The sequence below is a fragment of the Pinus tabuliformis genome, chromosome 4_1, assembly GCF_031772625.1.
Source record: "Pinus tabuliformis cultivar Carrire ecotype Pingquan chromosome 4_1, CPIR1, whole genome shotgun sequence".
NCBI classification, from domain to species: domain Eukaryota; kingdom Viridiplantae; phylum Streptophyta; class Pinopsida; order Pinales; family Pinaceae; genus Pinus; species Pinus tabuliformis.
The window spans coordinates 43,484,015-43,556,103 of record NC_142303.1 but is presented as its reverse complement, the minus strand read 5'-3'; positions in this window follow the sequence as shown (position 1 = coordinate 43,556,103).

The window sequence follows — 72,089 nt, the reverse complement described above, 5'->3', positions numbered from 1 at the left end:
CTCCTCCCTTAGATCACAACTAGAAGAAGCAAGGAAACAAGCACAAGGAGCTGAGAAGACAATGGAAGCATTGACAATCATAGAAGGTCAGGTTGATGAAGTAGAAAAGGAGAGAAACACCATGATATGTCAACTAAAAGCAAAGGATGGAGAAATATTCAAATTAAAATCTAACATCAACCTTCTCTAGGACGAAACATGTAAAGATACAAGGATCAAGGAAGAAATGGAAAGCAGTCTAGCAAAGGAAAATGAAGAAATCTTCAAAATGAAGTCATATATCATCTCTCTTAAATTAGAAGCAAATGAAGAAATACGTATTAAGGAAGAGATTGAGAAACAAATTGCTAAGAAAAATAATGATTGAGAAAGATTGGAAGAACAGATTGTCTCCCTCAGTGTTTCTGGGAAAACTAGTGTCTTTTCGATCTGCTAGCCCTCTAGGATTGGCAGCTATCCTAGAAACAAACAATTCAAAGAAATTTGCGATTTCCTCTATGTATGATAGATGAGAGAAAGGCAAAGGAACCAACCTGGATCTTCCGCTTGACTCCTTGCTTAATCTCTCTCCCCCTTGACAGAGCTTGCAACTCCTCTCCTACTTATCCCGCTTAGAGAATACCTGTAGAAACAAAGTAACAAAACACCATCAAAGCATCTTGATCTATTATATCATAAGCATTGCAGGATCAGAAATACAGTGAACATACAATAGCATTCACAAATATCAACATTCACAAATACACAATTGTATGGAGGAAAACTCAAAGAACTTTATTAAATATGAAGGGAGAATTACAACCTAGCTGTCTGATCCAGCATCATCCTCCTAGCATCAAAGCCCTTTTCACCTCATGGAAAGCAAGATCACCCAACAATACAATGCTCTTTCTCAGATACAAACTATCATCACTTCCTTACAAATTACAAAAATCCGACCTCTAGATCTCTCAGATGAGGGATCCATTTATAGATGTGTGCAAGGGTGTGAGTCATCTCTAAGTTTTTGATTAGTGTCATTCCACTTGTTGTTCTTGGTTCCACTTGGAGATTTCTTGGATCTCTTACTCATCCCTGGGCTAATTCAGAGAGGCAAGTGTCATAGGAGAAGTTTCTAGAATATTCCATGAGCATCGACTTAGAAAACTGTCTCAGACATTTGTCCATTCTCACTCATCGCACCCCACATAAGGCCTCTTCAGTATGCATTGCACCTGGCTAGTGTAGAAGTGAGTATGCATCGCACTCTGGTAGTGGAGCAGTTAGTATGGTCTAGTTTTGGCCAGTTCTAGATGGTTTTTTAGGTGGAACTTCTGGGGAATGGTGTAATCATTTGACCATGATCCTTTAGGGTATGAAACAACACTTTTAGGGGTTAAAGATCCCTAGTTTATCGACATATAAGATTGGGGTTGCAGTGCCCAAATATGTCTATAACACTCAGGAAAAAGGTCGAAGGGTTGGACAAAACCTTGAAGAGCTCTCAAGCCTTGGATGACATGCTCAACCATCAAAGATGTCCATTTGATAAATCAGGTCTCAGATATGCAGGTGAATCCTCAAGCAAGAATGATAATGCTTCAAACAAAAAGGATGTGAGGAAACTAGAAATAAATGTTGATGCTCCCAGTTCCAACAAAGGCAAGGAGAAGAATCAAGGCAACAATGGAAGAAATCCCACTCCAAGAAGAAATGTAGATGTTGTCAATGATGTGAGAAGCAATAATTATCATCAAAGGATCTCAAGGCAGAAAGATTTTAGAAGTACATCAAGGAAATCTCCATCTCCCAGGTACCAAAGTTTATTTCTTGGTTATTGTTATTCTTATACAAACTTTGGACACATGGCAAAAGATTGTAGGGCTTATAATGATCCCCATCAATCTTCGAGAAGCAATTTCGCAAGAAGAAGTCATGAATTCTTATTCATGAACAACATAGAATGCTTCAAGTGTCATAACATTGGTCATATGGAACGTAATTGTAGCTTGATTTGGGCACCTTATCAAGCTAGAACCATGCCAGAAAAGAAAGTTACACAAGTATGGAGAAGAAAGAAAATAAAATCTGAAAATCTCCTAAACCCTCCAACCAACAACACATGTTGTTGACTTGATGAAGATATTCTTGATATTTCGAGTGTTTGATGATGGGATTCTGCCAAAAAGAGACCATGCATACAATTAGGGGGAGCTTGTGATTCTTGATCATTATTGTAGAAGTTGTTCATGAAAGGGTCCTTATGAAATCCTTGTTGAGCTATATTAACAATCATCCTTTGATAAAGATCATTTCTCAGGAGCACTACATTGAAGAACATGATCTTGTAACCATTCTTTGGACTGTTGTTGAAAATGTTTTCCACTTGATCACTAAGTAGAAATTGGAGCAGCAGAGAAGGCCATCCAATGCTAGAGAAATAGGGCTAATAACTATGTTGTTGGTATTACAGAAGTTGAATGTCTCGACTTAGGGATATAATGTGAGAACAGGTAAATCAAGGACAGTAATAGAGGCTTTGTTTGAAGGGAAAATCAGCTTATAGTTTTCAATTTTGTAGCAGTAACATGAATCCTGATACAATTCCGAAGTATATGAGGTATCAGTTGTTAGAGGAAGATCTGGAAGCAAATATTTATAAGGGCATAATGCTAGAAACAGGGGAGGAGGTGACTCTCAAGGTCGCTTACACACATTTTATGGAAGGAATTCCCCCCACTTCCATTAGAGAGATATCAATTTTACGGATGCTGTCCGATAGCACCTGCAACATCATCATGTTGTGAGATGTGGAACGCCGACAGAGTCAACACAGCCAATTTTGCCTTCATATAGTATTTGATGATATGAAGTCAATTTTTTTTTTAATTTATCAATAGATATAGGATGCGGTCGCTCAGAATACCGCCCCTGGTTATCAAGAAAATTATGTACGAGCTTGTGAAAGGCGTTGCTTCTATGCACGGCCATGGCATCATGCACAAAAGCCTGAATCCTAAAGCTATATGGATAGAAATGGAGGACAGGGAATTTGTGTCACTGAAAATCACAAGGTTTTGTCTAGGAAGAGCTACTGATTTATCTGGCAAGGCTTATATGAAGAGGGTAGGGGTGCGCTGGTACGTATCTCCCAAACTGCTCTTGGGTCAGGATACCTACTGTCTTTCTGTTGACATGTGGAATGTCGGCTGCATTTTTTCTAAATTGTATAGAAGGGAGCCTCTCTTTGTGGGATGGAATGATTTTGAGATTCTTCAGGTGATCTTCAGCTTGCTCGGAACTCCAAATGAAGAAGTTTGGTCGGGAGTTTCACAACTCAGTTATTGGCATCCTTTTCCTCAATGGGAGCCCTGTGATCTCAAAAACGAAGTCTTAGATTTAGATGATGATGCTTTCAATTTGTTATCGAAACTGTTGTACTGGCTTGAAACTACATGAACATGTGAAAGAAAATATGGTTTGATGCTTGGAAGGAATCCTGATTTGAAGAAAGATAGCAAGAATGAAAATTTCAGTGGCATCTTCTCCTGATTCAGACTATAAAGACTTCTTAATTTTGACTGTGAAGACAACAAAATTCATATTGCAGAAGCATAAAAACTTGGACTTGAACATTTGGTGTATGGCTATTTGGAGCCTATTTGGAAGCATTGAAATGGAGCATCTTTAAGCATTGTTGAAAGCGTTATGAAGAAGTTCTGAGACATGAAGAGGGGATAGTGTGCTTGTTTATGATGAGGTAGCAATCCTTCTATCTTGAGTATAAAGAAGCGCACCACGACAGGGGGAGTAACCTACCCATAAAATTATACTATTCATAAAGAACAGAAGCAGTTCGACAGGGGGAGTCCTTGTGCACTCCTTTGCCATTGATGTCAAAGGCGGAGAGAAGAATAATATTGCCATCAATGACAAAGGGGGAGATTTTTAATCTATGTTGTCATTGATGTCAATATATTAGTGTTTGTGATGGAAAATTCTTTGATACATGATTGTTAATCTAGGTTGTCATTGATGTCAATACAACAGTGTTTGTGATGAAAAATTCTTTGATACATGATAGCCCATTGATGCCCATTGATCATAATTCTCATAGCATTGAAAGTTTGATATATGATGAGATGATGAGATGATGAGATGGAGGATCCAAGTGGATTGAACAGCAGGAGGTAAATTGAACAACAAATGATGCAGGAGGTCAATTGAACAACAAATCACGCAGGAGGTTAATTGAATAGCAATTGAACATCAATTGAACAACAAATGATGTAGGAGGTCAATTGATCAACAATTGAACAACGATAACAGAGGAGTAAAGAAGAAAACTATCGGAAGAGCGAAAGAGTGAAGAGAAGTCACAGGAGCAACAGCTATTGGAAGAGTGGGGGTAGGAAAGTACAGACTTCCTTGATCATGGTTGAAGTCCCGCACTCAATCTTAGCCATCGATCTCATAGTCAACCCTTAGATCAATGTCAACTGCAGGGGTTAAGGCTATTTTTAATCCATGTGCCAGTCGAAGTCTTGCAAACTGTCGATTGCAATAAGGCTATGGATCTGACAAGTTTATTAACAATTGTTTATTGAAATATCGCATCCACCACATCACGAGTCTTGAAGCCTTGTTGTTACATTGAAATCCTCCGATTGCGATATGTAATACAGACCCAATAGTTCCATTACATACGCCTTAAGATGATATCGCGTCTGCCACATCGCAAGTCTCTTTAAAGCCTTGCCACATTGAAATCCACCGATTGTGATATGTATGCAGACCCACTGCACCATTATAATACGTCCTAAAGAAATATCACATCCATCGCATATCGCAAGTCTTGAAGAAATGTAACGATGGTAAACTACGATTGTGATAAGACTTGTGGACCTGACAGACTGCCGATTGCGATGGAGCTATGGACCTGACGGATCTATTGACGACTGTTTAATATTATATCGCGTCCATTTCATTAGCAGTATGAATATCAGCCATGTTACATCGGTGATGTTAAGAGTTGCGATTGCGGGACCTCCGAAAGTTGCGATTGTGATTGATGACGTGGATGTGGGACCTCATTGGGTACGGTCTCTCCTATGAAATCCTCCGTAAATAATGAGTCTATTGTATGAATATTAAAAAAAAAGGGCCTCTCTGATATAATTTTAATATGCAACATCTATTGTAATTCGACCTCTCTTCCGAATGAACACGTCTTCTTAGTATTGGTGAACTTGAAGAGACAGAGGAAGCCGAAGATCGGGAAGCCAAAGGTCGAGCGAGTGAAAAAGGAAGCCGAAGATCAAGCGAGCGAAGAAGGAAGCCGAAAGGTCGAGTGAGCGCAAAGGAAGCCGAAGATCAAGCGAGCGAAGAAGGTCAAGTGAGTGCAGAGGAAGCCGAAGATCAAGCGATCGAAGAAGGAAGCCGAAAGGTCCAGCGGAAGAAGAAAGGAAGCCAAAGCGCGAGCGAAGAAGGAAGCTGAAGGGTCCAATGGAAGAAGAAGGAAACCAAATGTCAAACATTCTATTGACTGGGTTATTTATTGAAAAGCTCGGACCTGTGTTTTGAAGTGATTTTAGATAACAGTTCAAAAGGATGCTCTGCAGATCTAAGAAGATTATCTGAGTATGAACAGGGCAGGGTTGTTTTTTTTAATTGAACGCACAATATGAAACTGTGACAGTCACTCCTCTGAAGAAGTCATTCTTGAAGTAGTTACTCCTGAAGCCTCACTCCCGAAGCAGTTACTGTGATAGTAAGAACAGAGGGTCGAAACAAAGTTGTTTTGAAAAGACATTGAGGCCTAGCGCAGATATCTTATTGATAAGTATCAGCAGATCTTGGAGACATTATTGGAGATCATGATGGCTAGTTGAAATCATCATGAGGTAACTTTACAGACTCTGTGTGGGCAATATGAAGAGTTGTGAAGACTCCTTCATATGAAGATAGGTTGTGATTGATGATTTAGCATGGAGACTACAATGAAGCTATAGATTGACAGAATTCAGTGAAGAAGATTTTGGGAGTAGAGAATTACTGCCAAATATATCCAGACAATATATAGCATAGGGTTAGAGCCCTTGGGGTTGGTGCCTCAGAATTGGAAGGATTGGTGTCCTTGGAGTTTGTGCTATTAAATCCAAGATTGGTGCCTTAGAGGTTGGAGCATCACAAAAAGTCCAAGTTGGTGCTTGGAAACATGTTGGAGCCTTATATATATTGTATCTGATTTATTGTAAAGGTTATATTAATAAAATCATTTATTCCTATTGTTCTTTTTTTGTTCTAAATATAAATGATTTAATTGGTAAAAATAACAATTGAAAAGGAATACTGATTCACCCCCCCTCTCAGTATTTCCAACATTTCATGAATAAGAATTCATGATTTTTTGCAAAATTACTTATTTGAGATTGTCGAGGACCAAAATATCTATCTTTTTGATATGCCCTACAATCTTTTTCCATGTGTCCAAAGTTTTTACAAGCATAACAATAACCAAGAAATAACCTCTAGTACCCGAGAGATGGAGTTTCCTTGATGCACTTATGAAGTCTTTCTGCCTTGAGATCCTTTGATTATAACCATTGCTTCTTGTGTCCTTGACACCATCTGCATTTCTTCTTGAATGGGACTTCCTTCATTGTTGACTTGAATCTTATCCTTGCCTTTGTTGGAATTGGGAGCATCAACATTTCTTTCTAGCTTCCTCACATCCTTCTTGTTTAAAGCATTATCATTATTGCTTGAGGATTATCCTTCATATCCATGACCTGATTTATCAAATGGGGATCTTTGATGGCTGAGCATGTCATCCAAGGCTTGAGAGCTCTTCAAGATTTTGTCCATTCCTTAAACCTTTTTCCTGAGGGAGACAATTTCTTCTTCCAATATTTCGCAATCATTATTTTTCTTAGCAATTTGTTTCTCAATCTCTTCCTTGATATAAGTTGCTTCATTTTCTTTTGTTTTAAGGGAGATGATATCTGATTTCATTCTGAAAATTTCTTCATTTTCCTTAGCTAGACTTCTCTCCATTTCTTCCATGATTCTTGTATCTTTACATGTTTCGGCCTTGAGAAGGTTGGGGTCAAATTTATTTTAAAGATTTCTTCATCTTTTTCTTTTAGTTGACATATCATGGTGTTTTTCTCCTTTTCTGCTTCATCAACATGTCCTTCTATGATTTCCAATGCTTCCATTGTCTTCTCAGCTCCTTGCATTAGCTTTCTTGCTCTTCTAGTTGAGTTTTAAGAGAGGAGACCTCTTCCTTGTATTGACCATTCTCTGCTTCAATTTTGTTCAAGATTTTGTGCCTTTGTTCAAGGTGGCTTGACAAGGTATCTTCTCGTTTCTTTGCCTTATCCAATTGTTTTTTCATGGATATGACTTCTTCATGATGATTTCTTTTGTTTTGATGAAATTCCTCCTTAAGCTCGGCAAACTCTTCATCCATTTCTTGTACTTGAATCTTGACAAGTTCAAATTCCTTCCTTGTTTGGTCTTGGTCAACAGTTAGTGCTTTCTTCTTAAGTTCCTCTTTTTCATTTTTCAAATTGATAATCTCTTCCATGGAAGCCATAAGTTTAGAGAGGAGATCTTCTTCAAAATATTTTTCATTCTCTTCGTCTTCTAGATCTTCTTTAGCCTTGATGTCATCATTCTTATTTTCGTCTTCCATGATGGGTTTTGGATTTCCTTCTTGCTTATCATCATCTTCTTGACTAGTGATCATGGTCAATGCTCCTTTTGAGTGAAGGTCATGAAGTTTTTCCCATATACCCTTTGCTAATGAAAACTTTTCTAAATTATCCTTTATAGAATATGGTAGCCCATTCAAGATTGCCTTCATCGCTTTTGCATTGTACTCCTTAGATTCTTCATCCATAATGCTATCAACAATCACTGATTTCCGAACTTCAATGCCTTGAGCCTTTAAAAAATTCCTCATTCTTGCTTCCCATATATCAAAATTTCCATTGAAAAATGCTTCACAAATTGATTGATTTCAACTTTGGTGGTTAAGGGAGACACATATTTAGGAGGATTGGAGACTTTCTTCCTTGGCTTCACCATTTGTGTTATAATTGATCAACCTTCAAGATGTTAGGTTTTGAGTGAAGGTACTAGCTCTGATACCAATTGTTGGAAATACTGAGAGGGGGGTGAATCAGTATTCATTTTCAATTGTTACTTTTACCAGTTAAATAAATTATATTTAGAACACAAAATGAGCAATAAGAATAAATGACTTTATTAATATAATATTTATAGTGAATCAAGTACAATATATAGGGCTCCAACCCTTGATGAAGACACTGACCTTCACTTCCCTAGGCTCCAACTTGTTGCCAAGTACCAACTTGGTCTTTGTGAGGCTCTAAACTCTGGGGCACCAACCCTATCTTTTGAAGGCACCAACCTTGCATTTAGAGGCTCCAACTCCTAGGGCACCAACCCTCTTTGGTACAGGCTCTGACCTAGTTTCTTGAGGACATCGATCCTCTAGGGCTCCAACCCTATCCTTCAAGGCACCTACCTTGTTTGTTCGAGGCTCCAACCTTCAGGGAACCAACCCTCTGGGCTCGAACCCATTGCTATACTTTGTCTAGATATGTTTTATAGTAATTCACAACTCCCAAAATCTTCTTCACTGAGTTCTATCAATCTACAACTTCAATGTAGTCTCCATGCTACATCATTAATGACAACCTTGTCTCATAGAAGGTATCACCATTTCTCTTCATTATACCCAAGAAAAATCTCTAAGTCACATCATGAAGACTAATACATCATGGTCTTCAATAGTCTCCACACAACTTCAGTGTGTCTACAATGAACTACACTAAGATCTGCATAAAGACAACTCTCTATTTCAACCCTTTGTCCTAATTATCGTAGTAACTGCTTCGGGAGTGAGGCTTCAGGAGTAACTACTTCAGAGGAGTGACTATTGCGACTACAGGTTGTGTATTCAATTAAAGAAACCCTGTCTATGCAATATTTTTAACAGATCGTGGCTTTCTCTTCTACAAATTCATTCTAGGTCTGATCCATTCAATGAGTAACCCAGCCAACAGAATGCTCGACCTTTGGCTTCCTTCTTCAGCTGGACCTTCGACTTCCTTCTATGCTCACTCGATCTTCGGCTTCCTCCTTTGCTCACTTAACCTTCGGCTTTCCTTTCTTTTGTTCCTTCAAGTTCACGAGTTGTGAACTGTCCTTTGTCTCAGTGATAGATGCCCGAGATCAATTCACTTCTCGAGGTGGAGTGTTTAACTTATATATATATATGAATCTCATAAATACCCAAAAAGCATGTTCATTGGAGGAGAGGTCGACTTGTGTATGGGGTCACACATTACAAATATATCATAAGCCTATTTATTTATGAACATTAATATTATAATAGATGTTTGGCAGTCCCACATGCCACGTCACTGCTTAAATCACAATTGCAACTTCATAAAACTCCCACAATCGCAACCCTTTGGCTTCACGATATAACATTTTCGATGCCCCTATTTCTAACGGAGCAGATGCGATGTGATATTAAACATTTGCTAATAATTTCGTCAGGTCCTCAATTCTATCGCAATCAGAGGTTTTCGATTAGGACATATCTTGAAGGCTTACGATATGCAACAAATGCGATATTTCTTTAGGACATATTATAATGGTGCGGTGGCTCCATAATACAATCACAATTAGGGTTTTGATGCGATAAGGCTTTAAAGCTTTCAATTCAGTGGATGCGATATTTCAATGGAGTTGTTACCATAAAATGATCGGGTCCGCAGTACATATCACAATCAGCGGATTTCAATGTGGCAAGGCTTTAAAGAGACTTTTGATGTGGCGTATGCGATGTCATATTAGGACTTATTGTAATAGGGATATCGGGTCCGTGTTACATATCAAAAGCGGGGGTTTTGAGTAGTGGCATATAATAGAACCACCGATAAAGCCACCGATATGTTTTCGTCGATGCGTTGTGGACTTTAAAGAGTTTCCACAGCTTATTACTCAGATGTTTCTTAGCTCTTTTGATATCTTAACTCCTCTGATATGTTATCTCCTCCAATACTTTGTAATACTCCTCTGATATGTTAGCTCCTCTGATATGTTTTCTCATCCGATATTTCTTCGATAATTCATGTGATATCTTCGATATGGCTCTTACTCTTGAGCACATGCGATATTTCAATAAAAATAGATTGTAACAGACTCTTACTCTTGTTACTTCATGGATATGCTTCTCCTTGGCTTTCCTCCTTGGGTTTACTGCTTCTATTGTGTCTGTATATATATATTTAATGTCCTTGGGCCCTCCATGGGGAACATTATGATCACAAGAATTTTCCATCAAAAACACTGCCATATTGACATTAATGGCAACCTTGATTAACAGTTTGGTCCTTAAACAAGGAAGAATAGGTATAGCTAAAATTATGGAAGCTCATATCACCGAATAGATGGAGGAAGCTGAATAATAGGGCCAAAGAAAGAGGGAATAACATATCTCTACTATGATTGGGATAATATCCCTTACAAAAGGGTCCTATCATAAGCTTTTGTTATAAGATATGACAATGATAATATGATTCATCATGGCATCATGGAAGCATTATAAATAAGAGCTCGTAACATCACGATGGTAATCATGAAGGAAAAAATCCATGACAGACAAACTTGAAGGATGTAGCTCTTGGGAACATCATTGGACATTGAACGAAGTTATCCGGGATAAGGCTCATCATATATCAAGACAAAAAGGAAACATCTACCAGATGAGTATATACAAGATCCTCAAGAGTCTCTGATGGAATCCTTATTGAAGGGTTCACTAATCTAGAGAGGAAGCAAGTGTTTCATGAAGAACTCCAACTTGTGGAATTCATGGATGATGTTATGGTGGCATAAGATGAAAAACAGATCAAGAGGTTGAAGACACTTCAATCAAGGAAGTTGTTGGAAGAAGTGTAGATGACCTAAAGGTAAAATAAGGTATGTATTCTTGTGTTTAATATTATAATGTCATGTCACATGGTTGCAAGTAACATTGATCATTACTTCTATCTTGAGAAGCATGATCAAGAGAAAAAAAGGATCTCCTCCTCTGAAAGGATGTAAGAAGGCATAAGACACACTAGATGAAATCAACATAATATGTCCTCATATGAAGTATGAGGTGGTTGATCACAGCTAAGAAACTTTGATTAAAAGCACCTGGAATGGAATGTCTGGAGAAGAGAGATCGTGAGATATGGTGCATTTTACTCCTTGGATTCTCTATTCATCATGTTATCAGTAAGTACTGATTCCCATACTTCAATGCCCTGAGTCTTTAGGAAATTCCTCATTCTTGCCTCCCATATATCAAATTTTCCATTGAACCATGGAGCCTCCACAAATTGATTGACTTCTATTTCAGTGGTAAAGGGAGACACATCTTTAGGAGGATTGGAGACTTTTTTCCTTGGCTTCGCCATTTGTGTTCTAATGATCAACCTTCAAGTTGTTAGGCTTTTAGTGAAGGTATTGGCTCTGATACCAACTGTAGGAAATACTAAGAGGGGGGATGAATCAATATTCCTTTTCAATTGTTATTTTTACCAGTTAAATCATTTATATTTAGAACACAAAAAGAATAATAGGAATAAATGCTTTTATTAATATAATCTTTACAATAAATCAGATACAATATATATAAGGCTCCAACATGTTGCCAAGCACCAACTTGGACTTTTTGTGAGGCTCTAACCTCCAAGGACACCAATCCTTCCAATTCTGAGGCACCAATGTGTGTAGAAATATTTTACATAGACATTGGGAGAAAACACCTGAGACCTTTCTCTGATACTTTCTGACACCCTGGAGGACTTTATTTCTTAACTGCGTCAACCCTGCATCATCCTTCTTGGCTCTGCATTTCTCCGTCCTTCATTGCGTCATCCACTGCGTCCCTAATTTGTGTTGTCTCTCAAAGCCTCTGCATCACCCTTTCTGAGCTTCATGACTGTTGCTAGTCACCCCATCTTCCTCCAACCTACAAATCTCCCTCTGAAATCGATTTTTCTTCCTCTATGAGAAAATCTATTTTCCTTAGGATACTAAGTATCTGCTGGTGTGTCTCCAAATGACCCTAAAGTCTTCTCTTATAATTGTCATGTTGATGAATCAACGGCTGAGATTAAGTACCTAATAAATGACTAAGATTAAAATAGATTTGATCCTCATCTCTTAGATGCTTCTCATCCTTATCCTTATTAATACCTATTAATATTTTTATTTTCCTAGGTTTAGACTTAGGAATCCATTAAAAATATTAATTATTTTAATAACTCCTCATCCGGATGGAATTTCCCAAAACGATTTCTGGGTCTTGGAGATCCCATGTGCTTTAGCCTCTCCACCAATTTTCATGGCTATAGAAGATCCAATGCTACCCAAAATCAACAGTCTATCCGATGAATTTACCACACTATTCATCTCTAAATTGTTTGAATGAAAAGAACCTTGAAAGGTTCTCTAGAAACCCTAACTTGAGGACATATTGATAGGATGTCAACCCCTAAACCTAGTTAGGGCTATCAATGAGGAAATTCCTATAGTGATAATATCATATTTGAGTTTTTGATATGATCATGGAAGCTCTAAACTATTAAGTCGGCTAGAAACTTATGTAGTCTCAGAAGCCCAATAGTCATGTCTATTCAACCTCTACGTTTTAGTATAAATAGAAGAGGACTTCAAGTCATTTCTACACACACTTGGATCTCTTCCTCTCTCTACTTGTCTTTGGGTTTTAGTAGGAGGAGAGATCCTAAGGAAAAGCCGAAAAAGCCGGAACCGCCAGAAAAGCCAAAATAGCCAGAAAATCCGGAACTGCCGGAACTGCCAGAAAAGCCGGAACTATTGGAAAATCCAAAAATGTTGGAAAATCCAAAAATACTGGAAAAGCCAGAAAAGCCAAAAAAGCCGAAAAGCTGGAAAAGCTGAAACTGCCAGAAAAGCCAGAACTACCAGAAAATCCAGAAACGCCGAAAAATATTGAAATGCTGGAAAAGCTAAAAAAACCGAAAAAGTCGAAAAAGCCAGAAATACCGGAAAAGCCGGAACTGCCGGAAAAGCCGGAACTGCGAGAAAAGCTAGAACTACTGGGAATTGCCAAAACAGCCAGAGCATCTGTCTCTGAAGGAAGGCGGCATGATGTATGAGATCATGGGCAACATAATAAGCAGCATGATGATATAAGTATGGGTATCATAATGATGCATGATGATATGAGCATGGGTAGCATAATGATGAATGAGATCATGAGCATGGGAAGCTTGATGATGAATAAGACCATGGAAGATGCAGCATGAAGATGAGAGCAGCTTAGTCATCAAGGTTCAACACATGTGATAGTACAGCAAGGTGTCACACGGTAATGTGCAACAAATAGATGAGATGCAGCACTATGATAGGTGAATGAGTCACCTTAGAGAATCAGTTGAAGCAATATGTCTTCAACTGATCTCATGCCGATATCAAAAGTCAAAGTGATTGACTTCTATTGTAAATGTACTATCTCTCTCACTTTCTCTGATGAACTTTGAAGAACATAAAAGAAGAATTGATCAGGGGTTTCCCACATTGGGGTTTGTCCCTGGCTAGTGCCACATCTTGTGTCCTCTTGTCTTGGCTTGTCTTCTGCGATTTATATTTATGTTCTATCTGCAGTTTACTTTATGCTGATGTGATTGCTAATGTGGAAAAGAAATTGAAATAAATTTCTCTAGCATAGAACATACCTAAAATTAACATGGTATCAGAGGTGAGGTGAAAACAATGCCCAAGCAAGAGTGAAAGAGCAATCACCAAAGACAATAGGGACAAGACAAAAGGATCAATGGGTTCCACATCTCTCTTCTAAGTTTACAAAGGGTGAATTCGAAGCAGAACATATTATCAGAATGGCGTAGTGGAATTTTTTGATGGCCCATCTAAAGATCACTTCATTGGGAAGTTCGGATCTAAGGGTGGAAGGAAAGATAGATGCCTTGTTGCAATAAGTTCGGCCATTATGCGAAGGAGTGTCTGAAGATAATGCAGGTCATCAAGGAAATGGTCGAATCTTCAAAGAAAGCAAGGAACCCCGAATCACTTTTATGTACCTGATCACAAGAAGAACTTGGTGTCCATATCGAAAATGGAAGTCAAAGGTTTCAAGGTGGCACTCATCGATGGAAAGGTACGTGTTTGGAAATATAATTTTCAAGGATGTTTTTGAGTTCAGGGTTGTATCAAATTGTAGGAAGTCCACTAGGGACCATGTCCATTGTCATGTAGGACTGAAGGTCTGTGAGTCAGATGGTGACAGGGATGCCTGAATTCAAAAGGAGCATGAAAGTACATGTCTGAGATGTACCGAAGGAAAATCTTACAAGGGGACCATTCCCCTCATGTAGCAGGTCCACAGGTCTGGAACAACCCAAGGGGTCTAAGATTGATAATCAGGAATCTCGCATATGCAGGTGGAAGAAAGCCCTCTATGGCTTGAAGCAAAACACCCTGGGCATAGTATGAGAGGATCGATAACTGTCTGATAAAAATGAGATTCACTAGGAGTGAAATGGATCCAAACCATCCGAAGGTTGTGGATGATATACCTCTCATACCAGCACCTTATGAGGATGACCTACTTCTAATAGGTGCAGACCCTCTCATTTGCAGAAGTAGGAGGGAGTTGGATTCCAGAAGTGGAATGGTGAACTACAAGCCTGTGACTACCTCAAGGATCTTAACTTTCATAAGTTATATGGTAGTGATGGCTGACCAGATTTGGGAAATGCCTCTACATCTCATAAACTCATTCACGCTGATGTTCTTAGTGAACTTCCATCCGGACATATGTTTTCCAGTTACCATGGTGAGCTCATATTTGGTTGAACCTCACTGAATTGGTGCCAATAATCTTCTGAGATGTCTTCGGGGCACAATCTCTCATGGATTGAGATACATTGTCGGAAATATGAAACTACATGATTATTTGAATGCTGATTGGGTAGGCAGTGTGGAGGATCATTAGAGCACTTCTTAGTGTTATTTCTCTTTGGATTCTGCTTCGATATCATGGATGACCAGGAAGCAGAAGTCAATTGTTATAAGCACTGCTGAGACCAAATACATATCTACGAGTATGATCTCGTATGAAGCTGCCTGGTTGGGGAAGCTCTTCAAGTGAGTTGTTTGTACCACTGTGATTCTTTGTGACAACCAGAGGTGGGATTCGATTATTGAGGAATCCCATATTCGACGATTGCTCTAGTAGATAGACATCAGATGCTACCTTATGTTGGGTTATGTTATATTCTTTCCATGACTAACCTACGTAGTAAATTGGGGGATTAGAGGGGGGCAGAGCCCCCCTTTGTTATGCATTGGGGGGCTCATAGGGGGGTTTGAGGGGGCTAGGTAGCTCCCCTCTACAAGGTCTGGGGCAGCACCTCAGGAATTTTTTTTTTGGACCTTATATTAAGTTGGCTGAAACTACCTATGGTTTTCGGTCCATGGTTTTGGACGTGATGGTTATCGGTCCATGGTATTGGATACTTCGGCATGTATAAATATGTATTGTAACATTGAAAGGAACATAATGAAAAATCAAGCTGGTAGTCCCGGTTTTGGGATCCAGTGGGAAAATCTTTGTGCATATGTGTTTTATGTGTTATTCTCTTGCATTGTTTATTTTCTGTGTTTTAGAATTCATATGCAGGTAATTTCTGTACGGGATTAAAACCTACATTTGGTATTAGAGCAATTTTGGCTTCAAGGGGACGCCTTTGTTGCTGAGGGGTTTCGCTCGGGCCTCTAGTAGGCCCTGTTTAGTGGGAGATCTGCGAGATCAATTCTGGTGGTGAAAGAAGATGGCGAGCAGTCGAAAGATAGAGCTCGAGAAATTTAATGGTCAGAGTTTTGAGTTGTGGAAACTCAAGATGGAGGATCTATTGGTAGATAAAGATCAGTGGATCACGGTAGATCGGGTACTAAACCTACGGGAGTGTCTGATGAAGAATGGAAGAAGTTGGATCGGAAGACAAAATGCACAATATGATTAGTGTCTCAGATTCAGTATTGTTGAATCTATCAGGGGAAGCTACGGCGAAGGCTTTGTGGGACAAGTTAAGGACTTTGTACCAATCTAAGTCTCTGGTGAATAAACTGTTCCTGTAGAAAAAGCTGTATAACCTGAGGATGAAAGATGGAGACTCGGTGGCAGAGCATTTGGACGCATTTAATATTGTGATAATTCAGTTAGTGTCTATTGATATTAAAATTTCAGATGAATATAAGTGCATCTGTTTGTTGTGTTCTCTACCAGATTCATGGGATGGTCTAGTTATTGCAATAGGTAGCAATGCAACTGCCTTGCAATTTGATGAAATAGTCTCATCCTTGCTGACAGAGGAGATGAGATGGAAAAATATGGAGAGCCAAAATGGTGATGCCTTGTCTATATGAGGACGGTCCTAGAACAAAAACAAAAATAATTCATCGAGTGGGAGATCTAAATCTCCAGGAAAACCTGTAAAGGTGGTGTGCTGGAAATGTAGAAAGGAAGGGCACTACAAAAGGGACTGTAAATTTAAAGCTCCTAACAAAGGAAAGGGATCTGATGATTCTTCTTTTGCAGAGGTGATGACCACCTTAGATGAAGGTGGGGATGTGTACTTGGCTTCTTCAAGTTGGGATCACGATTTCCATTACACCAAAACCCGCAGGTGTTAGTAAACGGACGCATCGCTAGAGTTAACGGATCCTTGAGAGGCGGTTAGTCCATGTCACAAAACACACGGGGAGTGCTGGATTATCCAATGCCCAAAAATCTCCCCCCCCAGCGTGAGCCGGGTGTGATTCGAACTTGAGACCTTTGGCTATGATACCACTTGTTGGGATCACGATTACCGTTACACCAAAACCCGCAGGTGTTAGTAAACAGACGCATTGCCAGAGTTAACGGATCCTTGAGAGGTGGTTAGTCCATGTCACGAAAGACACGGGGAGTGCTGGATTATCCAATGCCCAACAAAGTACACATGTAGATCATGAGGTATGGTTGATTGACTTAGGTGCATCCTTTCACTTCACTCCCCATAGAGATTGGTTCTGCGAGTATGATAAATACGATGGTGGTGATGTCTTCTTAGGGGATGATAAGAAGGCTAGAATCGTTGGTCACAGAAAAGGAAAGTTGAAGTTGCAAGTTGGAAGGATTAGAAGACTTCAAGGTGTTCTGCATATTCCTGCATTAGCCAGAAATCTAATTTCTGTAAGCAAGCTGGATGATGCAGGTGTAAAAACTATGTTCAATAAGGATACCAGCAAGATGGTTCGAGGAGCACTGGTATTGATGCGGGTAGTTCAGACTGGAACACTGTACAAGCTACAAGGTAGCACTGTTGTTGATAGGTGCAATAATTCTATGGTTCCTGAAAGTGGAGCAGAAAATCTAGTGGTATTTGGAGAGAAGACCATGTTGTGGCATCAAAGGCTTGGACATATTGGAGAGAAGGACCTTCGAATACTTCATGGTAAAGGTATGGTAGAAGGTATGAGTAATAGCTCTGTGGATTTTTGATTTCTGTGAAAATTGTGTATATGGGAAGCAGAATCAGGTGAGTTTCCCCTCTAGTGGTAAGAGGGTGAAACAAATATTAGAGCTCATGCACAATGATGTGTTTGGACCTGTGAAGGTTCCATCACTAGGTAAGTTTGTGTACTATGTATCATTTATAAATGACTTCTCAAGGAATACATGGATATATTTCCTTAAGAATAAATTTGAAGTCTTTGACAGGTTTAAAGAATTTAAGACTCTGGTAGAAAACTAGACAGAGAAGAAAATAAAGGTGTTGAGGACAGATAACGGTGGAGAGTTTTGCAGTAAGGAATTAGAAGAATTTTGTAAGAAGTGTGGTATATCACGGCAGAAGACTACATATACACCTCAACAAAATGGAGTTGCAGAAAGAATGGACAAGACGTTGATGGAAAGGGCAAGAAGCATGCTCAGTGGTGTTGGGTTAGGACAAGAATTCTGGGCAGATGCGGTGGAGACAGCATGTTACCTGGTCAACAAGTCACCTTCATCAGTGTTGGAGGATAAGACTCCACAAGAGGTATGGACTAGTAAGAAACCCTCTCTTTCACATTTGAGGGTATTTGGATGTGATGCATATGTACATGTTCCAAAGGAGAAACGAACCAAGTTGGATAGTAAATTTGAAAAGTGCATCTTTATTGGGTATAAGGATGGTTTAAAGAGTTATAAGCTTTGGAACCCAGTAACAAGGAAGGTTGTGTACAGCCGAGATGTGATGTTCAAAGAGGTAAAATATGTTATTAAACATGAAGTCCAACCAAAGGAACCTAAGAAGATAGAGTTTGAGCTAAAGGGGGAGGAATGAGACTATACAGCAGAGGAGGAATCAAAAGATGAAGAGCCACAAACTCTGGGTGTGAGAAGATCAGTTCGAGAAAGAAGGTATCCAGAAAGGTATAGTCCATCAGATTTCTGTTCAAATTTTGCTTTATCTATTACTGATGATGATCCCAGAACTGTGAAGGAAGCAGTAGATTCAAAGGATGGAAAATTCTAGAAAGAGGCCATGGTTGATGAAATGGCATCTTTGCACAAAAATGAGGCTTGGGATCTAGTGGAGTTGCCGGCCAGAAGGAAATCCATTGGCAGCAAATGGGTGTTCAAGAAGAAGACAAATGTAGAAGGAAAGGTGGAGAAATACAAAGCTCGTTTGGTAGCAAAAGGTTATTCCCAGGTGCCGGGAATTGATTTTGGTGATATTTTTTCTCCTGTTGCCAAGGTAACTTCTATTAGGTTACTTTTATCTATTGCTGCTGCTTTTGATTTTGAGGTAGAATAGATGGATGTGAGGACAACATTTCTTCACGGGGATCTGGAAAAGGAGATCTACATGAAGCAAATTGAAGGCTTTGTGGTGAAGGGTAACAAAGAACTGGTATGCAAGTTAAAGAAGTCTCTGTATGGGTTAAAACAGTCACCAAGGATGTGGTATTAGAAATTTGATACATTTATATGGGGACTTGGTTTCACCAAAAGCAAAGCAGATCACTATGTGTATTTTAAATTAATTGGTGACCGTGTTATTTATCTGGTCCTGTATGTGGATGATATGTTGCTGGTTGGAAATGACAAAGAAATTATCGAGTATTTGAAGACCCAATTGTCCTCCAAATTTGGCATGAAAGATCTTGGTGCTGCAAACTATATTTTGGGCATGGAAATTAAAAGAGATCAAGCAAAGAGGAAGCTCTGGTTAAACCAGAGGAGGTATGTCGAGACAATACTATAGAGGTTTAATATGCAAGATAGTAAACCAGTGAAGGTTCCTATTCCTGTAGGTGTAAAGTTATCTGATGAACAGTGTCCCAAGACACAAGAAGAGGAAGAGGATATGTCCTGTGTTCCATATGCAAGTGCAGCTGATAGCTTGATGTATGCAATGGTCTGTACTAGACTAGACATTTCACATGCAGTGGGAGTATTGGGTAGGTTTATGTCAAAACTAGGGAAGGAGCATTTGACAGTAGTGAAGCAGGTTTTTAGGTATTTGTGTGGCACTAGTGATTATGGTTTGTGCTACCAAGGAAGACCAGGATTGGATAGAGTTTTGGATATACATGGGTTTGTTGATGCAGACTAGGCTAGAGATTTGGATCAGAGAATATCTACAAGTGGGTATGTGTTTAACCTATTTGGAGGTGCAGTCAGTTGGATGAGTAAGAAACAATCTGTAGTGGCACTATCAACTACAGAGTCAGAATACATGGCAGCCACTCATGCAAGCAAGGAAGCAGTTTGGTTGCAGAGATTTTGTTCAAGTATGGGGTTAGTACAGGGAGCTATAAGGATAGACTGTGACAGCCAAAGTGAAATTTTCTTGGCAAAGAACCCTGCTTATCGTTCAAAGATGAAGCACATTGATGTTCAGTATCACTTTGTGAAGGATATGATATAAGACAAAAAGGTGTTGCTGGTAAAGGTGGACACTTTGAAGAATACTGCAGATGCGTTGACAAAATCTATGAGCTTTGAGAAGTTCTCTTGGTGTAGAGAAACAATGGGCGTTTCAGGACTGAAAAATGACCAAGCTCTCCTGTGGCACCCTTTGGAAAGAAAACAACAAGTGGGAGAATTTTGGGTTGTGTTATATTCTTTCCATGACTAACCTACGTAGTGAGCCGGGGGGTTAGAGGGGGGTGGAGCCCCCCCTTCATTGCACTGATTTCACAGCTGGGGGGTCATAGGGGGGGCAGTAGCCCTTGCTGTTCAGGGGGTTTGAGGGGGGTGGGTAGCCCCCCTCTACAGGGTCTAGGGCAGCGCCCCGGGAAAAAAAAAAATTGGACCCTATATTAGGTTGAGCGAACCTACTTATGGTTTTCGGTCCATGGTTTTGGATGCAATGGTTTTCGATCCATGGTATTTGATGCTTCAGCATGTATAAATATGTATTGTAACATTGAAAGGAACATAATGAAAAATCAAGCTGGTAGTCCCGCTTTTTGGATCTAGTGGGAAAATCTCTGTGTATATGTGTTTTATGTGTTATGCTCTCGCATTGTTTATTTTCTGTGTTTTAGAATTCGTATTCAGGTAATTTCTGTACGGGGTTAAATCCTACACCTTATCTGGGATATGGTAAGTCTATGAGCAAGGAAGCTCCATCGCTATGAGATGATGTACAGGTTGCTACACTTTGTCTAAGCCACGGGGGAAAGATCAAATCTGTGATTTTCCCCAACGACTTGGAGTCATCAAGAGACCCTTGTACAAGGGTCCTACATGTTGTATACATTGAGCTCTGGGAGCTCTGGGGGCTTGTGGTTCTTAATGGAGCAACATACGACCACAGGGTGACTCACCCTCCCCTAGTGGTGCGCATAGGGACAAGATGATTCGCTCTCCTATGGACAGGATGATTCGCTCTCATGTGGACAAGATGATTCGCTCTCTTGTGGGACAAGATGATTCGCTCTCTTGTGGACAAGATGATTCGCTCTCTTGTGGACATGATGATTCACTCTCCTGTGGGATAAGATGATTCGATCTCTTGTGGGACATGATGATTCGTTGTCCTGTGTAGTAGGATGATTAATTCTCCTATGGGGTCTGGATGATGTGTTCTCCACGACGATTGTGTAGCAGGATGATTAATTCTCCTGTGAGGTCTGAATGATGGGTTCTCCATGACGATTGTGTAGTAGGATGATTAATTCTCCTGTGAGTTCTGGATGATGTGTGTTCTCCATGACGATTGTGTAGCAAGATGATTAGTTCTCTTGTGAGGTCTGGATGATGTGTTCTCCATGACAATTGTGTAGCGGGATGATTAGTTCTCTTGTGAGGCCTGGATGATGTGTTCTCCATGGAGATTGTGTAGCAGGATGATTAGTTCTCCTGTGAGGATAGGATTGATTAAGTTCTCCTGTTGAACCTATCCATGCAATCTGGGACTCATGGGAAGTACCTCTCATCTGATCAATGAGCAGGGAAATGAGGATAGGGAGAATAGTAGTACCGATGGACGCATCGCTATATCTACCGTACTCCCTATTCTAGGATGACCTTCATTGATCTGGGATCAATGATACTGGTTTGGGACCAGTGGTAGGAGTTGCACCCACTATGACACTAACTTCATGTTGGTTGAGGACAGGTTTGGGACTAGTGGTACATACTTTGAGGCTGACTTCGAGTAAGTAGAGTACTGGTCTGGTACCAGTGGTAGGAGTTGTACCTACTATGACACTGACTTTGGGTCAGTTGAGGACTGGTCTGGGACCAGTGGTACACACTCTGAGACTGACTTCAGGTTAGTGGAGAATGGTATGACACATTCTCGATCAATTCTTCTTCTTCATGGTTCAGTAGAGCTAAGTTGAGCAGAGTAGAGCCAGCAGAGCTGAGCAAAGCAGAGCTAAGCAAAGAAAAGTAGAGCCAGTAGAGCTGAGCAGAGCAGAGCAGAGCCAGCAAAGCTGAGTAGAGCTATCAGAGCTGAGTAGAGCTGAGCAAAGCAGAGCTGATCTGAGCAGAGCAGTGCAGGGAGCTGATAGCAGAGATAGTATAATTGGACACATGGATGAGCGAATGGAGTTCTCCCTAGTTGAGAGGGAGTGTTAAAATTGGAAACTAGGGCCAAACTCCATGTGGGTCATATTATTTATGGTAGATGATATTTTTATTGAATCCCTCTCATTTAGAGGTGTAGGATTGATCTAAAGATCATCCAATTCTGATAAATATTTATGAAGTTATGAATTTATTTATGTTATGGACAAATTGTTAAGTCGACCAGCAACTTACGTAGGCTCAGAAGCCCAACAGTCATGTCTATTCAACCTCTACGTTCTAGTATAAATAGAAGAGGACTTCAAGTCATTTCTACACACACTTGGGGATCTCTCTCTCTACTTGTATTTGGGTTTTAGTAGGAGGACAGATCCTAAGGAAAATCCGAAAAAGACGGAAAAGCCGGAACTGTCGGAAAAGCCAGAATAGTCGGAAAAGCTGGAACTGCCAGAAAAGCTGGAAAAGCTGGAAAAGCCAAAATTGCCGGAAAATCCGAAAAGGCCAGAATTGCCGGAAAATCCGGAACTACCGGAAAGGCCGGAAAAGCCGGAACTGTCAGAAAAGCTGGAATTGTCGGAACTGCCAAAAAAGCTGGAAATGCCAGAAAATCTGGAAATACCAGAAAAGACAGAAAAACTAGAAAAGCTGGAAAAGTTGGAAATGCTGGAACTATCGGAACTGTCAGAAAATCCGGAAAAGCTAGAAATGCGGAACTATCGAAACTGTCAGAAAAGTCAAAACTGCTGGAAAAGCTAGAACTACCGAGAACTGTCAAAACAGCCGGAGCGTCTGTCTCCGAAGGAAGGCAGCATGATGTATGAGATCATGGGAAACATAATAAGTAGCATGTTGATATGAGCATGGGCAACGTAATGATGCATGATGATATGAGCATGGGCATCATAATGATGAATGAGATCATGAGCATGGGTAGCTTGATGATGAATAAGACCATGGAAGATGCAGCATGATGAGCAGCATGAAGATGAGAGCAGCTTAGTCATCAAGGTTCAAAACATGTGACAGTAATGTGCAACAAATAGACGAGATGCAACGCTATGATAGGTGAATGAGTCACCTTAGAGAATCAGTTGAAGTAATATGTCTTCAATTGATCTCATGCCAATATCAAAAGTCAAAGTGATTGACTTCTATTGTAAATGTACTATCTCTCTCACTTTTTCTGTGGAACTTTGAATAACATAAAAGAAGAATTGATCAAGGGTTTCCCCACATTGGGGTTTGTCCCTAGCTAGCGCCACATCTTGTGTCCTCTTGTCTTGGCTTGTCTTCTACGATTTATATTTATGTTCTATCTATAGTTTACTTTATGCTGATGTGATTTCTAATGTGGAAACAAAATTGAAATAAATTTCTCTAGCATAGAACATATCTAAAATTAACATCTCTTTATGCTCCTTTCATTGTGTTGGCCTTGAAAATGTCCATTTAAATCTTATTGTTTTGTGTTGTTACCCTGAAGAACTGCATTCAGTTTTACTCAATGAATTCGATTAATTTGTCCCATCTTTTGTCATCTAGAATGAAAAAATTAATTACATTTTTTTATGCTTCGTCCACATATGTGTAGTTCTAAAAAGTTGGCCTAGTGATAAATAACTGTTGAATTTCATGTTGGACAAATAGATCATATTTTAGGTGTTAGCACTCCTCAGTGTCCCGAGGCTGAGAAAGGAGACCGATTGAGGTAACCTTAGACCACTTAGGATTTGGTAGCTAGTACTACCAAACCAGAGAGGGGTCTCTCAATGATCTCATAGCCAATGAATGACTAAAGAAGGAAAATATTTTAAGTTAGGTATGTTCAACTCAAGGGTTTTGAAATTTTAGGGTTTTGTTGGATCAGGAGTAGAGGTCAGGGAACTAGGTTAGGTTTCAAAAGATTCAGTTGCAAGGCATTAGGAGAATTTTGAGGTCTAAAATGGGCCTCCTAAGAAAAATGTACAACGAAAATAAACTTTATAAGAACCAATAGGACTCAAGATGATGATGTCAACCATGGGGGATGCTTCACCCTTTTTGGAGTAAAAAAAGTAAAAATAATAAAAAATAATAAAATTACTTTTTCAACTTGTATTTTAAACTTATCTCCTTAAGGTGTTACTCAAATTTCGAGCGAGAGTGCTCTTTGGATGCAAACTTTAATTTCCCATCCAAGGAGTACCCATTTTCCATACTTTCGATGGACCCTGCTACACGAAAAATGAGAAATATATGAAAAAACATGATTGCAATCATGTTTTTCATGTATTTTTCTTTTTTCATGTAGCAGGGTCCATAGAAAGTATGCAACATGGGTACTCCTTAGATGAGAAATCAAATTCTGCATCCAACGAGTGTTTCCACTAGAAATTTAAGTAAACCCATAAGGAGATAAGTTGAAAATACGAGTTGAAAAATATTTTTTTCTTTTTTTCCCTCTAAAATTTGATGATGTAATCTAACCTTATTTTATTATTTCCACTATTATTTTATAATTTCCTTAGGAGACCCATTTAAGACCTCAAAAATCCCCTAATGGGATATAGAGGAGCAAGGTAGGTATGTTTCAATGACACTTGAGTGTTGTTGATGTAGTGTAGTGTAGGGTTGAAAAAGAAAAGGTTCAAAATGAACATGAATATCATGAATTCATTTATACGAATATAGATAACATAAACATGACATTCCTAACAAAACAAAGCTTAAGTTTAATAATTTTGTTTAAAAACTCATAAGATCAATGAAATAAAATATATGGAAAGAAAGATAACTAATCATTCATTTATGTGATTTATAGAAGAAAAAAAATGTCACAAAATCATACCGCAAGAATTCCTAAATAATAGCTGCAACTAGCCTGTTAAGTTCCTATAAAAAGATAATGAATACAATCTCCAAACCTTTCTCTCTCTGATGTCCAACCCTTCCCCTGACTTTGATTTGGGTAGATATAGACCAAAACAACTTTTTTCCCCTCTTAGGGGTCGAATCCCTCATGATAGGAATAGTTTACATGATTATCTCTAACCAAACCTTAACCTAGGGAAGTTAAAAACAAACTCCCTGATTAGACCAACTGTTCATTTTAACTTTATAAACATAAGTAAGCATGAATCTACATGAAATTGACATTTTCCACCTCATTTACATTTCATTACATCACATGATTACCCTGGAGGAGTAATTTGGCCAACATCTTTGACTTTGACTGGAGAAAATCCGAATTCCTTTCTTTCTAGGAAAAACACAGCGAATTCTGGGAAAATCGCATTGCCATCTGGGAAAAACGTATTGCCAACTTGGAGGACAGTTTTGAGTGACTTTTAGTGCTCCAAATTCTGATAGAAGGCATCATTGGAAATATTAGGATGTCTAGTTGTCCATAGAGTCCTTAAGCATGCAAAATGGCCTCTCCAAGGCTAAGGAAAATGGATTCTCCCAAGGTCACTCTAAAAGTGCAGCGCCAGGGTGAAAACAGTGGCAGAAAATGGTTTTTTGGCATTTTCTTCCAACCAGAAAGCTGACATGGCACACAAACTACATGGCTGATATGTGCAGGTCACCAACTATCCAGGCATATAGAATTTTTGTGATTTGGAGGCCTCAGGGAAAAGCACAGTAGAATATAAACTTTTTGTGATTTGGAGGCCTCAGGGAAAAGCTCAGCACCAGGGCATTGCGCTTTTGGCTGACTAAAATTTCTTGTTATAGCCAAAAAGTCACAAAATTTCAAAATCTTCAAAATTTTCTTCAAAAATGGTCCAAAATTGCACCTTTGAGTTGGAAAATGATGTGCTAGGCAATGAGAGAGGCCTCAACCAACAGGTCAATCTTATCCTTCTTCCTTTGCTCAATTAGTGTTTTCCTCAATTCCCTTTTCAAGTTTTTGACCCTAATTTGACTGATCAAGTGCAGAGTGTAGTAATTCCTTTCCATGTGCCTCTGTAGGTTGGTGGCCATGTTTTCCCTTTTCAAGAGCCTCTCCAAACGGTCATTGACCTTCTCAAGCCAATACTCCTTGTTTTCTTCAAGATTGCTTCAAATGATTTAACAAGGTCTTGTTGACCTAATGGAGGAGATGACTCACTCCCTTGACCTTCTTATCTCTGTAAACCTATGGTCTTTTGCCTTCTGAACTTGACCTAAAACTCTGTGTCTACAACTTGTTCTAGATCAATCACTGCCTTTCCTTTGTCATGCTCTGCCACAACATCAGTTTTAGGTTTGTTGAGCAAGAGATGTTTTACCTTTAATTGCCTATTTTCCTGTTGTAGGAATGAAATCATATAGTTTTCCTTTGCCAAGTCATCCTTTAGCCCTCTAATTTGTGCCTCTTTCTCTTTGATGATTTGCTCGTGTGACTTTTCCTCTGCCATGTGAGTGTCATATTGTACCTGTGCATCTTTTTTCAATTATGCCTCATGGTGGTGTGGTGATGTCTCTCTCTCAACTAAAGTAGGATTGGCCCTTTCAACATTGCTTGGAGCAAACACAAGCCTCTTTTCCCTTGCATATGTCTTAGTCACCTCGACCCTAGATGTTCTTGTTACAGGTCTAGTTGTAGAATCGACTTCTTGTGGTCTTGGTGATGCCAAATGTGTAGACCGACTGCTAGATTGAGTTGGAATAGGAAAAAGAGAGGATGACTATGTAAATGTCTCCCAAGATAAGTTGACCTGTGTAAGATGATGGCAGACAATGATTTTCACCAAGCCTTGATGGAACAATCTTGCTTGATGGTCTTGCCCTTTACTATGTACCTTTTCTGCCATTTTGACCAAGCTTCTATAGAGTTAGTGAGGTAGGTTAAGAGGTTTAACACTTGTGAAATGCATCAGTAATCTAACATGATACTGATATATCCTAGAAAATCTACCCTCACATGTGAAGTATTTCATGATCATCTTCATGAGAGGGGCATACTTATCAAGCAAGTGTCTAAAAGGAAAAATAAGCTTTGGAGCAGCGTTGTAAGGAGGCTTCAAAAACATTTTATAATTCTTAATGTTTAGGTCTGTCCTTTTGAACCAAACCTCTCCACAATTTGGGAGCCTAGTGGCTATGGAAATGGCCTCTACTGAAATGCTAAAAGTGACCCTTGCAATAATTGCCTTATCCCTCCTTAGACTAGTGGCAAAGGTGCTTGTTAATCACTAAAACCTAGTTCTTCAATCCTTTGGCAAAAAACAAGGCAGTCTGCATCTTGGAATGACTTCTTGAGAAATGGTGAAGCCATGATGTCTTGTACTTTGGTGAGTTCATACTTGATAATTTGACCTCCTTTATGCTTCCTCTGTGGTCTCTGGATCCATTGTGAAACCCTAGCTCACTAGGAAGGGGAATTAGGGTTTAGTGTTAGGAAAACATGGGATTTGGTGTCGTTTTGTGAATGGATGGAGATAAAGGGGTTTGAGAGTGTCTAAATTCTTGGGGAAATTTTGGGGGGTAGATATAGATGTTAGGGAGTGTAGGGAGGAGAAAATTGTAGGAATTTACAGGGTAAGTTCCTCAGACAAAACACCAAAGGACACCGCTCACAACCAGATCGCAGATCAATACACCAGTATTTTTGACGTGGTTAAAACCCTCAAAGAGGGAAACAGTCCACGGCCTGAGCCAACACAGCCACTTCAGGCAATTTATTAATAAAAGAATGAAAATTTACATAAGCTTCTCTCATAGACGGATTACCCTACAAATGACCCTCCATGCGCTTTAAATAGAAATCATGGAGCAATCGGGTGTCAAGCCACGGATCAAGTGTCGGTAATACCGAGGAGAGAATGAACCGTCGGATCACTACATATCATGACCGTCGGATTGTAAGTTACAAAATGTACAAGGTAAAGAAACACACTTTACCTAACTCTATACCTAACTCTATACTAGACCAAGTTGTACTTAACTATTTCCTATGTGTCGGAATATCCTAACATCCCCCCTTAAGAACAAATTGGGATAGGATTGAAGGATTTACAAATATGACACAATAGGAGAAGGAAGGAGGCACTAGAGCCTATCCCCCCTTAGTGAAAACTTCCTGAACTCCAACCATAAATCAAAGTTTAGTGAACTTCGCCTCTGTGAGAGCCTTTGTAAAGATGTATGCAACTTGATCATCTGTTGAACAATATTGCACTTCAAGAACATGGTCATGAATGAGCTTTCTGATGAAGTGCATGTGCAGTTCAATGTGTTTGCTACGCTAATGTTGGACTGGATCTTTGCATAGCTGAATGGCACTTTGATTATCACACCAAAGTGTAGTCGGATGCTGCTGCTGAAAGCCAAACTTTGACAGGATCTGACGAAGCCACAAGGCTTCCTTACTAGCTTCTACAGCACCACGATATTCTGCTTCTGCTGAAGAAAGAGAAATGGCACCTTGTTTCTTGCAAGCCCATGTAATAGGTCCTGAACCAAGAGTGAACACATAACCTGCAGTAGACTTCCGATCATCAGGGTCACCAACCCAATCAGAATCAGTGAAACCAACCAATAGAGGAGCTACTTTGGCACTGTAATGAATCCCAAACTGAATTGTACCTCGAACATAACGAAGTATTCTTTTAGCTGCTTTCCAAGGACTTTCACGTGGGTTGTGCATAAACCGAGCAACAAGGCCAACAACAAAGGAAAGGTCAGGACGAGTATGGGTTAGATACAAAAGTTTTCCTACAAGTTGATGGTATAAGGTAGCATCAACTTCAGGAGAAGTACAAGTGACTGAAAGTTTGACTCCAGACTGGAAGGGAGAAGGGGCTGTCTTACAGTCTTCCATGTGAAAATGGTGTCGAATATCACAGGCATACCTGGACTGGGAAAGGGAAATACCCTCCTTGGATTGCAAGACTTGAAGACCGAAAAAATAATGTAAGTGTCCTAAGTCAGTCATTTCAAATTGCTTTTTAAGGTTGGACTTCACATGGTTGATAAGGTTGGGATCACTACCGGTAAGGATAAGATCATCAACATAAAGAACAAGAATGATAAGAGACTTGCCCACTTTCTTGGTGTAGACAGTATTGTCAGAATGACACCTAGAAAAGCCAGAGTCTAAAAGAAAGCTATCCATTTTGGCATACCAAGCTCGAGGAGCTTGCTTGAGACCATAAAGGGATTTCTTAAGCCGACATACAAGGCTGGAGTCTGTTTTTATGAAGCCAATGGGTTGTTCCATGTATATTTCTTCATGCAAGTCCCCATGCAAGAAGGCAGATTTAACATCCATCTGATGGACTTCCCATTTGAACGAGGCAGCAAGGGAAAGAACAAGGCGGATAGAGTTCATTTTGGCAACAGGGGAGAAGGTTTCAGTGTAGTCAATTCCTTCAACCTGTGAAAAACCTTTAGCAACAAGTCGAGCTTTATGTTTATCAACTTTCCCATCTGGTCCATACTTGGTTCTGTAAACCCATTTGCATCTAACAAGTTTTCGTCCCTTTGGTAGAGGAACAAGACCCCATGTATCATTTGCCAATAATGAATGATATTCTTCATTCATAGCTGCTTCCCAATCTGGATGACCTGAAGCTTCTGCAAAGGTGTCAGGATCATAATTTACTGGAGCTTGAGCCAGTAAAGAAGAGGCTCTGTCAAACTGAGAACGTGTGCATCGTTGATCTGTAGGATCACCGACAAGATCACCTGCTGCATCTTGAGTAGCACGAACCCATTTTGGAAGCTGAGGAGCTGAAGGAGGATCCTGAGATGGTCGGGGAGGATTGTCATCCTCACTTTCATCATCTGAAGAAGAAATGTTTTCAAAAGTAGAAGAGATAGGGAGAGGTGGCACATCCGCCGGACTAGGCTCACAAGCCGATATATTTTCATCAAATTTTACATCTCTTCTAATGATAACATTTTTGGACTTAAATGGAATAAGTCTATAGCCTTTGACATCTTCAGAATATCCAACAAAAGTACATTTTTGACTCTTAGGTTCTAAAGCTTTATGCTTTTCATCTGGAATATGGGCCCACGCTTCACTTCCAAAAACACGAAAGTGACTTACATCTGGTTTGATTGAGCTCCATGCTTCTTCTGGAGTGATATTCTTTAAAGCCTTAGTAGGAGTGCAATTTATTATGTAATTTGCACAGTTAATTGCTTCTTCCCAAAAACTAAGACCAAGTCCTTTAGATTGTAGCATACAATTAGCCATTTCCTTTAAGGTGCGATTCTTCCTTTCAGCTACACCATTTTGTTGTGGAGTATATGGAACAGTATGTTGCATTTGAATTCCATTCTCAGTGCAAAAGTTGATGAATGTGTTTTTAACATATTCTCTGCCATTATCAGATCTTAGCTTAAGAATTTGATGTCCAGATTGTTTTTCAACAAAGGCTTTGAAGGCCAAAAATGTGTTAAATACTTCACTCTTGAGTTTTAAGAAGTATACCCAAGTGCGTTTGGAGAAATCATCAATGAAAGTTAAGAAATACTTGCAGCCAGAGAATGAAACAATAGGAAGTGGACCACATAAATCACTATGCACAAGCTGTAAAGGGGCTGAGGCGTGCCAAGAGGCACGTTTTTCAAAACTGTCCCGATGATGTTTTCCGAGTACACTTCCGGAACAAACACCATCTCTGCAAGATACCATAGGAAGACCTATCACCATATTTTCTTTACATAGATGCTGAAGGGAGCGATAGTTTAAGTGACCAAATCGCTCATGCCAAAGTTTGCTCACTTCATCATTATGAGCAACAAATACTGAGGGAAGATTTAATGACCCAAAGTTGTGAAACTTATACAACCTTGTAGAATCATCAGCAATGCCAGTAGCGAAAATCTGTTTAGGATCTCTTAAGTCCTTGATTACAACATCATGAGGTGAAAATTCAACGATTTTACCTTCACCTGAATGAGTTATCTGATATACAGATAGAAGGTTGCAGGATAAGGTTGGAACACATAATACATCATTAAATTGACCATTGTCTAGATGAACAGTTCCAGTCCCTACAACACTAAGAGATCTATCATCACCAACATATATATTTTTGGTGTTACAATCATTTAAAGAAGAAAACATGGCTTTGTTTTTGGCCATGTGATAAGAAGCTCCAGAATCAATGAGCTACTCATGAGAATGAGAAGAAGAAGATACATTTAATGCATAACCAGACCGAGATGATTGACAACCACATGCAGAAAGTGCCATTCCTGAAGATGAAGTTGAAGGTGAAGAATGCTCCAAATGGATGTTATGTTTCTTCATCACTGCTTCCAAGGCTTCCATCTTCTTAAAGCATTTGGATTCTAAGTGGCCATCTCGATTACAAAAGTTGCAATGTCTATCAGTCTTCTTCCATTTGTTTTTATTTGTCTTATCATTTTGTTGAAATGATTTTTCATTTTGAGGCTGAGATTGCTTAGGACCCTTGTTTGGTTTAGGACCATTCTTTTTAGGATATGACTTCTTAGGATTCTTTGAATTTGGTTGCTGCTGGGCGGCTAACGCTTTCTTGGAAGAGTTTCCAAGATTAAGAAGACCAAGGTGTAAGAGTTTTTCTTGTTCTCTTATTAAAGAATCAAAAAAAGAGTCAAAGGAAGGGGACTTGTAGTCTGTTCCTTGAGAAATGAAGTCTTCTCTTGTAGAATGGAAGGTGGAAACAAACACAGAGTAGGCTGGTCCCAACTTAGTAAGAATGGAATAGATAAGGTTACTATCTTCTTTCTTAACCTTAACACCTTCCAAGAGATATCTAAGGGTCTTGAACTTGGACAAGAAATCTTCAATGCAAGAAAAATTATTAGGGTCCAATGTAAGCAACTCATTTTCAAGTTGATGGGCTCTAAGTTAATTTTTAATCCCAAAAACTTTATTGATTTGTTTCATTGCTTCATCAGGAGTATCAAGTTCTGCAATATGGAATCTAAGATCTGGAGAAATAGACATCCCTATCAATCCACATGCTTGATTTTGCCTATTTTCCCATTTAGCAGCCTTATCTTCATCCTTCGGTTTCTTTTCTTGGCCTGAAGCTATTCTGTAGAGGCCTTTACTTCTAAGTAAATCCTCAATGTAGGACAACCATTGGAAGTAGTTGGTGCTGTCAAGGGTAACTTGGTATTGACTTTCCATTTCAATGGAAACTGAAGCTAAAGATGCTGAATCTAAGTGTTCCAATGGATAGATCTCGAAAAATTAGGCTGGTTTAAAAAAACGGCTCTGAAAACGGCTTCCAGATGAAGAAGTTATGGCTTTTTGAAAAAAAGTTGTTGAAGTCGTCGACGAAGTGCGGGAATGTGCGGAAATGAAAAAATCCACCCCCAAAAAAATGGAGATTTGAACCCAAGACCTCTACTCTCTTAAAATAGCTTTGAACCAATTGAGCTATACAAAAAATTTGAGAGAGAGAGAGAGGGGGGGGGGTGATGCTTTGGGTTGCGTGCTTGCTTTGAGAAAGCTCTTTTTCCCTACAAAACAAAAAACACAAAACCCAACACGGACATGCAAAGAAAACGAACCTTACGGCTCGAAGTTAGCTTTAGCCGAAAAACTAAATATTTTCAAAAATGAACCTTGCGGATCAAAGTTAGCTTTAGCCGGAAACTAAATATTTTCCTCAATGTTTCTGATTTTCCGAGATCACCCTAAGGCGTAGGGAAAAGAGCATACGCATGAGAAAAATCCTTCCTTTCTGTTTCTGATTTTCCCAGATCGCACAGAGTCGCAGGGCAAAGAGCATACGCAGAAATGAAAGGTATAGATCCGGTAATAAAAAAAGCTAAATAAACCGAAACTGAAATAAACAGAGAGAAAATAACTGTAAACTGCAAATAAACACTATATACCTCCAGATCTTAAAAATCACGCAGCTAGGGCTACCGGAAACCTTTTTGCGTGAAACAAAAGGGGTTCCTCACTGGAACAGATGCTCCCAACACAACAGAGCAGTCCTCTCGGCCCGAAAGTAGTCAGAAATAGCAGATCTAGGAAACGGCAGTCGGATGCAGTTCTACCGGCTTCAGATTTGGATCACCAACGGACGCGGCCCTCAAATAGCTCTGATACCATGTAGGAATTTACAGGGTAAGTTCATCAAACAGAACACCAAAGAACACCGCTCACAACCAGATCGCAGATCAATACACCAGTATTTTTGACGTGGTTAAAACCCTCAAAGAGGGAAACAGTCCACGGCCTGAGCCAACGCGGCCACTTCAAGCAATTTATTAATAAAAGAATGAAAATTTACATAAGCTTCTCTCATAGACGGATTACCCTACAAATGACCCTCCATGCGCTTTAAATAGAAATCATGGACCAATCGAGTGTCAAGCCACGGATCAAGTGTCGGTAATACCGAGGAGAGAATGAACCGTCGGATCACTACATATCATGACCATCGGATTGTAAGTTACAAAATGTACAAGGTAAAGAAACACACTTTACCTAACTCTATACCTAACTCTATACTAGACCAAGTTGTACTTAACTATTTCCTATGTGTCGGAATATCCTAACATCCCCCCTTAAGAACAAATTGGGATAGTATTGAAGGATTTACAAATATGACACAATAGGAGAAGGAAGGAGGCACTAGAGCCTATTGAAATTTGGGAAATGAGTGAGGGGAATGGACATATAAATGAAAAACACAGTCTTAGCCTAGGGAAGTGTAGTGTGGGCTAGGGTTTGTAGGGAAATGAAGGAAATGAGGGAAATGGGTAAGGGGGAGTTTCAAGGAAGGAGTATGGAGGGTGAGGGAGGGTGTTTGAGCATGGGATTTATGTTTTTTTCACACCAAATGAATTAAAAAAACTTATGGGACCAAAAACACAGCAAAACCCTAGGAGAGGGTGATTCACTAAGCTATGTGAGGAAACTAAAACAAAGGAAAGATGAAGAAAGAGGGAATGTATCCCACTTACTAGTTGCTAATGTGATAGAACATGTGGTTGATGAAGAAACCCCTCGAAAAGGTAGATTTTTCTCCCTTGATAAAAACACAACAATTTGGAGGAGAGCGGAGCGTAGTTGAAAAAAGCACAGCAAGGGAGGAAATTTGGCACTTTGTTGGCAAGAATCTTATTTTCAGAGGGTGGAAATGCTTCTTGCTAGTAGAGTGATGTCTTATGAGGGTGGTATGAGCAAATGGTTCTCCTTTGTTCTTCTTATATGCTGGGGGGTCAATTTTCTCTTAGGTGGTGATGTGGCCCCACATTGTCTTTTCACAAAATCAAATGAAATGCTATTGTACTGCAGCTTCAAACCCTATTATACATAACTACATCTTAATAAAGATCAAAATGCACTTTAGAGATCATTATAGAACACTTTCCCCTATTACTACTCCCACAATGATGATATAGATGATGTGATGACTCTTTTTTTTACCTTTTTGATGACTTAACCTAATGATGACATCTAATGGAGTATGAAACTGATGATTTGGACCTTAAAACATGATTGACCATGAGATGATGACTGAGATGGTGATCAAGACACTTCACTGATGACTAATCACAATGAGTGAGGGTACAACTTAGATGAAAATTTGACCATGAAATGAAGGGAGTAGTAACATACCTAGACACACTAACTAGTGACCAAATTTTTATTTGAAAACCTATTGAAACCATAAAAAATTGACCTAGGACCCTATCAACCATATTGAAAAAGTACATTTGATCACTGGTGACTGACAGGACTGATAGACACTAACGCCAGCTATTCAATGAATTATTTACCACTTATGATTCCTTTCACTTAAGCAAATTTTGATCTATATGTTGTTATTCATGTAATCTATGCTGGTAATTTTCTAGTGTAGTCAATTGGCCACTAGAATATCTTAAAGGTGGAAGTCCCTCCTGGCGTAAGATATTAAATTTTCTGTGGAATTTCTTTACCTACACTTCTAAGTTTTTTACATTTATTTTCTAATTGCAACACTAAAATTCTTTTGGTCACAACGTTTCTTACTTGTAGGACTGTATCAGTCCAGTCTACAGTTCCTAATTCCTCCAATTCTTCTTTAGTCTTGGAATTCAGCACTTTGATTATCCTGGTTGCTTCCCCTGGCTTGTGATCTAAGTCTTCTTTAATTTTTGTTATGGTTTCCTTTGATCTTGTCACCAGATCTTCTTTTTCAAAGATGATCTCAATAGATGTCCAATGTTTTGTTGTGGTTGAATTGATATCAACTCATACATTTTCCATTGCTTTAGATAATGTTTGTGATGTCAGTGATTCATCTTCATACTTTTCAAGTTGTTTGGTTAGCTTGATTTTTTTGTATTTCAGATATATATGAATTATTTGATTTGATCTTATTTTCCTCCATTCTCTATAATGTTGCTTTTATCTTCTCAATCTCCACATTCCTTAAGGATAAATCTCCCATGGTCTTTGATAATTTTTCTGTTGTTTCCTCATTGACTGTATCTATCTGCACAGTAGATGTCCCTGCACTTGTTTGTCTTTATTTTTCCTTTAGCGGGCTTTCCATGTCAGCCTCCATTTTTTGAATCTGGATGTTTTGCTCCAAAATAATTTTCATCATGTTTTATTTCTCTTTTTCCAACTGTCCTACTCCTTTTACTTGTGGATGTTTCATTATAGGTAGTTTTAACTACTTTTGGAGTTCTTGAATACTTGCATTTCTTCTTTTAATTATTTCTTCAACAACATTGAAATCACTACTGTTGATAAGTGGTTTGCATTAATGTCAACCCAAGCAGCATCAGGAGCTACCCCAATCTTCCATGACAAATTCGACATGGCAATTCATGGAATCTTGTGTCAAGATCATTCCAGATAGATTCTCCTCGACAAGATGTTTACGTTGATATATGGTATGCCTCATGGTTCCTCTTGGTTTGAGACACAATTGAGGTTGAAGTTGAAGACCCAGTTTTGTGGGCTAAAACCCCAAGGGGTAGAGACATGACACCTTATTCACCAACGACTGTCAATATATGATAGGGATTCTCATTGTAATTCCACCACGTATAAGTTTAATAACTTCAAGATTAAAAGGTAGTAAACCAATCATTAACTTCACACTCAGGTAGGACCATATGCACTAAGCCTATCTTTGACTTCAAATTCTAGTGAAATTAAAAATATTTGTAAGCAATCTCTTTGACTCAACTATTATATAGGGTCCTTAAGGGTTTCATAAATTTAATTTAAAAAATTCAAAGGACAACAAAGATTTCCTTCTTTAGAGTTGATGGTAAAGCAGGTTAGAAAAGTTAAATATTTCAAAATAATTAAAGCTTCTCCTGAAGCCCTCTCCAAAACACAATAACACATTCTAAACACAATCAACATCTAACTTTTTGTTTGCTTCAGGCTTAAGCTAATATATTATTTAGTTTAAGTAAATAATCTTTTAATTTCAACGTCTACCTCATCAACCCCTCAACGTTCACCTGAGTGTCTACTAAAAGGAAGTCTATACCTCCTCTCATGACATACACTTGAATGAACAATATTTGAAAAAGGACTGGCTCTGAAATTTCGGCTACCCTTGGGCTACTAACGCAGGATTGCTATAAGGATAGGGTTTTGATATTTTTTGGGTGTTATTCTCTGCACTTGTGGCTCGTTTTTATTTCAGGTCTGCAATTAAAGGAAGAGAAAAGGGTTAAGACTGTTATTAGAGGAAGATTGAAAGTTGTGTGGAAGGGTGTAAACTGTTGACACAACAATCACAAACCTATTGTGAAAAAAATTAATTCCGGTTGGCAAAGACACATCATTGTCATAGATCAGTAGAATTAGTTTCAAATTTATCATCTCTTTTGGTCTCGATCCTATTGCAGGTCACTTATGTGAAGAGGATAAAAGATCTAACCCTATTTTGGGAGAAAAGTTGCATTTAAGTTGGTATCTATTAATTATTAAAAGGAGAATGAGTTAAGGACACCTCCAAGAGCAGGGGCATGATTGATTCTAGAACTCCTTTGGAGAAAATTCAGTGCAAATCAGCAAGTCTCAAAACAGTGGTGTAGATCTCCTATTTCGAGGATACAAAATAGCCCATGAAGATGCATGATCTAGACCGCATACATCAGTAGAAACAAGAGCTCATTAAAGATTATTTTTAAAGACAAATCACAGAAATCGTAATGTGCCCTAACCAATAGTCTAGCAGTCGCAACAACAACCAGGTAAGTTTCTCATTTCACATTGTTTTGGTAACTAGATTGGGTTCAAATTTGCATAATTTCTTATTGTTAGATTTCCATTAATATTCAGTCCTTGAGGTTCTATAGTTAATCAATTTGGGATTAAATCAAAATCAATCGGTCCTTGTCACTTTTGGTTGTTGTTTGTTGTAGTTTTTGATTCACCTCTAGGATACAATTGCATATTAGCAATCTCATTCTACATTGTTTAGAAAGACTAGAACTATTGAGAAAGGTGTCTCAAGAATTTTTGCATTAACACACTATTATAGAATCCACTCGATCTTCTCTTTTGTGGGAAAAGGTAAGTATTTTGGTTTAGGGGTTATACGACTTTATTTTCTTTTGGAAATTGGGGTTTTTCTTGGGAATTTCGTCATTTGCATGTTTCATCTGAGTTCAGGCACCCTCATATATAACAATACAACAACACTGATAAGTGGTATAATGGCATGAAGTGAAGATCAACCCATGATATCAATAGAGTGAAAAGTACAAGCAGTAAAAAAAGGTAAAGAGAAAGCAAAAGCACAAGGAACAAGCAATGGACCAGTAAATATAGAAGCACAACCAGTAAAGTAGTCAAGTTAGAACAAAAGCGTTATAGCAGCAACAGTGTCACAGAGTCTTGAAAAGGTGTCCTATAGTCCTTTTGGAATTTTTTGTCAAACAATGTACATCATTGTAATTGTAAAAATTCAGTGTCATTGCCTAGAGTTGAAGAAGGAAAATTTGTTTTGGGAAAAGGGCTTTGGTTTGTTGTTTGGAGTCGGGACAAGGTTTTTTAGTTTGTTGGGACAAGGGTTTAGGTCCTAGTGTGTCATTTAGTCAAAAAAAGAAAATCATTGTAATATCATTGTAACGTGGATCATTGTCCCTGGTATGGGAGTCCACACTTTTTTATTTAATTTTTGTCTTTATAGGGTGGTAGGGTGGTGCTAGGAAGGTGAATGAATTCACCTACAGGTTGGGGCTTGTAAACACTTCAGGGTGGTAGGGTGGTACCAATGCAAGTTGTGGCTTGATAGGGTGTTGGGGCATCTATTTAGCTGACTGCTGTTAAAACCAAGGTGTTGAAGCATCTGTTAACAGGAAAAGTGTCTATTCAGAACGACCCTATCCCACTAAGGTGTGACAGTGACCTTAGAAACAAACAGAGAAAACTACTTTTGTATTCTCCTTTATGAACTATAAACAAAGAGAAATAGGATGAACCAACCTGTGTCTTGCGCTAGTCCTTTGATCCAATCTCTCTTCCCTTTGACAGCTCCCAGCTACCTGCTCCCTTACTTGCCCAGCTTCACCAAATACCTGCAAGATCACAGAAGAAGGAAACTATACAAAGACATGGGTTCATACTCATAAAAAGCTTAGGATCAGATTTAAGCTAAACATACAAATGTAACAAACATCAACGATACACGAGCATGTAGGAGAAACTCAAATAGTTTTATTGATATAACAAGAAGATCCAGGAGGAGTTACAACCGATGATTCCTGATCCAGCATCAACCTCCCAGCAGAGAAGCCCCTCTTCACCTCCAACAAAGCATAAATCACCCAATACTCTGATATCTATCTCAAAACCAACAGCAATTCTCTGCAATGTACAATATTCCAGCCTCTGGATCTCTTGGTGAGGGATCCATATATAGATGTATGCAAAGAGGATGAGTCAGCTCACGAATTGAATAGTGGCTTCTCTCTGTCAGTTCTTGCTTCCATTTGGAGACTGAGAGCCTCTTACTCATCCCTGGTCGAATTCAGTGAGGCAAGTGTAATTGGAGAAGATTCTGGAAGCTTCCATTGTCTCTCCACCTCGTGGAATGACTCTGCCACTTCTCTTTTCCTGCTCAACGCACCCTGGTAGTGCATTTAGGTGCGTTGCAATGCACCTAGCTAGTGTATTTGGGTGATTTGCAACGCAACTAGATAGTGGAGCAGCTGAAATGATCCTGATTTGACTAGTTCTGAGCAGTTTCTGGTGGAGAACTTCTGGGAGAAGCTGTAATTTGTTGACCTTGTTCCTTTAGGAGTTATAACAACACTTTTAAGGACTTAGGAGCCCTTGGTTTATGGACATTTCATGCTTGGAGCTGTAAGGCACAAAAATGTCTATAACAGTTGCCCCCTAAAGTATGAGGCCGTTTATCGGGTGAAATGCTTTATTAGGAGGATCCGAAGTTCTTTCAATGCTGGGAGGAGACCTGTAATAAGATACAATACAATACATTATTTTCATACTGTTTTCATGATCTAGCTGAGGCGGGCATTCCCATGCTCAGCTTTTATAAATTCATTTTCATGTACATAGGACAGACAATCGTTTGATGGTAGACTGATGGTTCTGATAGAGCCATCATCCCTTTGGTAGGATGATTATCTGTGCTACAATGCTGTACATTTCAATGTCTTTATTTTCCTGAATATATATCGTAGCCCGGATGGATGAAACTAGATCCGGGGTCTTCAATCTCGTCCGATCTTTACTCGAAGTACAAGTCGATCCATGTGAGAAATGTTTTGAAGTCGAACATGGAAAGACATCGCTTGATTACCAGTCAATGATGTAAACTGTTAACAAGCGCGAGAGGAATCACCGATAATGATAATGACCCTCAAGGTACTGTAGTACAATTCACGTGGTGTGAATAAAGGACTTGGCGTCGAACACCACGTAAAATATTTCGGTCGAAGGTCATTGATGTATACCTGTCGCCGGAAGTGAGAAACTTGCCATTGAGGCATGCAAGCTTCAAAGTACTGAATGGGGTGTTCCTAGATCAACTTCTTGGATAATGAGCTGATGTCGACAAGAAGCGATCCGTCAAAGGAGGGCCTTAATGAATCCCACATCAATGACACGGAATGGAGCAAATGATTTTGATGGAGGTGAAAACGATCTGGTGATATATGGTTCAGGGTGGCGGTCATGAAGGAATGAAGTATAATGTATGGTAGTGGTTGGGACACAGGTGACTTCTCTGGATGACTTCTCTTGAACATGTCGGCGGCACTTATGTGATGGATTGGTAGCATTTACCCCAAATGTGGATGGTATGGCGTGACCATGGTGATGTGACCGGTGAATGAAACAACCCAACCGACTCAGGCACGGAGTGGAAGTGTCATGTTCAAGAGTGACTTGCTACCAACAAAGTTTCTTTGAGTTTTCTTCCCAATTTTCCCCAATCATTGCTGACCAGTACCTCTTTATTTTTGTCAAGCTTGAGGAGGATAACATATGCTTGTTCTATAATTTTCCCTTCGGGCAAACCCATCGCTATGTTTTAACGAGCCTAGAGATAGTGAACCTCGTTCTCGCCTAAAGACAAGTTTGTCGCTATTTAATCTTTTTAACGAGTCCAACGACAAAGATAACTTGGTCCTTTTCATTTTTAGAGAGTCTAAAAAGGTACGTAAAGGTAACTCCGGAATTCCTTTTTCGTCATCTAATCCCTTAAGTCTAAAAAAGTATAAAACAATACAGAAGGGATGAATTTTCGATAGTTTTAACGAGCCGAACAAAACAAGCGCTCGATCTTTTTGTGCAATAATCCCTCAGGTCCAAAAAAATTAAAATCTAGAGGAGGGATAGCACTCCCTGTCGCTTTAACAAGCTGGAAGGCCAAAACTCGGCAATCTTTTCATATTTTACGAGTCAGATGAAAAGAGCTTAAAGAAGACTCATCTTTTGAGGAACGAGTGATAAAATGGGTAGCAGCTGATTCCAGGTAAGGTGAATTTTCCAATCACGGCAGTGTCACAAGGATGGCTAGTGAAATCACTCTTTGCAGCTGTTCCTCAAAATGGGTAAACAATCAAATGGAGGTGAATGATCGGCCAACGAAAAGTGGAGGTGACGGTGCAAACACGACCAAGGCTTTAATGGCTGAAAATGCTTCATTCACGGTGGTTATTTACGGGGGGATAGTTCATTTTTTAACGAGCTTAAACGCGGGTGGAAACATTTGCTCAGATCTTATGTTTATTTTTTAACGAGCTTGAACTATGCGCTAAAACTGCTCGATTAGATGGTCTTGTTTTGATTTTTACCATAGATAGCTTTGTCCTTCCAAAGATCGTACTGTATTTTCAACTGCTTCATCAAACTAGTTAGAAATGAACAATATTTGCTTTGAAAACGAGATTAAAACGCTAATATTTTACTTTGAACTACGTAAAAGTAATTAAAAAGTGTTTTTTACCTCTCATTTTACCATTTCATTTGAACTTGGTTTGTTGGAGCTTTGGAGGTGTTTTCCCCCTTGATTTTCATCAGTTGATTTCGGGAGATTCTGTGGACAATTCTCGGCGCCATCTGGACCAGGTAGGAGCTAAACCTGAGCTCTTTCATTTCATGGTTTCCTTTTTGCATTCTGTGCTTTATTCCCTACTTTTTTGAGCCCCTGGGGTTTGATGGATTCGTTCTGCCATCAACGCACCCTCAGTACATCGAAACCTGCGTTGAATGCTAGCCTGTATGAAGGCAGTTTGACATTCAATGCACCTGGAACACTGCTGCAGGTGCGTTGGGCGCAAAAAGGGAATTTGTTGCACAATTTTTGATGGAATTTTTGCCTGTTTCTCATCAAAATCAGGATCTAACTCCTCTCTTGTTTGTTTTTCAGAGATCTTGGAGCAAGATGACCCTTACATGGCGAGAACGAGAACATGAAGAAGAGGACATGATTGCCCTACATGATCCAGTTACAGTGAACGCGCTGCGGAATTGTGGCTTGCTGAAGTTCTTCCGCATCTCTAGCATGAGACAACAGATTAACTTACTGCAGTATTTGCTTGACGCCTGGGATCCTATCAACCAGGTTTTCCAGATTAGGGGCAAATCTATCCCCTTGACTGTAGTAGACATCTATTTCTTGACTGGCTTGTCGAGGTGGGGTGCCCCCATCTCTTTGTCAGGTTCGACTCGAGGAGGCGATTCTGTGAGAGATTATGTCCGCCGGTATTGCAGAGAAGGATCTCAGCCGAGTAAAGACGGCAAGATCATCATCCGTGATGTCACTGACAGGTCTCTTAGGACTATCCTGTTTACTTTTGGTAGGATGGCCGGTAGTGCGTCTCTTCATGTGGCCAACAGATCCTATATGCAGCATGCCTTGGAATGCCTTCAACCGAAGGTGTTCAACTGGTGCGACGCGGTACTTCTTGTGATGAAGGAACAGTTGACCAAGATAAAGAATGGGAGGTTGAAGAACTTTGGGTATGGTTCTATTCTGACCGCCTTTGCCTTGGAGAAGATACCACTGATGCAGCCACAATACATTGCACTTGACTTACCTTCTCCTACTGAACCACGTATGCAAAGATGGGTTGACCATATGTCTAGGCATGCTCGCCAATCTCAGATTTCATTTTCTGATACCTTCTTCAGGTGTTTTGATCGTCAGGAGATGGTTTATGCCGAGTATCCATATGCTGGCATGGACTTCCGGGGTGATCCAGATTTAGTACTGCCGGATGGCGAGAAGTGGGGTGCTATTGGTAAGATCTCTGACCATATTGCTGTTTACTGTTTTGTTTATAATGTCCTTGTGCTTTGTTCTATCAAGACTCTAATCAAACTCATGTGTACATGCAGATGTTGGTCCTGTTCGTCCAGTAGTTCGCCTGAGAGTACCAGCTGCTGCCCCAGCAGGAGAGGCCGCCGGAAGAGCTATTCTTCGCGACCTCTATGTGGCCAAGACTCTCACAGCTTTGCAGGAGCAGGTTGAGGGCCTCACTCTTGGTATACCAGATGTGAGGACTGACGAGCTACCTTTGCGGTTACAGCGGCATACTACTGGTGTGCCCAGATGATGGACTCGTCTCCTACGCATGATCACACAGGCTGTGACTTGCTATCATGAGCATCATTAGACTAGGGTGCCCCCTAGCATTTTGAGTTTTTGGGTCGCGTGACCGATTTTGTCTTGGTTACAGAACATTATATGTAAACCATAAACAGCTATATATATTTTTAATTTTCGGAGTTTTATTCTGGTTGAGTTATATGATCCACATGTAAAATATTGATGATGTGTTTCTTTTTATAAATGTTGCAAATGTCTATCTAACACATAGTTTGCTAATGCGTCGGTTAATGTGTTTAAGTTTCTGGAAATATGTTGGTATTGAATAAGATCAAATTGTCTTTCCAAAATCTTAACCCTTAGGAACATGCGATAAATAGCTGGGTTTCGAACGGAATATATACCATTGAGTTGTAGTATTACGAGCTGTGAGTCTAGCCTGACGATTAGTCGGCGTATACCATGAGTGATGACATCAGAGAGAAGTTCTATCAACGCGCTGTATTCAGCGATATTGTTCGTTGATCGACCAATACATACACCTCTGAAACTTACTAACTCGCCGCTTGGATAAAAAATGGCCCAGGCTGCGGAGGAAAGGTTCCGCGAACTACGACTCACTCCGTCGGCATATCCAACACATGGCTCCAATGGGTTTGACATCTGCAATAAATGTAAAAAGGTGGATTACTTGAGCAAAACAAACACTCTAGCGAAAACAAAAAATATAACAAAATCATACTGGTTACTACTAGGCGTAGTAACACTTGAGGTACAACCCATTACGAGGTTGCGCCAGTGGAATTCCGTCGTAATCCATCAACTCGTAGGCTCCCTTTGCTAACACCCGCTTAACAATGTAAGGGCCCATCCATAAAGATTTAAATTTACCTGCTATCAAATTTTTCGGATTCTTGGTCGTAAAGCAAGACCAAGTCGCCTTCTGAGAAGACACGGGGTTTGACATTTTTGTCGAACTGCGCCTTGACTCGTTTCTTATGGGCTTCGTTAGCCAACGCGGCGTCACGACGAGTTTCATCCAATTGGATTAATTCCAAGAAACGAGCTTCTTCTTCTGAAGTTCCGGGGAGGAGATCAATTGCGAGTTTGAGAGACGAGATTTCACACTGGACTGGTAAGACTGCTTCCAGGCCATATACCAGTTGGAAGGGTGTGAACCCGGTTGCATTCCTTACCGATGTTCGGTAAGCCCACAAAGCTGAGTATAGGATTAGGTGCCATCTTCTTTTGTGAACTCCGATCATCCTTTGCAGCATGCGCTTCAGGACCTTGTTGATCGCTTCAACTTGTCCGTTGGCTTGCGAATAATATGGAGTAGAGCTGTCGTGAGATAGCCCTAGTTTGGCAGCTAATTCAACCATCATGTGATTGCGAAAATGCGATCCGTGATCTGTGACTATAGCCTGTGGTACGCCGAATCTGGCGACTACATGATTGAAAAAGAAAAGGGCAGCTGTTTCACCAGTATTATCTAATGTAGGCATTGCCTCGGCCCATTTGGTAAAATAGTCAACTGCGACTATGATATACCCATGCCCCCCGGTCGAGGTGGGGTTACATGTCATGAAATCGATGCCCCATTTGGCGAATGACCCAACAACAACTATTGGCTGTAGAGGTGTGGGTGGTCTTCTGGTTTTGCTATCAAAAATTTGACAAGCATGGCAACTTCTGACTGCAGTTATGCAATCTTTGAACATTGTTGGCCAGAAGTATCCTGCTCGTAAGATTTTTTCTGCTGTAGCATATCCAGATTGATGCCCCCCACACGCGCCTGAATGACACTCATTTAGGGATTTTTCGGCCTCCTCATGGGTGAGGCACCTTCTTAGAACCGTATCAATACCATGACGGTAAAGCGTATCACCGACGATCATGTAGTCTTTTGCTTGGTATCGAATACGTTTTTGTTCAGAGCGAGAGGTGTTTGGCCTGAATTTTTGGGTTTGGAGATAAATGATTATATCCCCATACCACTCATTACTTGTAGATATCAGAAACAAACTTTCATCCACGATTGATTCTTCGGATGTTTCATCGTTGGACGACGATGGGAGATCGCATAATAATTCTGCGAAAACTAGAGCTTTCTTTGACTTGGATTTCACAAATTCCAGATCAAACTTTTGAAGGATTGCTATCCATTTTGAATATTTGCCCCCCAGCAACTGTCGCGACAATATATAAGTCATGGGGTTGCAATCTGACAAAATGGTAGTCTTCCGAAAGAGGACATAGTGTCGAAATCTTTGTATTGCTTGAACAACTGCAAGCGCTAGTTTTTCAACGTAAGAATATTTGCTTTCTGTATCATTTAAGTTCTTACTTAAATAATAAATAGGATGTTCAATTCCATCGACTTCTTGAACTAAAACCATTGCGATGGTTGTATCTGCTGCAGCCAGATACAGGTTAAAATCTCTTTGATAATCAGGGGCGTACATTAATGATGCTTTCATTAGGGAATCTTTTAAAGCATCAAAGGAAGCTTGCGCGACCTGATCCCAGACAAAGGGTACCTCCTTTTTCAAGAGACGAGTGTAACCTTTAGCAAGTTTGGCGTAATTTGGAATGAACCTCCTCAGAAAGTTTCCTTTCCCTTGGAGTTTCTGAATCTGAAGCAAATTCGAAGGTGGAGGAAAATTTATGATTGCGTGGACCTTACAAGGGTCGAGATGAATCCCATCCTTGGAGACTACAAAGCCAAGTAAATGACCAGAACTGACGCAAAATACACATTTGTGCGGATTGAGTCGTATCTTGTAGTGTCGGCAACGTAGAAATATCGCTCTTAAATGCTGCGGATGATCAGTCCGCTTTCGTGAATGAGCCGGAAGGTCGTCGAGGTAAGGTTGAACGATGTTTTTGATGTCATGGAAGGCATAATTCATTGCCCTCTGAAAAGTCGCCCCTGTGTTCTTTAAACCAAAGGGTAATTTTTGATATGCGAATGTGCCCCACGGACAAATGAATGCAGTCTTTGACTGGTCCTGTGGGCAGATATTTATTTGATTATACCCGGAGAATCCATCCATGAATGAAAAGATTTCGCATCCAGCGCATTCATCAATTATCTGGTCAATGAAGGGTGTAGGGTAGTTGTCTTTTGGACAAACTTGATTTACATCCCTATAATCGACGCACACTCTAATTGTCCCTTGTTTTTTCATAACAGGGACAATATTCGATACCCAATCGGTTAGCGGAACCGGGTAGATGAAACCAGCATGGAGGAGTTTTTCAACTTCTGCCTTAATGGCAGTGACTTTCTTGGGGTGCACCTGCCTTAGCCGTTGCCATACTGGTTTGACATCTGGATACATCTTAATTTCGTGTTCAATGATAGTCGAGTCGATGCCTGGCATTTCACTGTATGACCAAGCAAAGACATCTCTAAATTCGCGAAAAAGAGCGTTATATATTTCCAGCTTTGAAGGAGAACAACGTTTGCCGACATAAATATTCTCTACAACATCTGTTTTGGTTGAGATATTTATGGCTATAGTCTCTTCAATGTTGGACAAGTTTCGCTCGGAATCCACCGTATTTACAGTATTTGATAGAAAATCAACTACTGAAGGATGGTAAAGGTCATTTTGAGTATCTTCTTCATAATTCGGAAGAAGAGAACGATGGTGGGAATCATTCCATGGTGCTCCTTCAATTACCATAGCTTGGAGAATTCCTTCGTCGGTGCCATGCACTTGCAACCAAGGATCTGAAGGAGTACCATATTCTCTAGACCTATCTATTCAAACGCTTGATGAGCGTTGATTTGGGTTTGCCTCCCATGCTAGAAACATTGATTGCTATAATATTTCTATTGGGCTCGGGGGCAAAACCATCGCATGATCCATGTTGATATCGCTTTTTGAGATCTTTGTGGAAGATATCATGTTGCAGGTTCCTATCGACGCTACTTCCGCCAGATTGATTGGAGGTGGAAGAGCGAAAGTTCCCATTAGTATAGGATCTTTTAGTAGGCCTACTCCAATATTCTGAAGCGAATGGGGGCTTCCATGGATCATGGGAATGCTTCCTGTAACTTGAGAACCATTGGGGAGGAATTTTTGTTGGTCGACGATTGTAATCCCTCCCTGAAAGGGAAATGCAATCTTTCTAAAATAGGTCGACACAACAGCTGCCATGGCATATATCCATGGTCGTCCCAATAGGATGTTGTAATCAAGATTCCCATCGATGACTTCAACATCTATTTCTACTGTTTTCCCTCCTAGTTCAACTGTCAAGTTATTTAGGATACCGTATGGGGTATATGTCCTTCCGTCGAATGCTTTTAATGTCGTCACAGACCTCGACAAGGTTGGAGATCCTAAAGTTTTCCAGCAACTCATCGACATAATACATGTAGATGCCCCCTCGTCAATAATCGTCCGGTGAACAGTTTTGTTGAGGGCTTTCACTTGAACAAGGAAAGCTAATTGAGCTGGTAACTGAGGATCGTACCCTTTGTGGTCGAAGAATACAAGATTGGAATCCTTTGGATCAATTCCACCAATGGCTGATAACAAAGCCTGCCTTTGGGATGGGAAATTTTGTACTACTTCAAGAGTCGACATAGCGGATGGCGATTGGGCCAAATCTTCCACTACGTTATAATGTTGCGCCGCTCTAGCGCGGGGATTAAATGTCGACTTGTGTACTACTCCCTTCAGCGGTTTTATTGTCAATTCAGGGATGGTGGGTGGTACAACTTCTGTCGAAGTTGTTGTCGAACTACTTGGTTGATCTTTATCCTTGTTGTTCGACAGCTGCGGATTCCCGTAATCTTTGTTCCTTGTCGAAATCAAAGCATCATTCTGTTGTTTTGAAATTGACAACATTAGCACTTGAGACGGGGAAGCATTTCCACTTTCAACCAGATTCATTCCTGGGTTTGGAAACGGATCAGTTAACACTGCTGAGGTTTTCGAACTTTTAAAGAATCTCTTAAGCTCAGCGTTGTATGGACATTCTCTCGTCCAATGATCCTCATCACATATATGACACCCTGCAGGTGGTTTCCTATTTCCAGGAGGGTTCGAAGAAGGTTTTTCAGGAGATGACTCATCCTGTTTCTTCTTCTTCCCTTTGCATTTCTTCTTGCTTCCTGGTTGTTTGGTTTCTTTGCCCTTATCTGTCGATACGACATTTACTTCCGAAGCAAGAAGTTCGTCTTTTGCGTTTTGACCTGAAATCTTACGGGCCTTCTTGGATGTAGCCTTTGTCGATTTCGTGTCTGTCGCGCCAATCACGCCATCGCCGGAATGAGAGTCATTGTTCGATTTAGGAGGAGGAGGAATTGAGAATTCCGGTCTAGGGGCGTCAGGTATTTTGTCGTAGAGCGTGTCGGACTGAGTGTAAATCAAGTCCAGATATTGTGCACGAGCGATCACTTGCTCTTCTGTTACGACTCCCCCCTTTGCCACATCTTCCGTGATGGAAGGCAGTAATGACTTGATAAACCATTCAGCCAATAGCTGATCGGGAACGTATGTTTTTACCATCCTACGACGACGTCGCCACTCATGTATATGATCAGATATGTGAGTGGCCGTCGTCTGTTTGAAGTTGGTAAGCAGTTCCGTTCCCGTTTCATACCTTATTGGTAATTGAAAATGGGTTAAAAAGGTTGTGGCTAAGGTACTGAAGTTGTCGAACGAAGCTCTAGGCAATTCAATGTACCATTTTGCCGCTGGACCTGTTAACGTCCTCTGAAAGAGGCGAAGTCTTATCGAATCATCATTTAGGGTGTTTGATGAACACCATAGATGAAAGGTCATCACGTGATTCGATGGATCTTCACCCGGATTTCCATTAAATTTAGGAATATCTGATGGAAGTTTATGCAGAATCGCTGGCCACCAAGGGGCGTAAGCAATTGGATCATTTGTTAACCGGTTTAAATCAGGTAACTCTAAAGTTGCCACGAATGGTAACGGTTGATTCAGGTTAGGTGAAGCATACCCAAGATACGATGGAATCGCCTGAGCAGTTGGTCTTTGCATACCGGCATAATGCATTTGATGCTGGTATGTTTGGTAAGGTTGGTGGACTTGACCATTATAAAATGGTTGATTTTGACTATTTTGAATGTACGGCTGTCCACTGTTCGCAAAGATCTGCTGCTCGGCACCTTGGTATACTTGTTGGACTTGTGGTTGTTGGTATTGCACCAGCCACGGTTGTGAAGCCATGCGCTGTTGCCTGATACTAACCGTTTGACCAAGGTGAGGGGTAATTGTACCTGTCTGGACCTGTGTCGACCCACTAGTCGGTGATTGTGGTTGAGTTGCAGGGTCAAGGGGTTGTTGCATTACAACCTGAGAAAGTTGAGGTTGGCATACAACAGGCAGCGCTTGAACTTGCGACACCGTCACAATAGCTGGCGTAGTCGGTATGTTCGACATAGGTACGCATTGTTGCATTGAATATACAACTCTTGGTTGTTGAGGTAGTATAGGTACCCAACCACTTGAAGTAATTCCAGTATAACCTGAATGTTGTTGTGAACTCCCGTATGGATATCCTCCCGGAGGGGATAATGATAGGGCATACTGCCCCCCACACGGTGGTAATCCAGAACTCAAGGGAATTGTTTTCCCTTGGGGACCGGACTGCCCTAATTGACCTCCAAATGGATCAATTTGTTGAGACTCAACATAAGAGTTTCCGGATATAATTCCGGATGAAAAAACAGGAATGGACCAGACTGTCGAAATAGCCCCTGGTTGGGCTCCTTCTAGCGGTTGTGAGCTAGTCGGGACAGATGGTATGCCGGCGAACATTGTCGGAGTGACAGCAGGGAGTTCTGTCGTCGCTGTGTCAGAAGACACAGTCCTAGATGTTGATGGTTGTTCAGACATTTGTAGTCTATCCAAAAGATTACCTAGCGATTCTACAGGAACTTCCGCTAGTGGTAGACTAGCTTCTGATGTCGAAGGATATAGAGTGATCCCGACTTCAAGGCGTGTTGGAGTACTTGCTTGAGGATCTTCTACAATTTCTTCTATTGCAATCAGACCAGGTGGAAGGGGAAGACCGTCAGGTCCGTAAAATATTTCTGGTGCCGAAGAGGCAGCGACAGATGTTTGAAGAGTAAGACTCTCTGAACCGGTTATAGATGGAACTGGTTCAATAACACAAGTGTTTATTCTCAAACTAGGATCAGTACCACTGTCCTTCTGTGGTTGTTGAACTTCTTCTGTTGAGGCAGGGATTCCAGAAATGTTTGGAGTAACCGGAGTCTCTGACGTCGTTGGAACACTTGTTCTAGCTTTGATAGGAGACTTGGAACCGTTTAAACGAGTTCGCTTTGTCCATACTGGTTTCGCTTCCGGAGACAAAGACGGTTGACTTGTAAGCCTCCGCGAACGACGGGGTTTCAATTGACTTTCTTCCACGATTGTGGATTACTCGATCAACTAAAATAAAGGGAAGGTATGTTTCTGAATTAAATGAATTTTAGACGCTTTTGACACAACTTGTTTTTTCAGTTTTTAAGAGTCGAGAAAAAACAAAAGATGACTCTAGTCTCCTTCGATTTTTAATGAGGCTGAAGTGACAAGTGCTCAGATGGACCTTTTCCGTTAAGGAGTCTGAAAAGGAACGAAAGGGACTGCTCTGGAGGTCTAGGTAGAGGGAGTACCAAACCAATCGCAAAACTGCAGAATACTTTTTACGGTACGGCAGTCAATCTTCCCGAATGCTGTGTTCGGTGCATTGCGATCAGTAGGGCGGCCGACACGGCTTCCTATGGATAAAAGGTTTTAAGCCTATAGGGGTCTCCCAATATATACTCGACGGTACGTGGGAGCATAAGTCCGTACTGGCACTTATCGTCTCAAAGTGGAGGAATCACCCAACCATCAGTGAGGACAACAGTTACCAGGCTTTACGACGCCGGAATACGTCTCTAGCCTAGACCTCTAAATGTTGTGCGTTAAGTTACAAAGCGTTGTTAAGTTCATTGAATTTATTTTAAGTTGATCTTTCTTATGAAGTTTGCCTTTTGGGATCACCACGAGATGTATATGTAATTCCTAAAATGCAATCTAAAGATGATAAACAAGCTTTTATCTCTTTTCAGCAATGAAAATCCTAGCTACAAGGGAAAAGAAAGACACAATCTTTTCGCAAAGAGCAAAGAGCACATTGTAAATGCACTTTTCCTAAATCAAGCCAAACAGACTGTCAATATGCAAATGCACATGCATTTGTTTTGTTTTTCACTTTCTTAATATTGATGCCTAAAAAGAAATTTTTTGTACAAATCTGAATTCGCTTTCAAGTGAAAAACACAAACAAGCTTCTTTTCGAAATCAAAAGGTAGAGACGATTACGACACTTTATGATTTTGAAATAAACACTCGTTCCGACACTAGAAAGTCACAAATTCAAACCAAAGGCGAAAGTAAAAGCATAATCGACTGTCAACAGCAAATAAACTTTCTCCTATGATCAAAATCGACACTTGCGACAGATCTAAATCAAAGGACGACAGTATGACTATTCTACTTTTGCAATGGAAAACTGTAAATGACGTAACAAACACACAAAAACATCTACAGTTTCTTTTATACAACTGAGGCGGAATATCAGCAAAGAAAAGGGGTTTTTAAACAGACACACACACTAATCACAGACTGCAAAAATCAGAGACAAAACTGAAAAAATTGAGCAAAGAACCTCAGCTGCACAAGGCTAGGCTGATCAACGCACCTGCTACACAGAGAAACTGGATTGCGACGCAGGTTGCCATCTCAGGAACTGCGCTAAAATGCAGGAACTCTTCATAGTACCTCCGCTGGGGCAGAAACGAGAATTCTATCCGGGTTCTAGGTCACGGTTTGCAATTTAATCTATGGTTTTTGGCCGAGTAAAAGCAATCAGTAATGCACAATCAGAGGGTAGATTTAATGAAGGTCTAAGAGCTATCACAGAGGGAAATCAGATCATTTGTGAATCAGTTGTTCAAGTCATAAACAGATCCAGTGAATGGATTGAAGCAGCAGATGTCTACTTTGCATTTGTTAATGGCAAATGCAGTTCGATTCGCTACTTCTAAGTTTATGAAACAAACAACAAGAGAAACACAAACAAACCAACTAGACGATCGTCCCCAGCGGAGTCGCCATTTTGTTAACGGGAAAAGTGTCTATTTAGAATGACCCTATCCCACTAAGGTGTGACAGTGACCTTAGAAACAAACAGAGAAAACTACTTTTGTATTCTCCTTTATGAACTATAAACAAAGAGAAATAGGATGAACCAACCTGTGTCTTGCGCTAGTCCTTTGATCCAATCTCTCTTCCCTTTGACAGCTCCCAGCTACCTGCTCCCTTACTTGCCCAGCTTCACCAAATACCTGCAAGATCACAGAAGAAGGAAACTATACAAAGACATGGGTTCATACTCACAAAAAGCTTAGGATCATATTTAAGCTAAACATACAAATGTAACAAACATCAATGATACACGAGCATGTAGGAGAAACTCAAATAGTTTTATTGATATAACAAGAAGATCCAGGAGGAGTTACAACCGATGATTCCTGATCTAGCATCAACCTCCCAGCAGAGAAGCCCCTCTTCACCTCCAACAAAGCATAAATCACCCAATACTCTGATATCTATCTCAAAACCAACAGCAATTCTCTGCAATGTACAATATTCCAGCCTCTGGATCTCTTGGTGAGGGATCCATATATAGATGTATTCAAAGAGGATGAGTCAGCTCACGAATTGATTAGTGGCTTCTCTCTGTCAGTTCTTGCTTCCACTTGGAGATTGAGAGCCTCTTACTCATCCCTGGTCGAATTCAGTGAGGCAAGTGTCATTGGAGAAGATTCTGGAAGCTTCCATTGTCTCTCCACCTCGTGGAATGACTCTGCCACTTGTATTTTCCCGCTCAACGCACCCTGGTAGTGCATTTAGGTGCGTTGCAACGCACCTAGCTAGTGTATTTGGGTGCTTTGCAACGCAGCTAGCTAGTGGAGCAGCTGAAATGATCCTGATTTGACTAGTTCTGAGCAGTTTCTGGTGGAGAACTTCTGGGAGAAGCTGTAATTTGTTGACCTTGTTCCTTTAGGAGTTATAACAACACTTTTAAGGACTTAGGAGCCCTTGGTTTATGGACATTTCATGCTTGGAGCTGTAAGGCACAAAAATGTCTATAACAGCATCCTTCCAGTGGGAACTAGAGAAGATTTTTTTTTCTAGAGTTCTAGGAAGCCGTAGCTTTCTTTTTAGTGGGGGCTGAAAACTAAATAGCTTATTACAAAATCGTTCGGTGGTTTTTGACCCGGAGGGGATTTTCCACCTAAAAATATTTTGTGCCTACTGTCTCTATTTTTGCATTGTTTTTTACTGCTCTTATTGAACAATAATCATAATAACTGAAGATTAACCAATGCTCTGAAAAGATTAATAAAGTGTTAATTGCTAAGAAACACTGATTCACCCCCCCCTCAGTATTTCCTACCCAAATAGTATCTCTTCAAAAGGAAGTAAAAAAGGGAAATGTTCTGCAAAAGTTTGCTGACAGTTCTAAAAATTTGGATGATCTCATCAGCAACCAAAGGTCATACAATGGCAAGACTAGTCTAGGCTACAAAGAAATCCTTGAAAAGGGTTCAAACTTCGAAGGGGAAAATGCACAGAAAACCTATGTTGAAGGATCTACCATGAAAGGATGTTCCCAGCAAAAACAAAAGTTCAAGATAGACAAGAAGGCTCTTGGAAAATGATTCCACGAAGGTTTCCTCCCAGGTATCAACCCACATTTTATGGTCTTTGTTATTCATGTAGAAAGTTTGGGCATAAAGCTATAGATTTTCGTACTTATGAAAGCAACTTTGGAAGATCTTTTAGGAATATCTATTCCAAAAATCCGCAAGCAAACTTTAGGCAAAATTATAACATATTTGACTAGTTAAGAAATGAAGTAGAATGCTATAAATAAAACAACTTTGGACATTTGGCTAAGGATTGCAGGTTTATGCTCCCCTCAAGGGAATCACAACAGAATCGGAATGAGAAAATTGGAAGAAGAAAACTAAAAGGTGCGCTTTTACATTAAAGGCTAAAAGTAAAAAGAATGTTTGGTATGTCGATAGTTGTTTTTCTACACATATGATTGGAGATAGGAATAAATTTATATCTTTAAAGGAAGGAAAAGATGGAACAATATCCTTTGGAAATGATGGATCTCCAAATGTCATAGGAACATGTACTCTCAAGGTTGGAAGCAAGGATGCTATGGAAAAAGATGTGCTTCTTGTTGAAAATATGAATCACAATTTGCTAAGTGTAGGTAAAATGTGTGATCAAGGACACACAATGTTATTTGACTCAAAGAAATGTGAAATAATGATGGCGAGGGTGCAGGCGTTAAAGACAATCTGCCTAATCTACCTGCAAGTTCTTCTATATCTTGATCAATTTCCCTTTCTTCAGTTCTTGGCGCATCAGTCATTAAACTGATATTTCATTTCTTTTAAAAAAAACACCACGGTCATGTTTTATTATCAAACAGTGGCTTTCAGGAATTCTTAAAAGAAATATCCCTTTTTGTGGACTTACGCATACAACAAATATATATTCACGTTATATATTCCTCTTACATCGGCGACGTTTATAGACAGAATTTTACCATGGGCAAAGGCTTGTGTATATGTATCGCATCGGTGATAGTTATGTATCGCCGCCCTCTATGCTAGTTTCGCCGATATATATATAAGTCGCAATCGCCAAAGCGATGGTCTTGTTCCCTTCGAATCAGCGGATCCGATGCACTAATACACGGCCTTTAATAAATCGGTGGTTCCGCTTTTTGGTAGTCGACTCACTTAACAACTCTTCTACCTCCGAGATAACGGACCTAGCGATACATATATGTTGCAATTTATATTAATTCGGCTCCAAATTCGGAACTCGGCCCTTTGTCATGCTATGGCTCCTTTCGGACCAAAAGGCTTTGTAAATCGGGCATTCAACTATCAGTTCCAACGAACCTCTTGACGCCAATATGGTCTCGGATCAACGTGGGTAAGAAATTACAGTTATAAGATTTCAAATATACCACGGCCACTTAATGAAATTATGCAAGAGTTCTTGCTATAAGTAGAGACATATGCGCTATTATAAAATCGAGCCTGTATAAACCATAAAATGAAAAGGGAAACGATTCAATGATTAACATACAACATTTGCAGTGTGAGGAAATAGGAACCTTTCAACACCGTCACACTATCCAATAATTGACAAGTACATATTACTCTACACATGCATATCACAGAGTTGTTTAATAAGAGACACCGAGAGAACAAATTTTTCCAAAATAATACTATGGCGCTCACCCCTCTCTTCTGTCTGATGAGGGCTTCGCTGCCTCTTTATTTATAACTGAGGATAGGCCCTCTCGGTCCTTATCCGATACAAAGAAAAGCATGCTTTACATGATGCTTTAAAGCTTGAAAAGCTCTGTTACAAATAGCATGATTTATTGCTAGAATTGATTCTATTTTTAATTAAGAAAACATAGAAATTGCAGGCTAAAGGACCCCACTCCCTTGCCTGTAGATTTTTTTTTTTTTTTTTAAATAATTTGGAAGATTTTTCCCCTCTGAGTTACATGCTCCCGCATCAGACTCCTGAGGACAAAATTCTTCATGGGCTCCTGTCCATGAGCTCATCTATAGATTTGCCCAATTTCTGTAGAATGTCTTCTGTAACCCAAGTAGCTTCAGCGATCGGCTGTCCCTTCCATTTCACCAGATACTGGAAATACTCTCGTGCCCTTGTCTTCTTATACACTTTCTTGTCCAGAATTCTTTCTGGCTGTAAATTCTTGAATGTGGGTAACTGTTTTACCCAGTCAATCTCTGGAGTCTCTTGATCCTGTGTTGTATCATCTGTAGCTTCATTCTCATACTTGTACAGGTTTGCAACATTAAAAATTGGTGATATTCCCACACCAGGTGGTAATTCAATTTCATAGGCATTTGCAAGGAATTTCCTCAATATCCTACATGGTCCAATTTTCTTGGATTTTAACTTATTATACTTTCCCTTTGGAAATCTCTCCTTTCTGAGGTGCGCTAAAACCAGGTCTCCAACTTCAACGTTCATTTCTCTTCTCCTCATGTCTGCTCTGGTTTTATATTGAATGTTGTTGTCCTGTAGCTGCTGTTTCACCTATTCATGTATCGCCTGCATTCTTGAAGCAAAGTCTTCACCTTCTGCACTTCTCATTTCTTCTTTTCCCAAATTCCTTAATTCAGATATTCCCTTTGGGTGCATTCTATAAACAATATGAAATGGGCTCTGTCCTGTGCTCCTATTTGGTGAGTCGTTATATGCATATTCAACTTGTGGTAACACTTGATCCCATTGCTTTGGATGTTCTGCAGTGAAGCTCCTCAAAAGATTGCCTAAACTTCTATTCACAACTTCAGTCTGTCCATCAGTTTGTGGATGATAGGCAGAACTGAAATTTAATTTAGTTCCCAGCTTCTTCCATAGTGTTCTCCAGAAATGTCCAACGAACTTTGAATCCCTGTCTGAAACAATGCTTTTGGGCAATCCATGTAATCTTACAATTTCTTTAAAAAACAAGCTAGCAATATGAGAAGCATCACTAGTTTTATAACATGGAATAAAGTGTGCCATTTTTGAAAATCTATCCACTACAACAAAAATTGAATCATAGCCTCTTTGAGTCTTTGGCAATCCTAGCACAAAATCCATACTTACCATATCCCAAGGCCTATCTGGAATTGGCAATGGAATATACAACCCTATGTTCTGGCTCCTCCCTTTTGCATACTGGCAAACTTTACAATTTCTTACATATTTCTCTACTTCAGATTTCATTTTCGGCCAGAAGTAAAATCTGTTGAGTTGTTCAAAGGTCTTCTCTCTACCAAAATGTCCTGCAAGTCCTCCACTATGCTTCTCTTTGATTAAATTCTCTCTCATTGAACAGTTGGGTATGCACAGCTGATTTTTCTTAAATAACAGTCCATCTTGTATAAAATAATCCAGCCACTTGCTTCTGTCTGCCAAAACAGGATTTTTACAAGCCTCAAATGCCTCCTTAAAATCTGAATCGGTCTCATATAATTCCTTAAGAAAATCAAAACCCAACACTTGGATTTGACTTTCTTGCAGTAATACACTTCTCCTACTTAAGGCATCTGCGACTTTGTTTGACTGTCCAGTTATATGCTTCAACACAAAATGAAAGCCTTGAAGATACTCTACCCATTTAGCATGTCCCTGGCTAAGTTTTGGCTGCTGCATTATAAACTGCAATGCATGGTTATCTGAATAAAGAATAAATTCTTTCGACATTAAATAATGCTTCCACTTCTTTAGTGCCTGCACAACTGCGTAAAACTCCTTATCATAAGAAGAATACTTCCTTTTTGCATCATTTAGCTTTTCACTGAAATAAGCTATTGGTCTATCTTCTTGGCTTAAGACTCTCCCAATTGCTTCTCCGCTGGCATCACACTTAACTTGAAAAGTTTTGTTAAAATCAGGAAGAACCAAACAGGCTTTTCAGTTATTTTCTTCTTTAACAGCTGAAAATTTCTCTCTGCTTCAGCAGTCCACTTAAATGGTTGTTTATCTCTCTTTATGGTCTCAATAATAGGTGCATTAATCTTACTAAAATTCTTAATGAATTTTCTGTAAAAACTAGCAAGACCATGACAACTCCTTACCTCAAAAATACTCTTGGGTGAAGGCCACTCCACAATTGCTTTGATCTTTTCTGGATCCATCTTCAATCCTTCAGCTGAGATAACAAATCCAAAGTACACCAGCTCATCTTTCATAAATAAACACTTCTTCAGATTCAACAATAATTTTTCTTGCTGCAGCTTCTGTAAAACATAATTTAAATGCCTCAAGTGTTCCTCCTTGGATCTGCTATAGACTAATATATCATCCAGATATATGATTACAAATTTACCAATGAATTCTTTAAGAACTTCATTCATAAGCCTCATGAATGTACTTGGTGCATTGGACAACCCAAAAGGCATCACTCTCCACTCATATAATCCTTCATTAGTCTTAAAAGTGGTTTTCCATTCATCCCCTTCTCTTATCCTTATCTGATGATAGCCACTTTTAAGATCTAACTTTGAAAAATATTTTGCACCAGACAAGCAATCCATTAAATCTTCAATTCTGGGTAATGGAAATCTGTACCTGATTGTAATCTTATTGATGGCTCTTGAATCTGTACACATTCTCCAGCCTCCATCTTTCTTCGGGCTCAACATTGTTGGCACTGCACAAAGACTCAGGCTTTCTTTGATTAACCCCTTGTCAAGCAATTCTTGCACCTGTTTCTTAACTTCTTCATTTTCTACAGGAGTCATTCTATACGCTGCTTTGTTAGGTAGACTTGCTCCAGGAATCAAGTCTATATGATGATTGATTTTTCGAATTGGCGGTAATTCATTAGGCAAATCATCAACAATAATATCATAATAATTCTCCAGCGTTTCTTGAATTTCAATGGGTAATTCAGAAATTTTAGTAGAATTCAATATTACCTTGGGTTTGCAAATTACAACAAAATTTACCTCATTTTCTTCAATCTGCTTCAAGTATTCCTTCCCTCCAAGTAACAGAGTTTTTGGATCAGTCTTCTGTCCCGATACATCTTCTTCTTGCAAAGGCAACAATGTATGATTAACACCATCTTTTCCAAACTTGTAGGTGTTTCTCTTCCCGTCATGTATGGCTCCTCTGTCATATTGCCAAGGCCTTCCAAGCAATATATGACACACGTCCATAGGCATCACATCACAAACAATTTTATCTTTGTACTTGCCCACTTGAAATTCCACTTCACACTGTTCACTTACCAACAGTTGACGACCCTTTGTAACCATGACACCTTATAAGGTGTTGGGTGCTTCATTGTCTTCAGATTCAATTTCTCCACTACTTCTGTAGAGACCAAATTATCAGTGCTACCACTATCAATGATCATCTGGCAACATTTCCCTTGGACTTTGCACACTGTCCTGAATAAAGTTTTCCTTTGTGGCAGTTCAGCAGCCACCTCTTTCACTGGATTAAGTAAGACTTTATTAACCACCAGAGATTCACCTCTTTCTGGTGTATTTTCTTCTTCTACTACCACTGCCGCTGGTGCTTCTTCTTCAGCTGGAGCAACAATTGCATTAATCTGCTTTATGTTTGCATTCTCTGGGCACTCAAAAGCTCCGTGTCCCGGCTTGTTACATCTGTAACATCTTATTTCTCTGCCTCTTCCTCTGCCTCCTCTTCCTCTGGAAAAACTCCCTCTGCCTCTTGCATCACCTTCTCTGGGTGCATGCTGGGTTGAGCTACTACTAGCTCCATCTCTAGGTGCTGTAGATCTTCCTCTACCACCTTGACTTCATTTTCCTCTGAAAGTCCCTCTCCCTTTGGCAGACTGCTTTCTTATGAGTTTTTCCTCAGCTTTCAGCGCTATCTGATAAGATTCCTCTACTGTTTTAGGAGACATCAGACTTATCTCATCCTAAATATCCATCCTGAGGCCATTCATGTATCTAGCCACCTTCTCATCTGTGTCTTGGGCTTCTCCAGCTCTTATGCTTACTTTATAAAACTCTTCTATATATTCTTTTACTGTTAAAGCTCTCTGTCTAAGATTTTGCATTTGTCTAAACAACATTTGCTGATAATTACCTGGCAAGAACTTACCTCTTAACTTTGCTACCATTCAGCTCTAGTTCTTGATTGGCTGCTTACCAAGTCTCTTCCTTTCTGCCTGCACACCATCCCACCGGAGTGTTGTGTGGCCTTTTAACTTGGTGACAACAAACTTTACTTTCTTCTCATCCTCTGTTCCCTCGTAATCGAAGAATTTCTCCATGCTGTTAATCCAGTCGATCAATTCTTCTGGATTCAGTCCTCCTTGATATACCAGTACTAATTGGTTCCATGGCCTGGCTGTGGATTTTAACACTGACTGAAAGAACCTCATCTCAGGAGTAACCTGTACAGCTTCCTCCTCTTCAGCAGCTTCAATTTCGGGCTCACTGACATCTCCATCATCTATATTTCTATCTGAAGTTAATGCATCCACTCTAGCTCGCAGCTCTTCTACTGTTTCCATTAATTCAGCATTTGCAGTAGGTCGTCCTCTTCCAACTCTGAAAGCCATCCTTCTTCGGCTCCTAAGATTCAATTCAATGTCAGTTGTTGGCTCTGATACCACTAATGATGGCGAGGGTGCAGGCATTAAAGACAATCTCCCTAATCTACCTGCAAGTTCTTCTATATCTTGATCAATTTCCCTTTCTTCAGTTCTTGGCGCATTAGTCCTTAAACTGATATTTCATTTCTTTTAAAAAAAACACCACGGTCATGTTTTATTATCAAACAGTGGCTTTCGGGAATTCTTAAAAGAAATATCCCTTTTTGTGGACTTACGCATACAACAAATATATATTCACGTTATATATTCCTCTTGCATCGGCGACGTTTATAGACAGAATTTTACCATGGGCAAAGGCTTGTGTATATGTATCGCATCGGTGATAGTTATGTATCGCCGCCCTCTATGCTAGTTTCGCTGATATATATATAAGTCGCAATCGCCAAAGCGATGGTCTTCTTCCCTTCGAATCAGCGGATCTGATGCACTAATACACGCCCTTTAATAAATCGGTGGTTCCGCTTTTCGGCAGTCGACTCACTTAACAACTCTTCTACCTCCGAGATAACGAACCTAGCGATACATATATGTTGCAATTTATATTAATTCGGCTCCAAATTCAGAACTCGGCCCTTTGTCACGCTATGGCTCCTTTTGGACCAGAAGGCTTTGTAAATCGGGCATTCAACTATCAGTTCCAATGAACCTCTTGACGTCGATATGGTCTCGGATCAACGTGGGTAAGAAATTACAGTTATAAGATTTCAAATATACCATAGCCACTTAATGAAATTATGCAAGAGTTCTTGCTATAAGCAGAGACATATGCGCTATTATAAAATCGAGCCTGTATAAGCCATAAAATGAAAAGGGAAACGATTCAATGATTAACATACAACATTTGCAGTGTGAGGAAATAAGAACCTTTCAACACCGTCGCACTATCCAATAATCGACAAGTACATATTACTCTACACATGCATATCACAGAGTCGTTTAATAAGAGACACCGAGAGAACAAATTTTTCCAAAATAATACTATGGCACTCGCCCCTCTCTTCTGTCTGATGAGGGCTTCGCTGCCTCTTTATTTATAACTAAGGATAGCCCCTCTCGGTCCTTATCCGATACAAAGAAAAGCATGCTTTACAGGATGCTTTAAAGCTTGAAAAGCTCTGTTACAAATAGCATGATTTATTGCTAGAATTGATTCTATTTTTAATTAAGAAAACATAGAAATTGCAGGCTAAAGGACCCCACTCCCTTGCCTGTAGATTTTTTTTTTTATTTTTGAAATAATTTGGAAGATTTTTCCCCTCTGAGTTACATGCTCCCGCATCAAATAAGAAAAGAAAAATCCAGTCAACTTGTGGCTACTGCAAGTAAAGCTCCAAATGACATATACACCTTGGATGAGGTCATTAAAGATTTTTATTGGAAAAAGAAGATGAGAGTTGGCTATGGAATAGACGAATGGGACATATAAACTTTGACAACCTTGTTAGAATTAGAAAAAATAAAGTTGTGAGAGAGATGCCATCGATTTCAAAACCAACCAATGTTGTATGTGAACATTGTCAGCATGGAAAGCAGACAAAAGAATACTTCACATCACAACCATTGGAATTAATACATATCAATCTATGTGGACCAATGAGGACTAAAGGATTGAATGGTGAATTATATTTTATGTTACTGATAGATGATTATAACAAGATGACCGTTGTTAGTTTCTTGAAGAAAAATTCTGAGGCATTTGAATGTTTCAAGATCTACAAGGAAATGGTTGAGAATGAAACTGATTTAAAGAATAAATGTTTGAGATATGATAATAGCGGTAAATTTACCTCCAAAACATTTCAACATTTCTGTGAAGAAAATGGAATAAAAAGGCAGTTATCAACAGCCAGAACACCACAACAAAATGGAGTTGTTGATGTTGGAAATACTGAGAGGGAGGTGAATAAGTATTCCTTTTCAATTGTTACTTTTAGCAATTAAATCAATTATATTTAGAAAACAAAATGAGAAATAGGAATAGATGATTTTATTAATATAATCTTTATAATTAATCAATTACAATATATAAGGCTCCAACCCTTGATGAAGAAGTTGATCTTCAATTCCCTAGGCTCCAACCTGTTGCCAAGCACTAACTTGGTCTTTTGTGAGGCTCCAACCTCCAAGGCATCGACCATATCTTCTCAAGGCACTGACCTTGTGTTTAGAGGATCCAACCCCTAGGGCACCAACCCTTCTTTGGTACAAGCTCTGACCTGGTTTCTTGAGGACACCAATCCTCTAGGGCTCCAACCCTATCCTTCAAGGCACCTACCTTGTTTGTTTGAGGCTCCAACCTTTAGGGCTCCAACCCACTGCTATACTTTGTCTAGATATGTTTATAGTTATTCACACCTCCCAAAATCTTCTTCACTGAATTCTATCAATCTACAACTTCACTGTAGTCTCCAAGCTACATCATTAATGAAAACCTTGTCTCATAGAAGGTATCACCAATTCTCTTCATTATACCCAAGAAAAACCTCTACGTCACATCATGATGACTAATACATCATGGCCTTCAATATTCTCCACACAACTTCAATGTGTCTATAATGAACTGCGGTAAGATCCGCACAAAGACAACTCTCTGTTTCAACCCTCTAACCTAATTGTCACAGTAACTGCTTCAGGAGTGAGGCTTCAAGAGTAACTGCTTCAGAGGAGTGACTGTTGCGGCTACAGGTTGTGTGTTCAATTAAAATGACCCTGTCTATGCAGTATTTTTAACAGATTGCGGGTTGTGCTTCTACAGATTCATTCTGGGCTTGATCCCTTCAATGAATAACACAGTCAACAGAATGCTCAACCTTTGGCTTCCTTCTTCTTCCACTAGACCTTTGGCTTCCTTCTATGCTTGCTCGACCTTCAGCTTCCTCTTTCGCTCGCTCAACCTTTGACTTGTCTTTCTTCTATTCCTTCATGTTCATGAGTTATGAATTGTCCTTCACCTCAGTGATAGATGCCCGAGATCAATACTTGAGGTGAAGTGTTTAACTTGTATATATACGAGTCTCATCAATACCCAAAAGACACGTTTATTGGAGGAGAGGCCGACTTATGAGATCACATATTAAAATTATATAGGAGAGGCCCTTTTTTAATATTCATCCAATAGACTTATTATTTACAAAAATCACATAGGAGAGGCTATACCCACATGGAGGTCCCACATCCACGTCATCACCTTAATCGAAATCGCAACTTCATGAAGATAAGAGGTTTTACAAGTCATGCTCATGCTCTGTTTTTTTATATAGCTGATGCCCCTACTACCGACGGAGCAAATGCGATATGATATTAAACTGTTTTTTATAACTCTGTCGGGTCCACAATTATATCGCAATCGGAGGTCCGTCGGATCCATAACTCTATCGCAATCGTCGGTGTTCCATTGTGACATCTCTTAGAAACTTGTGATTCAATGAATGCAATATCATATTGAGTTATGTTATAATGGTGTAGTGGGTCTGCATTATTATCGCAATCGGAGGTTTTACTGTGACAACTCTTTATGATTTTTGATACATAACTTCTGATAGGAGGATGTGATATTTCAATAAGGTGTGTTATAATGGTCCAGCGGGTCCGCAATACTCATATCACAATCTGGGAATTTGAGTGGTAACACATAATAAAGCCGCCGATAAAGGCACTAATATAATTCCTCCGATAACACTGTTAACTCCTCTGTTATGGCTCTTCTTCCCTTTAGCTCTTTCTTTGTTGATGTGTTCCTCTTTGCTCCTCTGATATCGTTATTCTTCCTATGACTTTTGATAACCTGCTTCTGATGAAATCTTCTGATAGATCTTCTTTGACTGCTCCTATTCTTGACTTCCAATGGCTTCCAGTGTATTTCCAATGGCTTTCCTTCTTGGCTTCTTGCTCCGGTTACTTCACGGATCTGCTTCTCCTTGGATTCACATTAATATTTAGTATCCCATAATATTGCCATATTGACATCAATGACAATCTAGATCAGCAATGTCCCCCTTTGTCATTGATGGAAATATTCTTCTTCTCTCCCACTTTGACATCAACGGAAAAGGAGTACAAAAGGACTCTCTCTATCGAGCTGCTCCCCCTGTCATGGTGCTCTTCCTTTTCTTTTTTTAACTCACGATAGAGAGATTGTTGCCTTATCATTAGCTAGCACATTAGTCGTTCTTCATGTCTCAAAAGAACTACTTTATCATGGCTTCAATAATTTTGCTCCAAGAATGTCCCAAACAGATGTTTAAAGTTTGATTTTAACCATGTTTAAGTGTGGGAAACGATGCCTTAAAGATGCTCCACTTCAGTGATTCCAAGTAGATTCTAAATAGCCACACACCAAATGTCCAAGTCCAAGTTTTTATGCTTCTACAATCCGAATTATGTTGCCTCCATGGTCAAAATTAAGAGGTATTCATAGTCTGAATCAAGAGAAAATGCCACTAAATTTTTTTTCTCGCTATCTCTCTTCAAATCCAAGTTCATCTATATCTCTGTGCTTCTCCTTAAGTCATTTCCATCCAGTATTTCAACATTATTTCATTCGGATGAGATGGTGAGAGATTGTGCCTTACTGTTGCTATTTTTCTAAGTGACTAGCATCAACCTGAGCTATATTCGACTGCACAACATTCTTCTTTCTATAGTCCTTTTGATGAGCCATCTTTTCCTTGTGTTCTTTGCAAGTTATCTCCATTAGCAAATTTTGATATCAATCTGTGACTATCTTTTAAATTCTTTCTAATGACAGAACTTTTTGCAATGCTTCAATTATGTTAAATGTTGTCAACTACTCTTTCTTTTGTAGTGAACAAAACATTCAAGCTCCATTTCCAAATGTATCTATTTGTTTGAAGGTTGCATCTATTTGTGTCCACAATTTACCTGTTCTCACATCCTATCCCTAAGTCGAGACATTAAAATTTTGTAATAACAACAACATAGTTATTTGCCTTATGAGCATTAGATGGTCTTCTCTGCTACTCCAATTTCTGCTTAGTGATCAAGTGAAAAAACATCTTCAACAATAGTTCATTGTATAGTTAAGAGATCTTGTTCTTTCAAAGGAGTGTTCCCTGATAAATGATCTATCAAAGAATGATTGTTAATATAGCTCATCAAGGATTTCATAAGGACCCTTTCATAGATAGCTTCTGCAATAATGATCAAGAATCACAAGCTCCCCCTAATTGTATGCATGGTCTCTTTTTGGCAGAATCCCATCATCAAACACTTGGAATATCAAGGATATATTTATCAAGTCAACAACATGTGTCATTGGCTGGAGAGTTCAGGAGATTTTCGGATTGTATTTTCTTTCTTCTCCATACTTGTGTAACTTTCTTCTCTCGCATAGTTCTAGCTTGAGTAGGTGCCCAATTCAAGTTACAATCACGTGCCATATGACCAATGTTATGACACTTGAAGCACTCTATGTTGTTTATGAATAAGAATTCATGACTTCTTCTTGCAAAATTGATTCTCGGAGATTGTCGGGACCATAATATTTATCTTTGTGATATGCCCTACAATATTTTGCCATGTGTCCAAAGTTTGTACAAGCATAACAATAACCAAGAAAAAAAATTTGGTACTTGGGAGATGGATATTTCCTTGATGTACTTTTGAAGTCTTTCTGCCATGATATCCTTTGATGATAACCATTGCTTCTCGCATCCTTGACACCATCTACATTTCTTCTTGGAACGAGACTTCCTTCATTGTTTCCTTGACTCTTATCCTTGCCTTTGCTGGAACTCGGAGCATCAACATTTCTTTCTAGCTTCCTCACATCCTTGTTGTTTGAAGCATTATCATTCTTTCTTGAGGATTCACCTTCATAGCCAAGACTTGATTTATCAAATGGAGATCTTTGACGACTGAGCATGTCATCCAAGGCTTGAGAGCTCTTCAAGATTTTTTACATTATTTCAACCTTTTTCCTGTGGGATACAATCTCTTCTTCCAATTTTCGCAATCATTAGTCTTCTTAGAAAGTTGTTTCTCAATTTCTTCCTTGATACAAGTTGCTTCATTTTATTTTGTTTTAAGGCAGATGATATCTGATTTCATTCTGAAAATTTCTTCATTTTCGTTTGCTAGACTTCTCTCCATTTCTTCCTTGATCCTAATAGCTTCACATGTTTCGACCTTGAGAAGGTTGATGTCATATTTTAGTCTGAAGATTTCTTCATCCTTTGCTTTTAGTTGACATATCATGGTGTTTCTTTCCTTTTCTACTTCATCAACCTGACCTTTTATGATTGTCATGTTGGAAATATTGAGAAGGGGGAGGGGGGGGATGAATCAGTATTTCTTTTTCGCTTATTGTTTTACTAGTTAAACAATTTATATTCAGAACACAAGATGAACAACAATAATCAATGCTTTTATTAATATAATCTTTGCAGTAAAATAGATACAATATATATGTGCTTGCAATCAGTTGCCAAGCTCCAACTTGGACTATGGTGAGGCTCCAACCTCCAGAGCACCAAATCTATTTCGCCAGCACACCAATCTTGGACTTAGGAGCACCAACTCCCAAGGACTTCAATCCTTCCATTTCCTGAGACACCAGTCCCAAAGACTCCTATCCTTCCTACTTCTGAGGCATCAACCCCAAGGACTCCAATCCTTCTTACTTCTGAGGCACCAGCCCCAAGGACTCCTATACTTCCTACTTCTGAGGCATCAACCCCAAGGACTCCAATCCTTCTTACTTCTGAGGCACCAACCCCAAGGGTCCTGACCAATCTTGTCAAGCTTCATTTGATAACAATGTTCTACTCTCAAAACTCTTCTCTACCAAGTTCTGTCTGATTATAGCTTCACCGCAGTCTCCAAGCTACAACATCAATGACAGCCAATATTCTTATGAAGAAGTATTTACAACTCTGCACACTGCCCACATATAGTCTCCAATAGCCTTCATGCTCTTTGATAATGTCTTCACACAGCTTTAGTTAGTCTATTGTTAGCTGCACTAAGCTTTGGATAAAGAACAACTTCCTGTTCAAGCTTATGTTCTCTACTGGCACCTTCTCCCCTTCGCCTGTCTGTTGTCCTGTTGGCCCTTTGGCCCTCTTTCTGTTCTGCTAGATCCTCTCGCTGCCTCTGTCTCCTCCAGCTTATTTTCCGCAACATTTTAACAACCTTCAACAACATTCAGAACTGCCTCAGAAACTGATTCTGGGGCTCCAGAGTGCGATTTTCGCCCTTCGCGCCAAAATTGCTGATGACATCAGCATGACGGACTTCGTACGACGGATGACGTGGCAAGATGACGTCAGCATGTACGGAGGTGACGTGGCAGTACGACAGGTCTGATGATGTGGCAGGACATGTGGCAGGGTGACTCGGCGGTGCGGTGGCAGGAGGCCACGCCGGTGGATGACGCGGCAGGTGACGTGTGGCTTACATCACAGGGGGGGCGGTAAATGGTTTCGGGCGCACCGCCTTTAGGCATGGGTGGTTTTGTCAGAGGGGGCTCCGCCACGCCCGGGAAGGTGATGCGTGGCGGGAGTACGGCGGCAATACCGCCCATCTCCCGGACGCTAACCTTCGGGCGGCTCGGAGATGGGATGGACCCGCCAACTGTTGATCTGGGCGCAGAACGATCGAACGGCTGGTGGTAAGGATGAGTCAGCGAAGGGATAAGGGGCGGGAATATACATAGAATATTCTAAATTTAATAAAGCGCGGCGGGATTTTGAAACTTTGGTTTATGTGGGTTTTGGGGGTTACAAACGGGCGCGGGTTCATATATTTACACTTGGGACTTAGGGATAGGGGCGAAATATGGGTTTTTTGAAGGTTTTAGGGCTAGGGGAGAGGTTGTTAGCATGACCAGGTGTCATCTAACTCCTGCTATGACACGGATGGGCTAAAAACAACCCCAGATAGACTGCTTTTTCCCTGACTTAGAAGAAATATGGCTATATTGCCAGGGAGGGGATATTTACATAGGGGAGTTTTATATACATAGTTTTAGTAGGGGAAGGGGAAAACTGATAGGGAGTTATATACTAGAGTTAGTAGTTAATATGGAGATGATAAGCAGGCACTAAGGTGGGGGACCTTAGGCTAATTTTCGAGGGAAAAGTGACTCATAGATGAGAAATAAAGAATCCTTGAGTGAAGCAGATCTTCACCAAGACAAATGACATGGAAAATGATGAAACTAAGAGGAATCAAGCAGATCTTGACCTCTTTGGGGAAATTAGTAAGTGACTTGGGGAATTAGAAGAAGGGGGAGTTAGTGATGTCCAGCCTGAGCTCCTCCAGATGAAAACTGCCTGATAACTGTGATCTGAAAAGATAAAACACTTAGAAACACAAATATTGATCATGAATCATCATTCTGCAACCTCACAGCTACCTACCCAGCCTACTTTCCTAACATTTTTTCTTCTTTTGATTTGGGTGCACTTAGACTTGCAAACCCTGATTACTCTTTTTCTTTTTCCTGATTTCCTATCTAAAGCTACACTTATTTCTGCCAAGGGCCCAGATTAAGCAGTTGGGTCCCTTTGATTCTCTACCTATCTACAAATCTGCCAAGATTAAACTGTTTGGACAGATACATTCTCTATATTCTAAAACAGGAAATTGAAACCTAGGGAGACCAAGATTAGACTGTTTGGACCTCTCTTAAATGAAAACTCTTCAAAACTGGAACAACTCATCAAAATTGGAATACGGCAATGCCATTTGGGCTAGTACACTTCATGGCATCTTGTGGAAATATGGAACACTGTAGCCTGCAAAGTATGACATATTTGGCATGTAAAAATGTCAATCATGAAAGATGAAACCCTGTTGCAACAGGAGGCTAACACCGTCGTCGAAAAAACCTGTCAGACCTGCACTCATAAAAAAATCGTGATTTCATTTTTTTGTTTTTCTTGTGTGTTGTGTGTTAGTAGGGTTAGATAGCGTAGATTAGTTCTTCTTTTTTTTTACTTTTCGTTTTCATTTTTAGATTCATTGAAATTTGAAAAAGAATTCGATTTGGCTTTTAATTTTTGATATTCTAATTTGATTTCATTCTACTTTATTTTTATTTTTAATTTTAATTTATGATTTTAAATATTGGTTCAAAAAAAAATCATAAAAATAAAAAATTATAAAAGACTCCAAAACCCTAAAAACCTAAAAATAAAACTAAAAAATAAAAAATAAAAAGGGGTTTCATATTCATTTTAATGTGACTTTGAGGTATCCTAAATTTTTAAATCGAAATAAATCTCACATTTAAAGGTTTAAATTTTTTTTATGTGGCCTCTGGCCCATTAAAGATTTTTTTTTTTCGATTTATTCTAGTCACTTTTAGTCTTGCCTAGCACATCGAAAAGTTTTCCTAAAGACTAATCAAATTTGTCAAGGGTAAAATCTAAAGGAGAATTTTTTGGTATCATTATTTCTTTTTCTCTATAGTCAAATGTGCTCAAATTTTCATATGTAAAGATTAACTATAGGAAAGTGGTAAAATTCCTAGATTTGGGTCATTAAGCATAATCATTTAAATTCTAGTATCTAAATCAGTTAGCATTTAAATTGTGTGGTTGTTTAAAGTATTTGAATCTCTTAGAATTTAATTGCTAAGGCATTGTGCATCTATTGAATACCTTGCCATTGCTTGGATTATTTAATGCTTGTTACATGCTAGACATTTTGCAAATGTTTTCAAGTGATTGTTAATGAATCTTGTTGTGGAATTATAATAGATTGCATATCTCTGTTTCCTAAGCTAAGCATACTTTTGAGCATTTGTTGACATTGGTATCGAATTGCAAAGTATTTTTCGTTCTCTTTGAGCTAAATCATATCAAGAAGATTTGAAATAAGATGGTGTTTTAATTGTAATATCTTCAGGAGTTTATATATTAAGTCTTCATTTAATAAATCGAACATCTCATTTGTGTAATTGGGGGCTTTTGCGACACAAGTTTTTTCCCATCTTCGAGTCTAATATTCCAGTGCATTTGCATATAAGTTAACTCTACATAGATAAAATTTACTTCCAAGCATAAGCTTGGTCAATAGACAGATAGATCTCCATCTGTCTTTTCTTGAGAAGCCTGTTTTAATAGTACTTAAAATAGTGACCTTGCAGTCGTGAGGGCCACAGCTCTCTGCAGCGCCGGAGGCACCGGGTTTGTTAGAAGTTCAGGAGAGGTATCATTAATCACACCTTAGTGTGCTTCTCCGAACCTTCTCTCTGCCAATTACTGTGAAATCAGGCTCAACACAAAAAGGATTGAAAGATTCACAATCTAAGTAGGCATTTAACTAAAATCAACCAAGATTCCTTCATCTCACTTTAAGTTTTGGGATCTGCGTTTCATATAAGATAGTCATTCACCTAAGCAGTAGTTGCTAATTGATTACTTGGTCTTCATTTCCCTAGGAAGATCATTGACTCCATAAGAAATTGGTATTAATCATTTAAAATCTAATCAAATCCTAAGTCTTGCTAAATCTTAATCAAGTGCTTGATCACCTCGATGTGTCTCCCGAAATGGTTGGTTCCCAACTAGTTTTTCTTCATTCCATTTTTCCATAGGGTCTCCCCCCCTTAGCCTGCTATAGGGAGACAGCTTAAACAGAGATATTGGGGATCAGGGTGACAACCCCCAATCTGAGCATTGTCGCGGTGCCTAGACATTCTATGCAACAACATTTTTTGGCATCGTTGTCGGGTGTTGCCATTATGACATAGATTTGGCACTATGACACAGGTGTTGTCCTCGATGGCAACTCACTCAGATGATAGATCACAGTTCAGACTCACAGAATGAAGAAAAAGAGGTATACGCAGTTTACCCATTGACCAAGCCACGTGTATACGCGGGTTCGCAGACCAAAAGGCACGTATAGCGTACACACACTCTTTCACGGAAAGAAAGGCGCGTACATGTTGGAAAACTTAGTTTTGGTTTGTGGTATTTGGTCCATGGTATTGTGATCCATGGTATTGGTCCAAGGTATCTTGTCCGAAGTGTTGACCCCAAGTATTTGGTCCAAGGTATTGGTTCTAAGTGGTTTTGGTCCATGGTATTGAGTAAGGCCTAAGACTATAAAAGGAGGAGAAGATCGTTAGGCAAAGGCACTAATGTATTGAATATCTGATAAAGAGAAAGATCCAGAATACAGGTTATTAGGTTATGGTGCATAGCTAGATCTGAATCAAGGATGAGCCTTACCACTTGATGAAGGATAAGATCTAATGATGGGTTAAGATCTTAAGGCTTGAAGAGAAGTATCGTTGTGTGGTTTTGATATTTTATCTGAATAACTGGCGCATGTTGTAATCTGTAAATATGATGATCTGGGTATAACTGATGTCTGGAATTGTTGTAAAGTTTAAATCATCATTTACAGATCTGTACGCAGGTTCATTTTAGCAAAGGGGCGTATACACGCTAGTTCTGCATATCAAAACAGCGTATACATCTTAAATTTGATTTGCAGATCTGTACACAGGTTCGCCTTGAGAAAACAGCATATGTACATAGGTTTGACACATTGAAGTAGCGTATAACTCATAAAATATGCTTTAGCTACTTCTATTTTCCGTTGCAGTGTTCTGGGTTCTGGCTTGGGTTCTGGTTATTGTTACTGTATTCTGGCTACATTATTCTGAGAAGTGATTGATTGATTTAATTTTGGATGGTACAAAGGAGATTGGTTGATGC